The sequence below is a fragment of the Colias eurytheme genome, chromosome 25 (assembly GCF_061535395.1).
Source record: "Colias eurytheme isolate Ceu_HAF_F1 chromosome 25, ilColEury1 Martin Lab GWU primary, whole genome shotgun sequence".
NCBI classification, from domain to species: domain Eukaryota; kingdom Metazoa; phylum Arthropoda; class Insecta; order Lepidoptera; family Pieridae; genus Colias; species Colias eurytheme.
Window position 1 is genome coordinate 1 of NC_143004.1, and position 56,511 is coordinate 56,511.

Genomic DNA, 56,511 nt, shown 5'->3' on the forward strand with positions numbered 1-56,511 from the left:
AACCTAACCTAACCTAACCTAACCTAACCTAACCTAACCTAACCTAACCTAACCTAACCTAACCTAACCTAACCTAACCTAACCTAACCTAACCTAACCTAACCTAACCTAACCTAACCTAACCTAACCTAACCTAACCTAACCTAACCTAACCTAACCTAACCTAACCTAACCTAACCTAACCTAACCTAACCTAACCTAACCTAACCTAACCTAACCTAACCTAACCTAACCTAACCTAACCTAACCTAACCTAACCTAACCTAACCTAACCTAACCTAACCTAACCTAACCTAACCTAACCTAACCTAACCTAACCTAACCTAACCTAACCTAACCTAACCTAACCTAACCTAACCTAACCTAACCTAACCTAACCTAACCTAACCTAACCTAACCTAACCTAACCTAACCTAACCTAACCTAACCTAACCTAACCTAACCTAACCTAACCTAACCTAACCTAACCTAACCTAACCTAACCTAACCTAACCTAACCTAACCTAACCTAACCTAACCTAACCTAACCTAACCTAACCTAACCTAACCTAACCTAACCTAACCTAACCTAACCTAACCTAACCTAACCTAACCTAACCTAACCTAACCTAACCTAACCTAACCTAACCTAACCTAACCTAACCTAACCTAACCTAACCTAACCTAACCTAACCTAACCTAACCTAACCTAACCTAACCTAACCTAACCTAACCTAACCTAACCTAACCTAACCTAACCTAACCTAACCTAACCTAACCTAACCTAACCTAACCTAACCTAACCTAACCTAACCTAACCTAACCTAACCTAACCTAACCTAACCTAACCTAACCTAACCTAACCTAACCTAACCTAACCTAACCTAACCTAACCTAACCTAACCTAACCTAACCTAACCTAACCTAACCTAACCTAACCTAACCTAACCTAACCTAACCTAACCTAACCTAACCTAACCTAACCTAACCTAACCTAACCTAACCTAACCTAACCTAACCTAACCTAACCTAACCTAACCTAACCTAACCTAACCTAACCTAACCTAACCTAACCTAACCTAACCTAACCTAACCTAACCTAACCTAACCTAACCTAACCTAACCTAACCTAACCTAACCTAACCTAACCTAACCTAACCTAACCTAACCTAACCTAACCTAACCTAACCTAACCTAACCTAACCTAACCTAACCTAACCTAACCTAACCTAACCTAACCTAACCTAACCTAACCTAACCTAACCTAACCTAACCTAACCTAACCTAACCTAACCTAACCTAACCTAACCTAACCTAACCTAACCTAACCTAACCTAACCTAACCTAACCTAACCTAACCTAACCTAACCTAACCTAACCTAACCTAACCTAACCTAACCTAACCTAACCTAACCTAACCTAACCTAACCTAACCTAACCTAACCTAACCTAACCTAACCTAACCTAACCTAACCTAACCTAACCTAACCTAACCTAACCTAACCTAACCTAACCTAACCTAACCTAACCTAACCTAACCTAACCTAACCTTTTTTTTTTTTTTTTTTTTTTTTTTTTTTTTTTTATAGTGGAGAATGCATTTAGGCATACCCAGAGCGCTCGGGGAAAGGGCCCTGGGTTATGTCGGACTCACACCGCAGAATGCGGCGACTACCGACTAAACTCCACTGTGTTCCGTCGCTCCGCTATATTGGCAGGGTCGCGGGTATTTGGTGTAACCGCTTCCGTAACCCTGTCAGCGGCAGCCTATTTTTTATATAGGCCCATCGCGATTTAGACCTGGCTAGTGTTCGCCAGTTCCTCCTTCCTGGGGGGCGGCGTGAACGGAACACGTCTCACGCCGCCTCACCGCACCGGACGATGGATTATGTCCCCGTTCCACCGTCCGGCACCCAACATTAGGGAAGCAAGTCGCGACCGTGTACAGCGGTCGCGACTCGGCGACTGCGCCCAATAAGACGTCGCCGCCGAATAGGATCCGCGTTGGGATCTCCCTCGCGGACCCGCTCTGCTTCCTCCTTCTGCGACATCACATCTTCACAGAATGTGATAGCCGCGCGCCACGTTCTGTCGCTGCCAACCATTGCGCGAGCTATGGAAGGCAGGGAGAGATCAGGGCCGACGACTGCGACTAGGTGAGCACGGGGCTCGGACCACGCGGGGCACACGGCGAGAGTGTGGTCTGCCGTGTCCTCCGGACTGTCACACCAATGGCAAGCCATTTGCGGCTCCCGCCTGGCGACTTTGCACAAGTACCACCCGAAACAGCCGTGTCCGGACAGCACCTGTGTCAGGCGGAAGGTAATTGCCCCATGCCGCCTGTCGCACCACTCGCGTAGGACCGGTCGAATAGCTTCGACCGTCCTTGCTCCTGCGCTGGGCCTCTCGAGCCGGCGTTCCCACTCCCTGAACCGCCGCTCGAGAGCATCAGCCCTCCATTGCTGGACTTGCTCCAGATATGGATTAATTCCATGCGATCTGGACGCCGTGACGCGGCGATAAACGTCCGCCAGCATCTCGGCATCCAGGTCCCACGGGGGCGTCCCAGCCATGACACACGCGGCCTCGAAGGACACTGTGCGATATGCCCTCACGACTCTGAGCGCCATGACCCGCTGCGGTCTACGCAAGTATGGTCTGGTACGGACGCTCAAAGAGTCGGCCCAAATGGGCGCACCATAGAGGGCCATGGAGCGAATGACGCCGGTGTATAGACGACGACACGCACCCCCAGCCCCTCTTAGATTCGGGAGCAGACTTCCAAGTGCCCCGGCCACCCCAACAAGACGGGGGGCGAGGCGACGAAAGTGCTCCACAAATGTCCACCGGCTGTCCAGCACGATGCCCAGGTAGCGCAAAGTGGAACCGACGCCGATGGACGTGCCACCCACCTGGATAGCTGAACCAGCAGCCTGCGCCCTTCGACGGCCGCGAAACAAAATTGCCTCTGACTTGTTCAGAGCGACCTCTAAGCCAAGTCGTTTGATTCGGCGCACAACATCCGCCACACCAGCGGTCGCAATGAGGGCTGCCTCCCTGTACGAGGCCCCGCGTGCAGTTACCAGGGTGTCATCCGCGTAGCAAAGCACGCTGACACCCGGTAGATAAGTGGCACGCAGGACCCAGTCGTAGCCGATGTTCCACAGAAGGGGCCCAAGAACCGAGCCCTGTGGAACACCGCACGTCACTTCCTTTTCTAGCCACCCACTACGCGCGGGGTACGCCACAGCCCTCTCCGATAAGTAGGACTGCAACAAGCGCACCATATACCCGGGCACGTTGTGATAGCGGAGCGCTTCGATCACGCAACTCCACGGCAGAGTGTTGAATGCGTTGGCGATGTCAAGGGACACCGCCAAAAGCACTCCGCCTTCATTATCTGCATGATCAGCGAGGTTCCGCAATTCAGCAATCGCATCGATAGTGGACCTTCCCCGGCGAAATCCAAATTGGTTCTCGCTTAGGTCCGGCCCCACTCCCTCCAGATGGTCGATGAGGCGAGCTGCGAAGACGCGCTCAAAGAGCTTGCTCACCTCATCGAGCAGCACGATCGGCCTATAAGCCGAGGGCGAGTCGCGCGGGCGTCCCTCCTTCTGCAACAGGACCAAGTTCCCGGTTTTCCACCTACGGGGAAATTGGCCCTGTTGGAGGCATTTTGTGAACAGCTGTTCCACCCTGGGTCCAAGAGATTCTAGCGCCAGCACCCAGGCCCGCCCGGGAACACCGTCAGGGCCGGGGGCGGCATTCTTCGCCTTAAGGCGCTCTACTGCCACAGCGAGCTCGTTGCGAGTGACTGGAGGGACATTTTCGTTGTTGAGCTCCTCCTGCGCAGTCATCGTGGGTGCCATCGGTGGGGGAGAATGTCTTCCCCGACTTGGAAACAAGGACGTCACCACTTGCTCCAGAAATCGTGGCTCGAGACTTTGAGACAAGGGCGGGGCCCAAGGGCGAAGCTTTTGCCTCACCCTCTTATACGGCCGACCCCAAGGTTCGCGGTTCAAACTCTCGAGCATCTCTTCCCATGCACGGGTCTTAGCGCTGCTGATGGCGTGCTGCAGAGACACAATGCAGTCCCTATAGACGGCGTATAACCGCGCTTCCTCCTCTTCGTCACGCCGCCTACGGCGCCTGTGCCTGGTGTACGCCCGCCTCGCAGCCACGCATGAAGCACGCAGCTGGGCAACATCGGCGGACCACCAGTACATTTGGCGCCTACGTGGAACCGACCGCACCCTCCGCATGCTCGCGTCGCACACCTGAGACATAGCTTCGGCAAGCCAAGTGGCCTCCTCCTCTACGTTTTCGCCGCCATTCTGCTGCGACGGGAGCCAAGCCTGCACTAAGGCAGCCTCAATGAGGAGCTCCCTATCGAGGCTACCAAGTGCCCAGCGTGGACGACAATCGCCAGGGGGGAATTGACTGGGAGCCGTCGAGGGCGTGGAGACGCTAAACCGGATATAACGGTGATCCGAGAGCGTCTCCACGTCCAAAAGAACCCTCCAGTCTTGTATACGACGAGCGAGAGGGGGGCTCGCAAACGTGACATCCACAATGGATCCACCCCTCTGCCGAACACACGTTAATTCTGCTCCACGGTTAACAACCGTCAGTCCCGACGCAACTGCCCAGTCAGCGAGTGTCGAGCCACGTATATCACTTGCCACGCAGCCCCAAGACACCGACTTGGCGTTCAGGTCCCCGGCCAGAAGTACAGATTGAGGTTGTGCGAAGTCTAGCAGATCCCTCAGCTCAACCAAGAACTGCTCGAAATCGGCGAGGCAGCGGTTCGGCGAGAAGTACGCCCCCACAACGGTGAAGCCATTGACAACCGCCGAGACGCATCCCCGTCGCCTTATGATTTGCTCAAGCTGTGTGTCGCCTTGAGCAACCAGCGCCACCAAGCCATCCAGATCGCCCACCCAGTTATCCCGGGGGGGCAGATTGTATGGCTCAGACACTACCGCCACGTCAATCTCCCACTCTGCCAGACTCTGATGTAAAAGGTCCTGGGCCCTGGCACAGTGGTTGATGTTGGCCTGTAGAAAACGCAGTGGGGCCATTACTGCGTTTCCATGGCTGCCTCCGTTTGCGGTACCTCATCAGGCACCGGAGCAGAGCGTGATGGCGTTGGAGCGCCATCTTGCTTCCGCATTCCACCTCTTTTAGGCTTCGGGGCCTTACAGGCTGCGCTTCCAAGCCGATGCTCTGCCGGTAGCTTTGCCTCCGTGCATAGGGCACAGCGAGCGGAGGCGGCATCGCATCCACCAGCTTTATGGCCTGTTTCACTGCAGCGGAAGCAAGTGGCACTCCTGTCCGTCGGCGAGGAGCACGTGGCGCTGACATGGCCCACCTCCAGGCAGCGGTAACAGCGCAGGGGCTTCTGCTCGGTGAGAGAGACTTTCGCCGAAGCCCACCCAACCATTACGCGCCCCGCCTGCGCCAGCTTCTTCGCCGCAGTCACCGGGCAACTAACCCAGGCTGATACAGCACCTCGGGGGCCCGTGCGCAGGCCACCACACTTCACATGCTCCGCGGTACACTCCCCTGCGCGCGATACCGCAGCCGCAATGTCCTCGACTGTGGCCGAGTCATCCAGGCCAGTGATTCGCAGGTCTGCGCACTTGACCGGCCTGGACACCTTAACGTTATCCTCACCGAGGACCTCCCGCAATTTGGCGGCAAGGGAGTCCGCTTCCTTGGTGCTGGTAGCACCGGGGATCTCTAGTATCCTGGCACCAGTGACAGCGCGCTTAAAACGCATTGCACTGATGCCAATTTCGGCGAGGTCTATTCCACGCCGCGCCTCCGTTAAAACACCGGCGTAGGTTACGCCACGCTCCTTCGCACTCGGCTGCAGGGTAAGGACGACAGCCGAGGAATTCGGAGCGTGGAGCTTTCGCGACTTCTTCTTGCGGGGCTTAGCCGCAGGCTTCTTCCCTTTCCCCTTATTTTCTTTTCCTCGCTTTCCGACCACAGTCCACTCTCCGACCTTTGACGGCTGCTGCGGGAGGCCGGATGACGTGGCCAGCGTATCTTTTCTGGGGGGCTTTGAACCCGCCGGATCAGGCTGCACGGGGACCCTTTCCTTCCCCTTCGCCAATTTCTTTTTCCTCTTCTTCGAGGTTGCCTCGATCTCCAAAGCTGGGACCGCCGTCTGCTTCGCGGTTTTCTTAATTGCGGGCCCAGACACCGATCTACCGGGTTGCGATGAAGCCGCAACACCTGCATATGTCCTCGCCTTTGATGGAGGGGGCGGTGCGAGGTCATCAGCCATCGCTTGTTCAGCCGCCTTTGCCGCTTTCCTGCTATCTGCCGCCAGTGGAGGTCTTATGCGCTTTTCCGGCAGCAGACGCTCCTCTAGAGCCTCAAATCTCGCGTTAATCATTGCTCCGACCTGGCGCAAGATATCCGAATCTTGGGGCTGAGCAGGCAGCGACGAGCCCTGAGAGGCCTTCACCTCTTGGAGTTCCCTTTTCAGGGAGTCGAGCTCCGCCTGTAGGCGGGAATTGGCTGCCTGCAGCAATCTCGTCTCCTCAGAGACAGTGTGTTTCTCTAATAGAGCTACTGACTGCTCAATGTCATCGTGGGCCAATTTCAAGGCCTTTTTGAAAGTGCCCTTGAGATTTGATGACTTGGTCATCACCTTCACGATTGCAGCCAGGTCATCGGCAATGCGGCGACTGAGAGCCTCCGACGTGTTTGTCTTTGCTGGAATGGGAGGGAGAGGAGCGCTAGCTTGCGCCACTTCAATGCGCTCGGCGCACTCAGCAACCTCCTTCTCGGCCTGCGCCTCCAACTCCCTCTTACGCAACCTCGTCATATCGAATGTGGCCTCGCGCCGAGTGGCGCTTGAACCCGATGGGCGGCCCTTCCCTCTTTTTGAGGTGGTCTTAATAAATGGGGATGTAAAAACCCCTGTGCCATCCTCTGTGTCGGAACCAGAACAGCTGGTGTCCAGCGTCCGCTTCCGCCACAGCCTGTCTTTTCCATCCGTTTCTATGATGCTGTTGACAGAGCTGGAGCTTGAACGCAGCACAGCCCTGCCCCGCCTTGTCTCGACACGCGCCGGAGACATACTTCCGTCAGTGTCTTCGAGGTCATAGAAGTTTTCAGTGTCCATAATTGTGTGTTTGCTAAAGTCGTCGTTGATCGGTTCAGAGTTAAAGGACATTTTTGTTCCCACGAGTATGGGGGATATAAAACGTCCATCCGGGCGGTGCCCCCTGCACCCGGATAACCCTTTTACACCATGGAGGTCGGGCGGTATCCATGGGTGTACACAGCTAAAAGCTCACGCTCTCCCGAGCCAAACTGTCCAGGAAGGACAGGAAATCCACGCCGCTGGACTACAACGCGGATTTGAGGGTTTTTGATGAGGTGTCCTTCCTCTCAGGCCAGCCGATTAAGGCAAGCCTCCTGGTCCGTCGTAGCTGCTAGACGTGACAACAACACTACGACGGATAACAGGTTGCCCGACGGGAGGCCGAAGCCTCTAACCAGGCGACAGAAAAGCCTGCCGCCCAGCCCGCCGCGCCGCGATTGATACAACCGCCATCCATCGCTGCAAAGCAACCCGTCGTCCAGTAGGACTAAATCGTCCGCAACCACTGGTCGCCATACCTCGCCGCAAAAGCAGCACTGTTCGAAAACAAACCCAGCAATTTCTCTGCAAAGCAGAGATTGCAACGAGGACGTGGTAGCCCTCGAGTTCCTCCACGCTGATTTTGGTCCGCGCCGGCAAGACCACCGGTACCCCCCATATCTGGGAGGCCTTCCCCTATCCGCCACCTGAGGACGCGCCCGATGGGAGACCAGAAACTCCACACGGGAACCTAACCTAACCTAACCTAACCTAACCTAACCTAACCTAACCTAACCTAACCTAACCTAACCTAACCTAACCTAACCTAACTAACCTAACCTAACCTAACCTAACCTAACCTAACCTAACCTAACCTAACCTAACCTAACCTAACCTAACCTAACCTAACCTAACCTAACCTAACCTAACCTAACCTAACCTAACCTAACCTAACCTAACCTAACCTAACCTAACCTAACCTAACCTAACCTAACCTAACCTAACCTAACCTAACCTAACCTAACCTAACCTAACCTAACCTAACCTAACCTAACCTAACCTAACCTAACCTAACCTAACCTAACCTAACCTAACCTAACCTAACCTAACCTAACCTAACCTAACCTAACCTAACCTAACCTAACCTAACCTAACCTAACCTAACCTAACCTAACCTAACCTAACCTAACCTAACCTAACCTAACCTAACCTAACCTAACCTAACCTAACCTAACCTAACCTAACCTAACCTAACCTAACCTAACCTAACCTAACCTAACCTAACCTAACCTAACCTAACCTAACCTAACCTAACCTAACCTAACCTAACCTAACCTAACCTAACCTAACCTAACCTAACCTAACCTAACCTAACCTAACCTAACCTAACCTAACCTAACCTAACCTAACCTAACCTAACCTAACCTAACCTAACCTAACCTAACCTAACCTAACCTAACCTAACCTAACCTAACCTAACCTAACCTAACCTAACCTAACCTAACCTAACCTAACCTAACCTAACCTAACCTAACCTAACCTAACCTAACCTAACCTAACCTAACCTAACCTAACCTAACCTAACCTAACCTAACCTAACCTAACCTAACCTAACCTAACCTAACCTAACCTAACCTAACCTAACCTAACCTAACCTAACCTAACCTAACCTAACCTAACCTAACCTAACCTAACCTAACCTAACCTAACCTAACCTAACCTAACCTAACCTAACCTAACCTAACCTAACCTAACCTAACCTAACCTAACCTAACCTAACCTAACCTAACCTAACCTAACCTAACCTAACCTAACCTAACCTAACCTAACCTAACCTAACCTAACCTAACCTAACCTAACCTAACCTAACCTAACCTAACCTAACCTAACCTAACCTAACCTAACCTAACCTAACCTAACCTAACCTAACCTAACCTAACCTAACCTAACCTAACCTAACCTAACCTAACCTAACCTAACCTAACCTAACCTAACCTAACCTAACCTAACCTAACCTAACCTAACCTAACCTAACCTAACCTAACCTAACCTAACCTAACCTAACCTAACCTAACCTAACCTAACCTAACCTAACCTAACCTAACCTAACCTAACCTAACCTAACCTAACCTAACCTAACCTAACCTAACCTAACCTAACCTAACCTAACCTAACCTAACCTAACCTAACCTAACCTAACCTAACCTAACCTAACCTAACCTAACCTAACCTAACCTAACCTAACCTAACCTAACCTAACCTAACCTAACCTAACCTAACCTAACCTAACCTAACCTAACCTAACCTAACCTAACCTAACCTAACCTAACCTAACCTAACCTAACCTAACCTAACCTAACCTAACCTAACCTAACCTAACCTAACCTAACCTAACCTAACCTAACCTAACCTAACCTAACCTAACCTAACCTAACCTAACCTAACCTAACCTAACCTAACCTAACCTAACCTAACCTAACCTAACCTAACCTAACCTAACCTAACCTAACCTAACCTAACCTAACCTAACCTAACCTAACCTAACCTAACCTAACCTAACCTAACCTAACCTAACCTAACCTAACCTAACCTAACCTAACCTAACCTAACCTAACCTAACCTAACCTAACCTAACCTAACCTAACCTAACCTAACCTAACCTAACCTAACCTAACCTCGCCAGGACTTCTATCTGGTTTAAAGCGACTGCAAAAATTACATATACATTCAAGGGAATGGATTAACATCTGTGGCAGATAGAGCTTTAGAAGGGCTCATTTCGCTAACAACGGTTAGATTTTCTGACAATCAGCTGACAAGCTTACCACCGGAATTATTTAGCGATACAAAAGAATTAAAAGAAATTTATCTCAACAACAATACAATAACTGTTCTCGCTCCCGCAGCCTTATTAGCTAAAAATTAGCAGATAGCAAGCGACAAATTTCGTATTATGTAAGCTGTTGCGCCGCTGTCGCACAACATCTGCTTCCTGCGACCGATGCACTTGATTTTGTATGGAAAGCAGCGCCACTCACAATCAGGTGGCAACTGGTGGTACTACGTATGTTTGTAAACATTAAACAATACTCGCTCTCATAACTGCGTCACATCTGCGTTAGCAAACAACTATTAAGAAAGTTAAGAAACTTGTGAAGTGGATGGATCCCAGCATGAACACTCCAGGGATTTTTTTTGCGATAACCCTTGTAAGTGGGTCTTGTCACATAAACAACGTAATATATTATTACTGGGTTATGGGAAAGGTATTCAGTAATAAGTTCGTGAATGTGATTTGTCTTAGTTTGTGCTCAGCGGTGAATATTAGTGTTACAATTTTCGTAATTTTGCACAAGTAGGTAAGTCTAACTCTTTGTTTGTGAAGGCGCTAGTTACAATATATGCATTAAACGTTACTTGTTTACTCACAAAATATTGTGAATTTTTCAGTTGAAAAAAATGGAACACCGAGTTTCCAAGTCTCAATTAGAGGACCTCCTTAACCCTTAAATTGTCACCCCTAGATAACTTGTGTGTATAATGTCCAAATTTGGAGGATGTGTTGGAATTAGGATAGAAAAGAGGAAAATGAAAAAAAAAAATTAAAAATTTTAATTTTTTCTATTGTTTTCACTATGTCACATAAAACGGACATTGCCAATTATATGTACATGTTCGAACCGTCACATGTAACGGACATTGCACATTATTCCTCCAACCGTGGTACATGAATACAATGCACATTTTCAACTCTGTAATTCAAAATTATTATCAAATTATAGTTATGGACGATCTAGTATAAGCTTTTCAAACATCTGTCTTAAAATATTGGTTAAAACTTTAACGATATCGTTAAAAATAATGGATTTTAAAAAACGACCCTACCAAAAATAACAGCATAAGAATATGCTAAGAATTGGAATAGAAAATAGTATTACATAGCCTGAGAACTTATCTAATACACCAAGAAAGTCCTCTTCCCATTCACTAAATTGTACAGATTGAAATGTGTTTGCTTCATCGTATGCAAGGAAGTCGTATACCATGCCTGAAGTACCAAAATAAACAGGAAATTTAAATAGCTTTTTTTGGATTCTTAGGCATATTTATCCATTTGCTGCCATTTTTTTTGTAAGTTGTAAGGTAATATTATTTAAATTTTCAAACATTGGGTGGTATTTCTGGTAAGTAACATGATGCTGTGGCTGAAGAACTACTGAGAAGTAGGGAAGATTCATCTCGCACCGCATGTAATGGCTGTAATTCTGCAGCAATAATATTTTGTTGATGGTAAAAATTCTGACTTTTTGGGTCTTCATTGTTTCTCAAATCAATATGTCGTATAATTCCGGAAGTATGGTGCTGGGGGTAAATAATTGACGCTGTTATCATAGTGAAATCACTCCCGTAGGTCTACATTTCCTTCGAAATCGTCATCTCAACTCAACGCCAGACTCTTCAGCTTCCGCCAGAGGTAGTGAGGGAATTTTTTATTGATTGTCAAGTCATGATCCTGTAAAACATAATAAAAATAGAGAAAAATATATCAAAATGATGACGTTGAAAATGGAGGGCCTTATTGGCAACGTCCGCTACATAGGACATGTGAAGAATACCCTAGTCTATACTCCAAGTTGTCAACGTCCGTTTTATGGGACATCATAAATAAACTAAGATTTTTATTCCAAATATTGTAAAATATGTAAAAGTTATGTCAAAATACTTTACTTACAATCGTATTCTAACTAATAATATAACATTATAAGCAAAATAGCCAAAATACTTACAGTTATTAGTTATTACCAATTTTATCAGGAGAGTCAAAAGATCCGTTTTTTGCAAATTTCAAATGGTCAACATTCGCGGCTGTACTTCGCTTCGCTAACAAAACCTGCATGTACGCGAAGGACATAGCTAGTACCTTCCCAATATACCGATTGGCAATGCCTAGATCTACTGTAACAGCGCCAGCATGTGTGTAAATACTATGTCCTTTAAAACGGACGAAATCAATTTAAGGGTTAATTATTTAATGGAGCATCAGGCTCTGGCCAAAGGCATTGGTTTGGGTCCACGATCGAAAGAAACAGTCGATCGCCAGTGGGAAGAACTAGCTTCCAAATTAAACGCCCATGGCAGTGGTGCCTCAAAATCTGGATATCGCTGGAAACGTGTACCTAAGTATATTTGATAAATAATTATTTATTTGCTATTTCTATACAATTTGAATCCTTTTTGCTCGTATTTCTAACACATCACTTGATTTCACACCGCCATGTGTGTATTTTTACACCACAGAAATACTAAATAACTGTCTATACCTACCTACTTGCATTTTTAGTTTTTAGTACATAAATTCCATATTGATGCATAAAATTATAGTTTATAAAAGGTTAAAAAAAAGTTTATAAACTATATAATATATAATATATATATATAACTATATAATATATTATATATTAAGAGCTGTGGGTTTCGAACAAATAAATTTAAATAAGCTTGCATGCATTATGCTTACAGTATTGGGCTGACCTGAAGCATAAGGTAAAGGCAAGGGCATCAGCCCAAAGACGGGCAGCTTCTGGTACTGGTGGTGGGCCGGCTTGTAAAGACGACTTATCAGAAATTGATAAAAAGGTGTTGGCCATTATTGGAGAGGGTGCTGCATATGGAGATACTCAACATAGAGTGCCAGCATTTGTAAGAGAAAAAAAAATAGTCTTTTATCCTTGAAATTAATATATAATGATTATAATCATATTTTTGCATTGCAGCCTATACCAACACCAAGTACCTCCTCGGCCATCTATGAGGATATAGCCTCTGAATGTGTAGAGATAACCATAGGTAAACAGACATTTATTTTAACCAACTTCGGAGTGAAAAAAAATCTGTTACTTAAGTATATAGGTAATTTATCCAAAACCCTTTCAATTTTAGAGTCTTCTCCACCACCACCAGCCAGTGAACAGCTCATAGATATTGGGCAGACCACAACGCCAATATCACCATCAACGAGAGGAAATACTGGTAAAGTTTGTTAGTTGAGCTTAGACTATCTACATTACCTAAATAATATAAGAAAAACATACCTACTTAAACAATCAATTGTTATTATATTATGTAACTCTTAACAATTTAGGTAAAATTCAGACAGACAGACAGAGTTACTTTCACATTTATAATATTTATTATATTGTATTAAACCTGACAAATGATTCAAATATTTCAAAATTGCAAACATACTGTTGCTTCAAAATATCCTATCTTATTAGTTTCAGATAGAGTGCAGGCACCGGCTTCTGCTGACCCTAACAGGAGGCGGGGTCCTAGATCAAATGCTGGTGAGATATAGTTCTAATAATTGTCACTTTTATTTTTTAATATTTTTGATGTCAGAAGTCAGAACTATCGACTGGGTGAACTAATTTTAATTTTTCTTTTTTTTTTTTACTTGAAAGCTGGTGTTGCTTCCCATGAACTGAAAGTTGAAATACGAATGCTTTAAAATATTTAGTTTTATTTATTTATTTAGTTTTTTCAGATAGTCCAGTGTCACGGCGACTACCCAGGAGCTCTGTTAGGAGCCGAAATATATCTGATCTCAGGACTCGTCAAAGAGTTGACCCGTCTTGGATCGTTGATATGGAAAATAGACGGATCGACGCGGAGCAGAAGCTGGTAGATGCAATAATGATAATTATTGCAGAGGCTAGGAGGGACGAGTTAGATGTATCGCGCAGACAGCTAGCCCTTACAGAGACTCTGGCTCAGGCGCTGCGTGAACTGACGAATTTATTAAAAAATTGTGTAGAAAATAAATAACATTTATTTTATTTAATTGTTTGTGTTATCATTATTTTAATTCCAAATTCATTATTTTTGACATTAACTATTCAAAACCTGTTAATTATTATTCTTATAGATTGTGACATTTTTCTCATTCACATTTTTAAAATTGTTTTATTTGAAAATATTTCATTTTTTTTACTAATATAGTTATTAATATTTGAAATATCTGATATAAAAAAATTGAATTAATTTACACGATACAAGTGAAATATGAAGGTAGAAGGTACATACCTACAGTTTCAGTACACATTGACTCATACATAGACATGTTTATTGCATCACACAATTCACACCACAAAAATAGAAAGGTTCAGTACACAAGATAATCATTATATTTATAATCTAAACATAATCTAAATCTTCTAATAATCTAAAAATTGTAAAACTAAAAATAAGTAACTAAATAATAACGATACAATAATAACCAGAAAAAATTTAAACAATTATTTGCCTATGCCCAAACAAAACTCTTAAATTTAAAATAATATCATCAGTGAACAGTATTAAATTAACTACTTATTATCATAAACTACTTTTGCTATGTATAATATTTTTATCTTTACACAATTATTAGTAAGTACCTACAGATAGTTCAAGTAAAAACTTTTTGAATAAGGTGCTTCCTCACAATCTATAATCTAACATTTCAGGTTCGATTTTGTGATGACAGTTTTTCCTAGCTTACCTATGTAATGCTCGACTTTGTAACGTTACATTACAGGTGGTGAGTTAGTGCCTTTATTTCAGTATATTTATTAACCACACACAAATATTAACAATGATATCATCATTGGTTTCTGCTTTATAAATATAAATATTCTTAGGTTTAAATACTAGAAAAAGTTTGTACAACACTAAATAAAGGCTATGGTCTCCTCTCCCTCCATAGACGCTGCATAATAAGTGATCGCTGTAAAGGACCACGTTCTAATTGTTGTGTTTCATCATCAATGCTGATGGTGTCAGATATTTGGCGAGCAGAATCATGTCTAGTATATTCATCTGATAGCTCTATGACTTCTGTTCCTTGTTGGTTAGCGATGTTGTGTAAAACACAGCATGCATTTATGATTTTTGCCACAGTGTGATGGTCATAATGCAGTACTCTATGTGCCAACAAACATCGCCAACGAGTTTTCAAAACTCCTATGCAACGTTCAACAGTATTCCTAGCACTGCAGTGGACATTTTGTGTAATGCTCTTCTGCAGTCCCAGGAACAGCGTTAACAATAGGAGTCAGAAGCCATGGCCGCAGTGGATATCCAGAGTCGCCTGCAAATGTAAAGCATAGTCAGTGTTTTATAATGTATAAATTACTACAACATTGATACCTATCTAAAAATGAAATAAAATAAATAATAAAATTAAAATATTTAGTAAATAGGTATTTTTTGAACATTAATTCTGTTACACACACACATACTACATTAACAATACAAAAAATAATTACCTAATAACCAAATGCTTTCACCATTATTATGAAGCTGCTGCAAATGATTATTTATTTCCGAATTGCGCCAAATATATGCATCATGAGTAGCTCCGCCAAAAGTAGCATCCACATTTAAAATATTAAGATCACTGTCACATATCTAAAAAAACATTATTTACAAGAAATTAATTCTTTTATTCTCACAGTATTAGAAACATTGTGCAAGTCAGTTTTTTAATAATTGTAATAATAAAAGGTTTGTACAAAATAATTAATATAGGTAATAAATAAATTAAAGCTTAGTTAAGTAAGTACTCACTATTTGAACATTTCTAGAATGATAGTGTTTTCTATTAAAAAAACGTTCTTCATGCTCTGAAGGCTTCACTAATGCCACATGTGTACCATCAACACAGCCCAGGACACCAGGAATTCCAAATTTATTATAAAATCTGGAATTATAGACAAAATTAATGTTAAGTGAAACTTTCATGGTACATATCAAATAGGTATAGAAATTTACTTGTTAATGATGATATTTCTTTCTTGCTGTGTTTGTGGAAATTTAATACCTATACTTATTCAGTATATTAATATTGTTTAGTGCTGTTGTCACTTCTCTCACAGCATTTGACACACTAGGCTGGCTTAAACCATGCAAAAAGCTCATTCCTACTGGCTTTTGGTATGAACCCGTTGCAAAGAAAGACAGAGCTGTTAAGACCTGAAAAGTGATTATTAGGGGTGCATCCGATACCGATACCGATACCGATATATCGGCGATACTTCGGGTTAGCCGATATATCGGTATCGACGATATTTTAATAACCGATTCAACGATACTTTTTAATTTAACAATTGCAATGTAGTGTAAACGAGCGTGTTGTCTTGTCTATTCCGTTGCAAACGAGGCATGAACTATGCTCGGGGAAACCCCGCGCTTGTGAGTGTGTTGTTGAGTTGTCCCAATATATCGAGAGATGCAGACCCATTCGTGTTCTGGCGCAATGACGTTTTATGCCCAAACTTGAAAAGAATTACGCAGATGTACTTTAGTTTCCAAATGAGTTCTGTTGCATCTGAGAGACTGTTTTCCAGCGCAGGTCTTATTCAAACAGACTTGCGAAATCGCCTTTCTCCGCAAAACTTAAGATTACTTTGTTTTTTAAACAAAAATCTTATCAATGTTAATTTTAATTACTAAAATTTTTAATCGCCTAATTTCATAATAAAAGAAAAATCTGACTTGTGATTTATTTATTATACCTTCATTTTTGAATTCACAGTAAGCGTATCGGTATCGGTATCGGTATCGCCGATATTTTTATAAGAGTATCGGTATCGGTATCGTATCGGCGATAAGGCGTATCGATGCATCCCTAGTGATTATTATAATTTAATAAATGGGCAGACTACAAACATGGTCTTACAATGCTGCTAACAATATTATGAATGTATTCAAGTCAAGAATTTATAACAATTTCTTACCTTACACTCTACAGAAACCTTTGTTTGCCTCTTTGATCTAGCCATTAGTGGAGCTAGTTCAGAACACAACTCTTCAAATGAATCTTGGGAGATTCTGTAGTGTGCCTTGAACTCAACATCTGTCATGCTCAAAGTCCTTGCTTGGTTACGAAGACTTCGCCGTAACTGAGCCACATCATGAGCTTCTTGTCTTCTAACTTCGGCCTCGAGTGCCTCAATTAATAAGAATGCTCGTGCCATTTTATATAAAACTGTCTAAGAAGGTATGATTAATATTCCCGAAAGTAAATATAATATGTAATTATTAGTAAAAATATATTCGAAAACTTGTCGAACACCTTTTCTAGACCGATGAAAATATTTTGCACACTTACCGTAATATATTTTAACAAGTTTTTTTTAAGTATTCGATGATCTTAGATAAGAATCAATCTTCTAAACTATAATTTTTATTTTATTTTGAGATTTTTATATACTATATTGTTCCTATTACAACCAGCAACAAGTCAACAACAAGTATTAGAGCTGTCGCATATTTGACAAATCAATTGCTTGGTAGTTGCTGTCGTGTGGCTGTCGCAAGTCATAGATAATACCGTTTGCAAAGCAACCTTTGAGTTTACATTAGCGACAACTGCATTTTTAGTTTTCCAGTTGCTCGACAGAGGCAGCACTGTTGACGGCAGATTATCTGCTTGTCGTCTGCTTTTACGTAATATGAAATAGACGATTGACAACAACTATTGCGCAATTTTTGGTTGTTGCTGATCGTCTGCAAGATCCGTAATAAGGCAGCCGGATTATTTAGCGATCTATTCCAACTTCTTGTCTTGGATTTATCTCACATCGAATTAACATCTGATTGGATAAATACATCTACTTTTTCCGGATTAAAAAAATTAGTTTTTTTAGACTTTTCACACAATAGAGTTTCAAAGATGGAAATCGCTTTGTTTAGAGATTTACACAATTTACAAATATTGAAGATGCAAGATAACTTCATTGAACATATTCCAGAAAATGTATTCAGTTCGCTCGGCAATTTACATACGTTAATATTATCAAATAACCGATTAACAAACATTGAAAGTTATTCATTCACCGGACTGTCCGCATTATCCGTCTTGTCGATAGACAGTAACCGAATAACAAAGATACACCCGCATGCCTTACGCAACTGCACGTCTCTATAAGATTTGCATATAAATGGAAATAGACTAGATGAAGTTCCCATCGCTTTGAAAGAAATCCCACAACTTAAAACTTTAGACTTGGGAGAGAATTTAATAGTGAGCATTGAAAATGCATCTTTTATGACTATGCAACAGATGTACGGTTTGCGTTTAACCGAAAATAATATCGGGAATATCAGCAAGGGAGTGTTTGACAAAATGACTTCACTGAAAATTCTCAACTTATCTAGAAATAAAATCCACAAAATTGAAGCTGGCTCGTTAGACGGAAACGTGAATCTACAAGCAATCCTACTAGATGGGAATTACTTGACCGACATCGGCGGTCTTTTCGCAAAGTTACCTAATTTGGTATGGTTGAACATTTCCGATAATCGCCTAGAATGGTTCGACTACGCTATGATTCCGACTGGATTGCAGTGGTTGTATATTCACGCGTTAGCGTGTTCCAAGTTCAGCTCTCATTCGAGATTGAATCACAACTGTCGCTGAGCACTTTTGACGCGAGTTCTAAAAGGCTAACGGAAATAACAGGAAGTGCGATACCGAACTCCGTCGAAATGCTATATTTAAATGATAATTTAATATCCAAAGTTCAATCGTATACTTTCTTCAAAAAACCTAATTTAACGAGAGTGGATTTATACGGCAATAAAATAACTAGTTTAGACCCGAATTCCTTACGAATATCCGCAGTGCCTCAAGATAAATCGGTGCCTGAGTTCTTCATAGGCGGAAATCCATTAGAATGTACGATGGAATGGCTACAAAAAATAAACACTGGGAACAGAGCGCGAACACAACCCAAACTAATGGACTTGGATAGCATTTATTGTAAATTGTTGTACAACCGCGGTAACTCATACGTGCCGCTCGTGGAAGCCGCGTCTCATCAGTTTTTATGTAAATACGAGTTCCATTGTTGCGCCCTGTGTCACTGCTGCGATTTTGATGCCTGTGATTGTGAAATGACCTTCCCGAATAACTGCACTTGTTATCACGACCAATCGTGGTCCGCGAACGTAGTGGAATGCTCGAGCGCGGGATATGTGAACACTTTACCCGACCGAATACCGATGGAGGCCACACAACTGTATCTCGACGGTAATGACATAAAAATGCTTCCAAGCCATGCATTTATCGGCAGAAAAAGACTAAAGGTATTATATCTAAACTCGTCTAACATTGAAACTATTCATAATCGCACTTTCAACGGATTGAAGGAACTGGAAATATTACATCTCGACTACAACAGTTTATCTACAATTGAAGGTCAGGAATTTGATGGATTAGATAACTTGCGCGAGCTATACATAAATAATAATAAAATAAAAAGTATTGGAAAAGAGATGTTCAATCACATGGCGCGTTTGAAAGTTTTACATCTCGATCACAACAGATTGATTACATTGACAGTGTGGCAAATAAATCCTTCCATAACATCGTTAACTCTTTCATACAATCCGTGGTCTTGTGACTGTGAATATACAGAGATGTTTCGCGAGTGGACAAAACGAGTGTCTTCTATAACTGGCTTATCAAGTATTAAATGTATATACTCCCGCAACGATACGAATGTGACAGTGTACAATGACAGTATGTTCAGTGATCCCAACTCAGGTTTTAATATAATTGAAGAAAACGGAACAATTTGCACGGGACTTCCAAGTATAAATAATAGCATCAACGGAAACTTAACCGCTACAAAAACTATAATCACAACCGAAGATGTTCAAGATTACATTCCATTATTGGTGTCGACGCTCGGAGCATTTTTACTCGTATTATTTGTCGTCATGATAGTGTTTATATTCAGACAAGAAATGGAGAACTTTATCGTCAACAGAAACAGTATCGTGCTAGAGAACGCTATGCTTAAGAATATTTCTGGCACGTGCAAGAGAATCTCACTGATGAATATCGGCAGCGAGTTGTTAATATTATACGGATCGTAGCACATGTAGAATATTCTCATTAAACAAACGAACACTAATATCAAATGTAAAATGATAAAGTAGTACTGAGTGAAGAGATGAGTGAACTTATTGTAGCAGATGATTTTGAATATTGAGTACACGGCTAATATAGTGAACATGACGGTAGCTAGATATATGTGCACGTTCCACGCGAACGGCCACGTGACGCCGGCCCTTTGCACGGGCCCGTTGTTTTTCGTATCTTGTTTGAGAATCTTTTTATCTGAGTTTACATTGGCTAAGTTATGATATCGCTCCGTGGACATTTCAGGGTCTTTTAGCTCGAAACCTATCGTGGTAGCTGGGGTGTAATCTTTTCTACTGTCGTTTTTATCTTTAGTCGCGTATTGGAGATTTCGCCGCGTGTTGGTTTCGCCGTTTTGGTCTATAATTAGCGGTCTATCTAGGTTGTTCATTTCTGGGTCTAGGACGGCGAGAACGCCCTCTGTGGAGACATCTTTGTTGTCGCTGATGGTGACTCCTGCATCTTTTGTTACGAAGACATCGTTTTTGGATGTTTTCTCTTGGTTGTGTTGAGGTTTAGCTGTGACGGTTCGTAGGAGGACATCAGGAATGTCTTCTTTTCTGCCGTTGGAGCCGGACAGGATCCCGGATATCGTGGGGATGTTGAGGGAATTGGGAACGAAGTCGGTGAAGTTTGCTTGATCCGTGCCATGCTTGTCACCGTCTAGTTCATCAGGCTGAAATTAATTAAAAAAAATAAAATTTAGCACACATCAAACATAAATAAATAAATACATATAAATTCAATATTTTTAAATGCTTAAGTCGATAGTTAATGAAAATTGTATCCTATTTTTAATATTTTGTGTAAAACTAAACATGTAATGCTTTGGGGTAAAACCTGTTAATTACTTGTTATTAAATAAATAAATAAACAGTATAGGTAGATGCTTTTTCAAGAGTTTTAAAAAATAAATCCTATTTTCTATAACAACAAATAAGTAGAAGTTTCTAAACTTTATGAAATGAAAAATTTATCAAAGCATTTAATAAAGTTATCAAAGTTTTTCTAACAAAGCTTGTCTATATATAAATAAGTTTAGAATAAATTGAAAAAATATTTTAAGCAAATTTTCTTCAAATTCTCTATCGATATAATATTGTTTAACTAAACATTTAACAACCAACCTTAACAAGTAGAAAGAAAGAAATACACTATTAAACTCAAAGAGCGTTAACAAAAAAAATATTTTCGTAATAAATTTTAGCCTTTACAGAATAACCTACCTTATGGCTAGGAGTATTAAGGGCCTTTTTCTTGTGCGGCTCGAGGCCGGCGGGCGGCAGCGGCGGAACGACCGGCGCGGGGGGAGGGGCTGGCACTTGCGGGGACGATATCTCCTGGAATAGCAATTGGAATATTTTTAACAGATTTTAAACACGATTTCTTCATTCGATACCACAGAGAGCGTGGTCACGTGGTCAATAACAACAATTAACAATAACAAGAATTATTTGTAATAGTCATCCTTATCGTTTATCAGCGATTTCTTCCAGGCAACCCAGATATACCTAAATGGTAAATACATCATATTTTCATACTCAATTATCTGACCATGGAACTCATTACTATACCACAGTATTACAATAATAATATTGTAATACTGTGACTAAGGTAAAGGCTCCACGGCGCGGCGGTAGTCAAAATCGCTTCCTATTACGGTGGTATTTCTATTTTCGTGTTTTATTCTTGTTTTATTAATTTTAAGTACACCAAAACGTAAACTATTTATTCCAAATTTATCACTTCATGACTTAACTAACGTTTGCAAGAATAGCACATAGAAAACACAACAAAATCAATCAATCTGTGTAACGGCATCGACGTGAGAGGTGTTTCCATATACAAACGCGAAACAACAAAAGTAAGTACACTAATATTTATTAACTAAGTTTTTCGTATTAATAAGCTGTTCAAGTTTGTATATGAATTGTTTATAGCATTTTCGTACTATTACACTCACTATTTAAATAACTTGTTTCATATTTGTAAGTCATTTTTTACCCAAAAAATAAGAAATAAAATACCGCCGTAATACGATACGAATTTTATAGATTAATCCTAATACGGTGGTATAACTCCGAAATAGGAAAAATACTGGGCATGTTTAATTGTTTATAACTTTCAATTTATTTACTTATTGAATTAGTTCCAAGATTAGTTGAAATAATTATTAATCGGATAAATTAGAAACCATATTCTGCGGTATGTGTTCTTAATTAGAAATCCAGATAAATATGAAAACGGTTGAGTACAAAATGTTTGTTTCTTTGAAGCGGTAAAAATAGGAAGGTGTATTTTAATTTATCACAAATCATTTATTTTGTATAACTGTTGATCTGAGTTTTACACATCTGAGCCAAAAAACTGTTATCGTTTGATTAAGCATTTACATTCTCTTGTTTATCGAATTTTTGATGGGTCAGAATTAAGCGCAATACACACTGAGCCCGCCGGGCCGCCGACAAAGCCCGGCGACACAACCCGGCGGCCTGTATGAAAAGAATCATGTCGGCAACATGCGCCCGCGCGTGTTACCCGCCGTCATGTTGGCGGCTTGGGTACGCCTGCGCTCAGTTGCCGGCAATGACTGACTGCCAAATAAATTTCTCATCTCAAGCCGCCGACATGCCGCCGACCAAATTTTCCGGCTTGTAATAAGTGAAGCCGCCAACTAGACCGCCGACAAAAAGTTGCCGACATATGTCGGCGGCCCGGCGGGCTCAATGTGTATTGCGCTTTAGGATTATTAAAAACACGAGTAGTTTTCCTATTACGGTGGTAGTTATTTCCAGGTAACTCTGTATTAGGTTATATGATCTCCTATTACGGCCCTATTCATAAATCATAAAATTACCAGATTTAGGGTTGCGTAAATAAATAAGAAGTTTTGTATAAATTTATAAAGAATAGAAAAAATTCGATCACGAGGCGGGACTCGAACCCGCATCCTTCGCGCCATTCCGGGGCGGATGCCTGACCAACTCAGCCACTCGTGACCCGCCAGAGCAATCGAATTTATTCTATTCTTTCAGTTTTATGTGTCTGAAGGGACACACCGCGCGCCATCTATTGAGATGATTAACAACCATTTCAACCAATATGAAGCACTTTTCAGTGAATACAATATTGTAACGATGGAACACGACCTTTTTTGTTGAATTTATATTTTTGGTTTTATGGCATTCAAATGCTTTATAAATATAAATTTATAAAGAATAGAAAAAATTCGATCACGAGGCGGGACTCGAACCCGCATCCTTCGCGCCATTCCGGGGCGGATGCCTGACCAACTCAGCCACTCGTGACCCGCCAGAGCAATCGAATTTATTCTATTCTTTCAGTTTTATGTGTCTGAAGGGACACACCGCGCGCCATCTATTGAGATGATTAACAACCATTTCAACCAATATGAAGCACTTTTCAGTGAATACAATATTGTAACGATGGAACACGACCTTTTTTGTTGAATTTATATTTTTGGTTTTATGGCATTCAAATGCTTTATAAATATAAATTTATAAAGAATAGAAAAAATTCGATCACGAGGCGGGACTCGAACCCGCATCCTTCGCGCCATTCCGGGGCGGATGCCTGACCAACTCAGCCACTCGTGACCCGCCAGAGCAATCGAATTTATTCTATTCTTTCAGTTTTATGTGTCTGAAGGGACACACCGCGCGCCATCTATTGAGATGATTAACAACCATTTCAACCAATATGAAGCACTTTTCAGTGAATACAATATTGTAACGATGGAACACGACCTTTTTTGTTGAATTTATATTTTTGGTTTTATGGCATTCAAATGCTTTATAAATATAAATTTATAAAGAATAGAAAAAATTCGATCACGAGGCGGGACTCGAACCCGCATCCTTCGCGCCATTCCGGGGCGGATGCCTGACCAACTCAGCCACTCGTGACCCGCCAGAGCAATCGAATTTATTCTATTCTTTCAGTTTTATGTGTCTGAAGGGACACACCGCGCGCCATCTATTGAGATGATTAACAACCATTTCAACCAATATGAAGCACTTTTCAGTGAATACAATATTGTAACGATGGAACACGACCTTTTTTGTTGAATTTATATTTTTGGTTTTATGGCATTCAAATGTCGTGATCGAATTTTTTCTATTCTTTATAAATTTATATTTATAAAGCATTTGAATGCCATAAAACCAAAAATATAAATTCAACAAAAAAGGTCGTGTTCCATCGTTACAATATTGTATTCACTGAAAAGTGCTTCATATTGGTTGAAATGGTTGTTAATCATCTCAATAGATGGCGCGCGGTGTGTCCCTTCAGACACATAAAACTGAAAGAATAGAATAAATTCGATTGCTCTGGCGGGTCACGAGTGGCTGAGTTGGTCAGGCATCCGCCCCGGAATGGCGCGAAGGATGCGGGTTCGAGTCCCGCCTCGTGATCGAATTTTTTCTATTCTTTATAAATTTATATTTATAAAGCATTTGAATGCCATAAAACCAAAAATATAAATTCAACAAAAAAGGTCGTGTTCCATCGTTACAATATTGTATTCACTGAAAAGTGCTTCATATTGGTTGAAATGGTTGTTAATCATCTCAATAGATGGCGCGCGGTGTGTCCCTTCAGACACATAAAACTGAAAGAATAGAATAAATTCGATTGCTCTGGCGGGTCACGAGTGGCTGAGTTGGTCAGGCATCCGCCCCGGAATGGCGCGAAGGATGCGGGTTCGAGTCCCGCCTCGTGATCGAATTTTTTCTTTTTCTATTCTTTATAAATTTATATTTATAAAGCATTTGAATGCCATAAAACCAAAAATATAAATTCAACAAAAAAGGTCGTGTTCCATCGTTACAATATTGTATTCACTGAAAAGTGCTTCATATTGGTTGAAATGGTTGTTAATCATCTCAATAGATGGCGCGCGGTGTGTCCCTTCAGACACATAAAACTGAAAGAATAGAATAAATTCGATTGCTCTGGCGGGTCACGAGTGGCTGAGTTGGTCAGGCATCCGCCCCGGAATGGCGCGAAGGATGCGGGTTCGAGTCCCGCCTCGTGATCGAATTTTTTCTATTCTTTATAAATTTATATTTATAAAGCATTTGAATGCCATAAAACCAAAAATATAAATTCAACAAAAAAGGTCGTGTTCCATCGTTACAATATTGTATTCACTGAAAAGTGCTTCATATTGGTTGAAATGGTTGTTAATCATCTCAATAGATGGCGCGCGGTGTGTCCCTTCAGACACATAAAACTGAAAGAATAGAATAAATTCGATTGCTCTGGCGGGTCACGAGTGGCTGAGTTGGTCAGGCATCCGCCCCGGAATGGCGCGAAGGATGCGGGTTCGAGTCCCGCCTCGTGATCGAATTTTTTCTTTTTCTATTCTTTATAAATTTATATTTATAAAGCATTTGAATGCCATAAAACCAAAAATATAAATTCAACAAAAAAGGTCGTGTTCCATCGTTACAATATTGTATTCACTGAAAAGTGCTTCATATTGGTTGAAATGGTTGTTAATCATCTCAATAGATGGCGCGCGGTGTGTCCCTTCAGACACATAAAACTGAAAGAATAGAATAAATTCGATTGCTCTGGCGGGTCACGAGTGGCTGAGTTGGTCAGGCATCCGCCCCGGAATGGCGCGAAGGATGCGGGTTCGAGTCCCGCCTCGTGATCGAATTTTTTCTATTCTTTATAAATTTATATTTATAAAGCATTTGAATGCCATAAAACCAAAAATATAAATTCAACAAAAAAGGTCGTGTTCCATCGTTACAATATTGTATTCACTGAAAAGTGCTTCATATTGGTTGAAATGGTTGTTAATCATCTCAATAGATGGCGCGCGGTGTGTCCCTTCAGACACATAAAACTGAAAGAATAGAATAAATTCGATTGCTCTGGCGGGTCACGAGTGGCTGAGTTGGTCAGGCATCCGCCCCGGAATGGCGCGAAGGATGCGGGTTCGAGTCCCGCCTCGTGATCGAATTTTTTCTATTCTTTATAAATTTATATTTATAAAGCATTTGAATGCCATAAAACCAAAAATATAAATTCAACAAAAAAGGTCGTGTTCCATCGTTACAATATTGTATTCACTGAAAAGTGCTTCATATTGGTTGAAATGGTTGTTAATCATCTCAATAGATGGCGCGCGGTGTGTCCCTTCAGACACATAAAACTGAAAGAATAGAATAAATTCGATTGCTCTGGCGGGTCACGAGTGGCTGAGTTGGTCAGGCATCCGCCCCGGAATGGCGCGAAGGATGCGGGTTCGAGTCCCGCCTCGTGATCGAATTTTTTCTATTCTTTATAAATTTATATTTATAAAGCATTTGAATGCCATAAAACCAAAAATATAAATTCAACAAAAAAGGTCGTGTTCCATCGTTACAATATTGTATTCACTGAAAAGTGCTTCATATTGGTTGAAATGGTTGTTAATCATCTCAATAGATGGCGCGCGGTGTGTCCCTTCAGACACATAAAACTGAAAGAATAGAATAAATTCGATTGCTCTGGCGGGTCACGAGTGGCTGAGTTGGTCAGGCATCCGCCCCGGAATGGCGCGAAGGATGCGGGTTCGAGTCCCGCCTCGTGATCGAATTTTTTTTTTTTCTATTCTTTATAAATTTATATTTATAAAGCATTTGAATGCCATAAAACCAAAAATATAAATTCAAGAAGTTTTGTGTCTTTTTTTGTGGATTCTTATTTGATATGCGTGTTTTTTTTTTTTTGTTGATTAAACCAAAAGCATAAGTGAAACACATTAAAAGTGAATCAACGTAATCAAACCAATGGTCAATGAATGAAAAACTTACAATTTACTTTACTAACACATTCATATTATTTAATAAATATTATTTGTACGGAACTTCAATGAATATAATTTCTGACCCTCCGTATTAGGAGCCGTCTACCGCAGTAATAGGCTCTGACCAAAATCATACCTCCGTATTAGGGAAAATCGACCTGACTATTTAAATATTTTTTTTCAATAAGAAATATCATGAAAATAAACATAGATTCAACAGCAATACAAAATTTAAGTTCCAATTTTAACGATAAAGTTGTTTGGCACCTTAAGAAAGACTTACAAATGCTTATTTTTGTTAGTTACTTTCAAATGTTGTGAAATACCTCCGTATTAGGTGCTTTTACCTTATACTGCCTACTTGACGAAATTTTAATGCAGATTGTACATACTATACTTAGCACAAGAAAATGGACTAAATGTAGAACGGTGGTAAATCGGAAATAAAAAAAAAACATCATGAAAATTCAAAAATGCTTCTAGGTATATCTAACTGAATGAATAAATGGTATTGAATTGGCATAGATTATATTAAGATCCCTAATTGAATAAATATTAATCTTTGACATTGTTTACATAGATTATCCTCTAACTTACCTGTCCAGGTGGTCGTATAGGTATCCTTTCGTGGCCGGGCCCGAGGGAGGGCGGAGGGATGGGCCGCCGGTTGAGGTAGCTGTTCCCATCTGTGTTTGTGCCTGGAATTTTCCAAATTATCATTAGAGTGTGTGATCATCAGTTCATATTAATTGTTGCCATGGAAAGGACATAGGCATATATGTTTTTATATAGACTGTTAAATGAAAATTTATGTAAAAAAAGAGCGTGTGCCAAGCACACGTCTCAGAAGTGAAACTTCTTTAGCAAGATTCAAAGATGCTAAAATCGTCGCCTCAGTCTATGCCGTGACGGTATTGCCATGACGCGATCTTTTTTTTAGTATTAATTTCGATGATAATGCTCGAGATTCGCATATTTAAAAAAATATTTTAAAAACACTGCTATTATTTCAATACATTTTAAATTATTGTATTCACAATACCACAAAAATATTCATGAAAATGCATCTGTATTCTATAATTAATTTAATTATTAAAACTGATAAGCATACCCAACGTCCATACAAACAAACAGTGGGAGGACACGAGCATAAAGCAAAATAATAAAATCAACACCAATTAGTCCTATAAAAACCGTTTCAAGACCACTCGCGAGTTTGTCGATAATTTTCACGAACAAAAAAACACTAGCACTCATAACTTGAACAAACATTCAGTAAATTAAACTTTAACATTCCAATTATTTCTAGTGACCCTCGTTATATTCGAAAAACAAACCAGTAGAGGTAAAACAATATAATTTATTGTTTAAATACTAGAAATTGTTGGAAGTGGAAAGCAATTTAATCTCTCCGCGGTAAAAAGTAATGTGAATTGAAACATTTTTATTACAGAAATGAAACAATCAGATGGAAGTCGTTGTGAATCGTGATTGTATTTAAGTCAAATGGTTGTTTTTTTTTTTTTTTTTTTTTACTTTAGTGTCAGCTAATTATCATTTATAAATTCACCTCTAAACATTCGTTAGTGGTCTAATCCAGACATTATGTAATGATAATATTATTTTTGTATTGCTAGCTTTATAATCTTTACATTAAGCGGGAGGGCAGCTGGTGAGCCGCGTGGGACGGGTGCGGCGGCAGCACGGGGTGCGCCCCGGGCACCGGCGGCGGCGGCAACGCACCCAGGTGGTTCCTGGGATGATGGTGTCGGTGCATCGCCATCGCGCTCGCCCCAGGACTCGGCATGCCTCTACACCGCTGCTTGTTACTCACATCAGGCAACGCAAACCTCAACTTTTCCCAAAACATCTTATCGCCCCACTGTATATGCGTATTCGTCTTCAGATACAGTCTTATATCGGGATCGAGATCCTTTTGTGGTACTTCACCTAATAATATCACTATCAACCTCCGTCTTCTATCTCTCAACACTTGATGGTGCGCAGATTTAAACTCGAATCGACACCATTCAGACTTTATAAAGTTCTCACTTAGTACCATGATTGTACGACGCGACGACTCAACGGCCTGTATTAAGTATGTTATCGGCTACATAGCCGCCGACGGGAAAGTCGCGGTAATGCAGATACAGTTTGTAGGCGGGGTCGCCTCGCTCCAACACAGGCGCAAGCTTCTCTGTGACCCAGGCTTCGTCTTTAGAACTGTAGCTCACGAACGCATCGTATAACTTCTCTCTATCGTCACGGTCTACCTCACTCGCCTTGTAGAATAATCTCATTCCGAATTTGGAGTGAAACCACACCCTCATTTCTTGTCTGAATATAAACACTATCATGACGACAAATAATACGAGTAAAAATGCTCCGAGCGTCGACACCAATAATGGAATGTAATCTTGAACATCTTCGGTTGTGATTATAGTTTTTGTAGCGGTTAAGTTTCCGTTGATGCTATTATTTATACTTGGAAGTCCCGTGCAAATTGTTCCGTTTTCTTCAATTATATTAAAACCTGAGTTGGGATCACTGAACATACTGTCATTGTACACTGTCACATTCGTATCGTTGCGGGAGTATATACATTTAATACTTGATAAGTCAGTTATAGAAGACACTCGTTTTGTCCACTCGCGAAACATCTCTGTATATTCACAGTCACAAGACCACGGATTGTATGAAAGAGTTAACGATGTTATGGAAGGATTTATTTGCCACACTGTCAATGTAATCAATCTGTTGTGATCGAGATGTAAAACTTTCAAACGCGCCATGTGATTGAACATCTCTTTTCCAATACTTTTTATTTTATTATTATTTATGTATAGCTCGCGCAAGTTATCTAATCCATCAAATTCCTGACCTTCAATTGTAGATAAACTGTTGTAGTCGAGATGTAATATTTCCAGTTCCTTCAATCCGTTGAAAGTGCGATTATGAATAGTTTCAATGTTAGACGAGTTTAGATATAATACCTTTAGTCTTTTTCTGCCGATAAATGCATGGCTTGGAAGCATTTTTATGTCATTACCGTCGAGATAGGTACAGTTGTGTGGCCTCCATCGGTATTCGGTCGGGTAAAGTGTTCACATATCCCGCGCTCGAGCATTCCACTACGTTCGCGGACCACGATTGGTCGTGATAACAAGTGCAGTTATTCGGGAAGGTCATTTCACAATCACAGGCATCAAAATCGCAGCAGTGACACAGGGCGCAACAATGGAACTCGTATTTACATGAAAACTGATGAGACGCGGCTTCCACGAGCGGCACGTATGAGTTACCGCGGTTGTACAACAATTTACAATAAATGCTATCCAAGTCCATTAGTTTGGGTTGTGTTCGCGCTCTGTTCCCAGTGTTTATTTTTTGTAGCCATTCCATCGTACAATCACATTCTAATGGATTTCCGCCTATGAAGAACTCAGGCACCGATTTATCTTGAGGCACTGCGGATATTCGTAAGGAATTCGGGTCTAAACTAGTTATTTTATTGCCGTATAAATCCACTCTCGTTAAATTAGGTTTTTTGAAGAAAGTATACGATTGAACTTTGGATATTAAATTATCATTTAAATATAGCATTTCGACGGAGTTCGGTATCGCACTTCCTATTATTTCCGTTAGCCTGTTAGAACTCGCGTCAAAAGTGCTCAGCGACAGTTGTGATTCAATCTCGAATGAGAGCTGAACTTGGAACACGCTAACGCGTGAATATACAACCACTGCAATCCAGTCGGAATCATAGCGTAGTCGAACCATTCTAGGCGATTATCGGAAATGTTCAACCATACCAAATTAGGTAACTTTGCGAAAAGACCGCCGATGTCGGTCAAGTAATTCCCATCTAGTAGGATTGCTTGTAGATACACGTTTCCGTCTAACGAGCCAGCTTCAATTTTGTGGATTTTATTTCTAGATAAGTTGAGAATTTTCAGTGAAGTCATTTTGTCAAACACTCCCTTGCTGATATTCCCGATATTATTTTCGGTTAAACGCAAACCGTACATCTGTTGCATAGTCATAAAAGATGCATTTTCAATGCTCACTATTAAATTCTCTCCCAAGTCTAAAGTTTTAAGTTGTGGGATTTCTTTCAAAGCGATGGGAACTTCATCTAGTCTATTTCCATTTATATGCAAATCTTATAGAGACGTGCAGTTGCGTAAGGCATGCGGGTGTATCTTTGTTATTCGGTTACTGTCTATCGACAAGACGGATAATGCGGACAGTCCGGTGAATGAATAACTTTCAATGTTTGTTAATCGGTTATTTGATAATATTAACGTATGTAAATTGCCGAGCGAACTGAATACATTTTCTGGAATATGTTCAATGAAGTTATCTTGCATCTTCAATATTTGTAAATTGTGTAAATCTCTAAACAAAGCGATTTCCATCTTTGAAACTCTATTGTGTGAAAAGTCTAAAAAAAACTAATCTTTTTAATCCGGAAAAAGTAGATGTATTTATCCAATCAGATGTTAATTCGTTGTGAGATAAATCCAAGACAAGAAGTTGGAATAGATCGCTAAATAATCCGGGAGCGAGAACAGTTATTGTATTGTTGTTGAGATAAATTTCTTTTAATTCTTTTGTATCGCTAAATAATTCCGGTGGTAAGCTTGTCAGCTGATTGTCAGAAAATCTAACCGTTGTTAGCGAAATGAGCCCTTCTAAAGCTCTATCTGCCACAGATGTTAATCCATTCCCTTGAATGTATAATTTTTGCAGTCGCTTTAAACCAGATAGAAGTCCTGGCGGAAGCATATCTATTAAATTTCTTGATAAATCAAGTACTATTAGACTATCACCACATTTTTCATTAGGGTGACGATGCGCCGTCGAAAACTGAAAATGACTGACATCTCTCATTCTGTTGCCAGTCATGTTTAAGTACTCTAGATTCCTCAGCGTACATAAAGCACCATCGGGAAACGTCAACATGTTATTTTCACTGAGATCCAATCGTTCTAAACTTTGTACATCCCTTGAAAACGCAGTAGGTGTAACTTCAAGTGACATAGTAGACCAATCTGTGTTGTGCGTTCGTATTGTTAAATTTCTTAGTTCTCGAAGACCCGTAAAAGCGCCGTCGGATAGATTTCCGATTTTACAATACTCGATCGTTAGTTCTCTTAACTCTACCAACTGACGAAAGCTGCCGGGAGATAGAGAGCTTTGAAAGAATAGTGCGTCGCTACATTCTAATCGCAGGCGTACTGTGAGGTGAGGTTGAATAGCACTAAAATTAGTATTTTCCAATTCGCTATTGATAGTCCTAAGTCTGCACTGTAAAGCCACTCCGGCATCTTCATCGTCGGTGGTCCACCGACACTCGTCAGGAGCCTGATAACGAGCTCCTGTTGTCGACAACGAAGCACTCCAGGCTGGTACAACAGCGCTCAGCGCCAAAAGAGCGCTCGTGAACCACATTATACACATTGTTTTGGTATCACAAACTTCACTTTAACTCGAACATACTTTCATTTATTATTCGCCGCACTATAACTGCACATAATTATATAATTCTATCGACAAGTTCATATCGTTTGTACTTGCAACTGAACTACTTCTCAACCGAAACCAGTCACTCTTGTTCCGCGCGAACACTAATTGGACAAGATCGTAAGTATGTTGCGGTGCGAGACACGTCACGCGTGCGTCCGCGCCGAGGACTGGGGTGGGACTGACTTAAAGTTTAAACTCGAAGTGTCAATGTGATTGTGATTCGAAACCAATCCGATGCCTGCTGGTTTGTGGGCATGGTCATGGGGTGTTTTCTATCCTCGTTTGACATGTGCTTTTGAGTATGTGTGTCTCTGTCTGTGTAGGGCTGGTTAAAATGTAAATAAATGGATGATATCATTTGCCTGTGAACTTCGCGTCTCGTTTATTTTGTTAATTGTTCGGAGATTTATTAATTAACGCGTTGGTGATTTGTCGTAGGTATTTGATTTTTTTAGGATAAGTAGGAACGATATAATTAATGTGAAAATAAACCATTTTCATGTTAATATTATTATTGATATTTGATAGGTATTTTAGGATTTCTTATTTCTTATTTTATTACTTAACAAAATTTGGTAAAACGATTAATTATTTTAACGATTTTATTTTATCAATAATTTGTATAAAATTAGTAACGTACCTTCAATTTTTTTTCAGTTTATAGATGTAAGTAAACAAAATTATTTCTGTTCTATACCTACTAAGACCATTGTTGACAAATCACGCAAGTCGTAAGTCGCAAGTTAGGTCAATGAGTTAGGTAATATTAAACTGTTTCTAAGGAACTCTTGTTACCTGAGTGGGTACTTACTAAATTAGTAACCAAATTTATAATTGTCACTAATCTATAAAATGTAACGATGAAGTTTTTGTTTCATACTTTATAACTTTATAGAAAAATTATTTAGCTACGAGAATTAGCTCTACCGTACGCTCTAGCAGCTAGAGCTTATTAAATCTATACTAATATTATAAAGCTGAAGAGTTTGTTTGTTTGATTGTTTCTTTGTTTGTTTGAACGCGCTAATCTCAAGAACTACTGGTCCGATTTGAAAAATTCTTTCGGTGTTGGATAGCCCATTTATAGAGGAAGGCTATTAGAGTAAGATCCCAGAGCCGTAAGACACAACTTATTTCCTAAAGCAATTAAGTTTCGGTTCACAGTAGTCGCTAGTGTACTTTTTAATATCTGAATGTTTGTGGAGCTCTACCTACCGGTGACACCTGCGCCACCTGAGTCAAAACTAAAATAAAATAATAGTTTAAAAAAACTAAAAAACACGCTTTTTATAGAAAACCGAACTAAAAAATAGAAAATTTTATCAAATTAGTGTATTGTCATCGGTCCTCAATAAATCTACAAAGTTTGAACGAAATCTGGCCGTTTAAAGTTGGTCAAAATCGCGCCCAAAGAAGTCGGTTACAAACATACAAACATACAGGTGAAGCTAATATAAAGCGTGTAAAAAAGCTCTAATAAATGAACTTAATTTATTTTTAAATGCAATGTTATATTTAATCAGTCAGACAAATTGCAATGACCAAACATCCCCTAAACACTAAAATTACTCAACCATTAGTAGGTACCTACCTATGACCGCGAGAGCACATGCGCATGCGCTTCAAAGTAAAATAGGGTAAGGTCGCCTTAGTCGTACCTACCAGTTCAAGGAAAATAGCTATAATTTCTATTGTAATATAAATAAAAGAAAAATCTTTGCATTTATAAATTCTTCATTTATTAACGAATCAACAAAGACTAATAAGACATATAAAAATCTTTTAATAAAATGTTTTTTATAGGTTTTACAAAAACCTTCCTTCGGTACGACTTAGGCAACCGGTTGCCTTAATCGTACCACCCATGGCCTAAGTCGTACTTAGAGTAAACATATATCTTTCCAACTAGAATTCTAAGGACAATTACATTACTGCGTAGACTTATATGCTACGAGATCAATTTCAGTCTTACTTATAATAATAATAATAAAAAAATGTTAGTTTCATTTCGTAATAATGAGTACCTTTAGGAAATAAAACTATCATTTTTTTAAATGCAGATATCACAAATGTAATTTTTAATTTTAATTTCGAGATCTGCACATAAATCATGTACCCATCCTTTGCATTTAATACATTGGGTCATATTTTCTTTGCGATCTTCGTTGCATAGTTTGCACAACCAATTTTCTTTAGCGTCTAGTTTCTTATCTTTGTTAGATTTCCTGTCTATCTTTCTTTTTTTACTAGTGACTTGTGTTCCTTTTTCTTTCTTAATGTTTTTCAAATTTAATATAGGTCTTCCAAGAGTTATAAATTTTCTTTGCCATATTGATCACCTAAAAGAAAAAATTGAAATTAGCAAAAAATATCTCTGTAACACCTAAGTCGTACCGGTACGAATTAGGAAGTTTATGCAGGTACGCGTTAGGCAACGGGGTGTACAAAGTTAAAAACCAAAATTAATAACATAACCTAGAAACCGTTTACCATTTAACCTAGCTCATATCAACCAGAAAACACTATAAAAACAGACATGAATAAAAAAAAATATTCGTTTCAACACAATCTTTTGTGAAATTGCTTATGAATGACGTAAAAATATTAGTGAAAACGGTGCAAAAAACTTACTTTTTCATTATTTTTTGATCGCGAATTCCGGCAAGCCGCCGCGTGTTGCTGTTTACCCGTGGTACTGAGTAGAACCATATTGCACCGCTAGATGTCACCTTTTCATGACGGGTGCGCAGATATCGACGTGGTACGACTTAAGCGCTGGTACGACTAAAGGTACTTTACCCTATCTTAATATTTGAAAAATACTTAGGTACCTACTGCTTTTAATATGTATATCTATTTGATTAAGATGAAATTTATAATTAAAGTAATAATTGATCATTTTAAAAATAATTTAATATATTGCATTGTATAGGGAAAAATAAACTAACATACTTACAAGATTGCGAGTTTATTTTATTTTATTTTTATTTTATTTATTTAGACATACCAACAGAGTACACATAAAAATTATAACAATTAGATCTAAACAACTAACTAATATTAATGTGATGTATACACCAATTACAGGTATGCACAAGAAAACTTATACATATAGGTAATTACGTTACTGTTATTTTAAGTGCTTAAATAAATTTAATTACAAAATAAAAATAAATAAATCGTTAAACATATTTTTGCTACTGAATTTTTGTACCAAACAAGAATTTAGTAATTTTTTTGCGAAAAACTACAAGTGAATCAAAATTTATGTCTATTATACCACCCAACGACTTACATAGGTCATTAAAAGTACTACATATACGAGTTACTGGAGAGTTTCTACCAACATTATTACGACAATTTGGAAGGTCAAAAACTTTAAAAACAGGATAACGTGGTAATTTATTTGGAACAGCAAACCTAACTAGACTTAAGATTTGCGGGCTATGATTTATATTTCTGAGGATTTTAAACAGGAACATGGTATCGCGCAACAATCTACGATTACGAAGTGAAATCATTTTGAAGAATGATAATCGATATTCATAAGGCGATCTGTGTGAAATTCCCGGTGAAAGGAAAGCTATATGTCTGGTAAATATACGCTGAATGTTTTCAATTCTTTGAGAGTGAACAGCATAGAACGGATTCCAAACTACACTTGCATATTCTAAATGGCTTCTAACTAATGAATTAAAGAGTAAAATTTTGGTCTTTGATTTAAAGCATTTTGTGTTTCTTTTAAGAAAACCTAACAATCTACTGGCCTTTTTAACGATAGCATCAATGTGTGAGCAAAAATTTAGTTTACTATCAACTAGGATTCCTAAATCGCGGATCTCATTACCAGTTTCTATATTCTGACCATTAATGACGTAAGATGCTAGAATTGGTTTCTTTTTTCGGGAGAGTTGTAAGAAGAAACATTTTTTAGCATTAATTATCATACCGTTTTTATTACACCAATCTTCCAACCTATTAAGATCCATTTGTAAATCTGAGATATCATGTTGTGTTTTTATAGTTTTAAATAATTTTAAATCATCGGCAAAAACAGAATAATTACTTTTTTTGAAAACAGAACATAGATCATTAATAAAAATCGTAAATAATATTGGCCCCAGATGTGACCCTTGAGGTACACCTGAGTCAGATATGTAACAGTTGGACACATATCCTTTTACCGCCACACTCTGTATTCTATTTTTTAAGTAACTGGTTAGCCAAGCAAGCAATGATCCATGTATGCCGAGAGATTCAAGTTTCAATAGAAGGACATCATGCTGCACCACATCAAACGCACTAGAGAAGTCAGTATAAATTGTATGAACTTCATTGCCTTTGTCAACTTCGTTCGAAACAGTGGATATATAAGAAACCAGGTTTGTTTCAGTAGATCTACCTTTTTGAAAACCATGCTGGTTACTATCAATGAAACTGGAAGTATGACTTGCGATAACGGGACACAAAAGAGATTCAAATAATTTAGAAACACATGATAAAATTGAAATTGGACGGTAATTTTTAATGTTGGCTGAATCGCCTTTCTTATAGACGGGCACTATTCGAGCCTTCTTCCATTCAGAAGGGAAAGTACCACAATCCAAAGAGCGGTTGAAAATTAAATATAAGGGCAGCGCAATGACTGTACAACAGCGTTTAACAAATAACGGAGGAATTCCGTCTGGACCGCAACCCTTCGATATATCCAATTGTTTTATTTTTTTCATTACTTCACGTTCAGTAAAATACACCCTGCCTAAGGAGGGATGGTTACGATAGGTTATACTTGGTGTAGAAAACGTTTTGTTGGAACAATTATTATTTTTAAAGACGGATGAAAAGTTATTAGCGAATAGATTGGCAATATCAACACCATTTTCTGCATATTTTTCACCGAGGTACATGCGAGAAGGTAATGAACATTCATTCCGACGCTTTGCGTTTATATATTTCCAAAAATGTTGAGGATTCTTATTGATACCGTCTTCCATATTTTGCTTATAACTGTTTAAGCATTTTTGGTGTAATTTATGACAACGATCCCTCAAAATGTCAAACTCAAGTTTATCGCGAGGATTTTTGAATTTACGAAATTTAATACGCAGCCGTTCTTTTTCTCTCAAGAGTCTAATGAGTGAATAGTTGTACCAGGGTGGGTATTTACCTTTTGTAGGATTACGTTTAGGCACGAATTTACGTATTGCGTCGAATAATATATCATAAAATTTCAAAACCATTTCGTCTACATTATTGCACGCCTCGAGAACAGATGAAAAATTTATTAATTTTAAATAATTTATAATTTCTGAATAATTAGCCTTATGAAAATTAAATTCACAGCGGTTTTGACTACGCAAATATTTCGATTTAGCATTTGTAATTTCAATAAGTAGTTGGGGGTGATATGTATCCAATTTACTTAAAATGTCTAAAGGTTGCGATACGTGTACATTATTTAAATTAGTTAGGACAAGATCAAGAATTCTGCCGTCTTTATTTACAATATTATTGTACTGATTTAAATTATTCACCGCCATGAAGTCAACAAAACTGCTATCCAAAATACTATGGTAGTTAGATGGTTTGCAGAATACATCATCATTGTCCTTAATCCATTTAATTGAACCAAGATTAAAGTCACCTAATATGAGAATGTCATCAACATTATTCACAACAACATCATTTAAATTATCTAAAAATTTGTTGAGGGTTGATAGACTAACAGGTGGTGGTAAATACACGGAACATATAGCAAGTTTTTTACTTATTTTGTGACCCTGATTCGAGTCATTACTAACATCAACCACAACCCACAAATCCTCTAAGGCACAGTTCTTGACCTCCCAATTACAAACGCGATAAGATTTAAATTTATTAGAAATGGCAATCATAACACCTCCTCCGTCCGTTTTATTACTATAGCTATTTTCGAAGGGGTCACGATCATTACGGTAAACATTATATCTATTGTCAATGAATTCACCATTACTTATTTTAGAGTTAAGCCACGTTTCTGTAAAAACAATAATATCATACGAGCAAAGTAAAATATTATTAAACACATTATTCGTTTTTGTCCGTATACCTCTCACATTTTGATAATAAATATCAAGCATGGTCAACATTAAATTACTACATCACTCATATCGGTATCTGGTCGCAATTTATTCTAAAGACTGGAGTGCATCGTAATTTCGTACGGTCAAAACCGGACCAAACTCATTCTTACGAACAAAGATTTTAGCATTTCTGACCCAGACAAATTTAAATCCTCGTTCTTTTGCCTTGAGACGAGTGGCAGCATGGAGTTGCTTATTTGCAGAAGTCAAATGCTCGGAGACAAATACAGGCGATCTTCGGCCGCCGATTCCTAAATGATGTGACGAAAGTTTATCCTCAGGGTTGTTTTTATTATATTTAGCAACAGCGGCCAAGATTGTGTCGCGAAGACGAGTACTTCGTAATTTTACAATAATCGATCGTGGACGGATGCTCTCCTTGTTAAATTTAGCAACTCTCGTAACATGCTGAACGTCACTTTCTTCAAGAGGAGCGCCTATAGTCTTCGAAAGCTGAATTATTGTATTAGACAATATTTCACCTTTATTTTCAGGAACTCCGTTAATCTCAAGGTTGTTCTCGCGGAGTTGTTGTTCAATTATGTGCAACCTAGATTCAAGATCCGAAACTGTCGATTTTAATTTTCCGTTTTCTGTTTTGAGTTCATCCACTATGTTATTCCGTTCTTCTAAGGAAGTCTTTAACGTTTCAAATTGAGTATTAAAAAAGCTCAGCGAATCATTAAAGCAGGATATTTCTTGATGTATATTTTTGAGTTGCTCTGATATAAGCTCCTTAATAGTATTCCGGAGACTTTTAGCTAATTCATCTTTCAAAATATCCCTCAAGTTGGCAATCGTGACGGGCTCATTACAATCTCCCTCAGAAACAATAGTGTTAACGTGTTGGCTGCGCATACGCGTGTTAACATACGCATCACATAGATTGTCCTGTGTAGCCGTTTCGTTGCTCATAGAATCACTTTTCGTGCTTCTGAGAGGAGTATTACTATTATCGAGCTTCGGCTGTTTACAGATGCATTCTTGACATTTCCATTTATTTTTCTCATCAAGATTCATACTATTATGGAAGACTTTTGATGAAATATTCGCACAGTAAAGATCATATTTTTTCTTACATAATGAACAAGTTAGGTATTCTCTATTTGTAATTGCGTTACAACAACCGGTGCACTTGCCTCTTGCTGATGACATTATCAATTATTAGTATAAATAATAGTAAAAATAATGAGCCAGTAATAAGTAATAATTAATTTGATAGACACGGCCGTGCGCAAAGCGTTAAAGCGCTGCAGCGGTGGTAGTGCAAGCGAGTTATCTATGCGTTGAAGCGACGACGCAACGTCTTTGCCGGTAGTCGTGTGTCAAGGTCACGGAGTGCAAAATAATATAGTTTCTTAATTACTCACGAGTACAAAGTTGCTTCGCCTTTATTTTATAACCACTTTTTCTGCTTAAATTACTCTTCCAAACAATGTGTAACACGTATCAAAATAGTGATTGTGATGGTGACAATTTAAAAAATAATACGGAGAACAAAACAGTACGTAATATCTATTTGACAGCATCTAGTTTAAGAAGGGGAACCGAGTTACCAATTACCTACCATGGATGTCTCACTCGATCTAAAACGCATATTGTAAGTATAGAGGAAAGTAACCAAATATGGAATACCATTTTGTTTTTGGGATATAAAAATAAAACTATGCATAAATTAAATCAGTTTATTGTTTTTACTGGTCAGTCATACATCTATAAGTAATAATTAACAGCATTGAACGAAATATATCAGTAATCAAATTAAAATCTTACACAAAAAACAAAATCCCAAATGAGTAACCAAATATGGAATAGGTACCCATATATGGAATATAAGCATAAATCAACATTACAATAACAAAAATGTAATGAATATCTTTGAGATCAATTAAATGAATGTAACATATTGTGATAAATGGAAGAAGTTACGTAATTACTTGCAAAAGTCACAAATCCAGATCCATCTGGACCAGCACATCATAATGTGTTCAGAGCCCATACATTAAGCATTTAATTCAACTTTCTCCACTTTCATCCATGGAAAAAAGTCTTGAACAGAACCTCCTGACTCTGCTGATGAATGTATGTTACATTCTGCATCTGCAGAGTCAGAAGGCACTTGGTCCATCAACTCATCATGTTCCACTACCTTCATCAAGCTGGATAGCGTCTAGTTCCTCAGAGTCTTTCTTCTTCACTATCATCCTTATTTTTCTTCGATTGTTTGTTTCTCTTAATAAAGTTAATAACGTTGAAAGAAGAAATAGAAATATAATGATGAAATAAAGTTGTCCTAGGGACTTGGAAATCCTGTGCCGCTTTCAAATACCCCATTTTCTTTTCTCGGACGAATTTTTTAGATTGTGCCGTTTTTTCTTCATCCCAGATTTTTCGCTAGGTTGATTGTGAACCGGACATTCTAAAAACAAACATTACATACAGTTTTTAAAAAATAATAGCAAGTTTATAGTATTCCATAATTAGACACCGACGACTGTCCATATTTGGATTTTTATACTCGTTCAAACTCTTCTAAATATTTTTTCAATTCACAATATTTTAAAGACAAAAGATCACAAAATGGTGAAATAAACATAATACCGATATACTAAATAGTATAACACTTATGTAAACAAACATAATAGCTGGTAAATACTCATTTACTACTTACCTTAAAAAATTTCTGCGCGGCAACAAAACAAAACACCCCTGCCACACGGAAACCGTTCACGCAACTAACTCGATGGTGTTAGTGCGATAATTAGTACACCAAATGAAACAGAAGATGGTCGAATGTTGCGATTCATACATATAGTCTTAGAGAAATGAAGGAATTCCATATTAGGATACTATTCCATATTTGGTGACTTTCCTCTAGTGCTCTCGCGTCTCGCGGTCATACTGGTTGAGTAATTTTAGTGTTTAGGGGATGTTTGGTCATTGCAATTTGTCTGACTGATTAAATATAACATTGTAATAGTTATCATAATAACATAAAATTTAAGACAAATTATTACCTATAAGTACCTAATTACATTCAAATTTATTACTTCATTAAAATATTGAGAATTCCTTTCTAGCACTTCATAATTTTTAATACTATTTTAACGAGAAATAACCACACGTCATTTCTTATAGGTAGTTTATTTATTTATTAAAGCGGTAATTGAGAGACGTCGATGACGCGTATGTTTATATAAATGTTTCAACACATCGTCGCAATATTCCTGTGTCGGTGTTACAAAGGTGATGTTTGTTTATATTATGGACTTATAGTCCGTTCGCGTTAAGAAAATAGTGAGTCATCAGTGCAACTACAGGATGAGGGTGTATTCACAGTGGAGAAAAAGTACAAACATTTTTTTAAACATTAAACTATTATTAATGGAAAAAAAATGTCTTAAAATTACTTAAATCACTATTCAGTATCGCTAGATTCTTCAGTTACATTTATTATGAAAGAATTTTGTTCTACAGATTTATTATAAGTATATGTAGGTATAGATTTATAATTTACATTATTCATTTCACTACTTACTTCATTGTTTATCCACATCTTTATATTATTATTTGTTATGTAATAATTTCTATAGTCACATTTAAATTATGTAATTATTCTATTTTCATTTTCCTATATGACAAAAATGGTTAAAAATATTTACCAAAAAATTGGATTGTTTAACGCTGGATCACTATGTACCTACAAACCATGATGAGTTCCAAGTTGCTTTTGAGAAACATATGCCAGATATTCTTGCGATTAATGAAACCTGGCTGCGACAAGGTCATGAGGGGAAAGCGCCGCGTCTCCCCGGTTATACTTTTCGTCACATTCCTCGCCCCCCGGGCACGCGATCACGTGGTGGTGGAGTAGGATTTTTTATTAGTCAACAGCTTTCTTTTTACCCGACTGCCAAAGAAGGAGGGTTTTTCGAGTGTATGTAAGTATGTATGTATGTCTTTTCCTTTGTGACCACCTGTAGCCTAAACGGCTTGATGGATTTTGATGTATGAGGTATCGTTAGATTTGTCTTGATTACGGGAGTGTCATAGGATACATTTTATCCTAAAAGTCCCACGGGATAAAGACATAATAATATTTTTTCTAAATTTCCCTTTAAAAAAATATGTATGCGGTATCATTAGATTCATTTCAATCACTCTTTTTTTAGTGTGCAGTCGGGTATTTTGTTTTTTTAATAATTTACTTTCGTATATGTAAACACCCTATTAGTAACATTAATCACTGTATTGAACAGATGTGGATATCTGTCAATATTAATAATTGCAACAAGATATTGGTTGGGACTGCTTATCGTCCACCTTGGCAAAGCATAGATATTTTCTTTGACGCCCTTTCAGAATCACTTTCGTATTTTTCCGACTTTGATAACATTGTTTTACTTGGAGATTTCAACATCAATATTCATGATAGCCAGAGCAGTATGTCGGTTAGTCTCAAACAATTCCTTCAGTGTTGCGGTTTAGATAACCACATTACTGAACCCACACATTTCACTTCTCACAGCGAATCTACTCTCGATTTACTATGTACAAATATGTCCGTTTTTTCCACACTCGTTTGCCACATTTGAGCTCGGCGGTCATGCTATGGTCTTTGCGAACTTCAAAATTAAAAAACCTAAATCAATTAGTACTTTTATCACTTACAGACCTTTAAAAAATATCAACTTGATGGATTTCAATAACGACCTTGCCTCAATTCCTTGGAACAATGTTTGCCAAATGCTAAACGTAAACGATATGGTGATTGCTTTTAATTCATATATTATATCTCTGTTTAATAAACACGCTGCTAAAACCACCATTTCGCTTAAGAATAGGCGCTCTCCATGGTTGACAAGTAATCTCAGACATTTGATGTCGGTTCGGGATGATGCACTCGTTAAATACCGTACAACAAAGTGTGAAAAGGACAAGATTTATTATAAATCATTAAAAAGTTTTGTCAATATATGTTTGCACCAAGAAAAGATATCATTTTATGATTCCCATATTAATGCTCATTCAAAAAATAGTAAAGTTTTGTGGAAAAAATTAAAGAGTCAAATTTTGCCTAATTTTAAAACTAGTGCCGTTTTGCCTGACCATCTTCGAGATCCAAATAAGATTAACTCACAATTTTTGAATATTCCTGGCACTGGCAATGTAGATCAATCCATCCTTGACTACTTCAGTAATAATAATTACGGCAAAGGTGTCTTTAAATTTGATCTTGTTGATGAAAATGCCGTAGCTAAAATTATTATTAATTTGAAGTCCAATGCTGAGGGTTATGATGGTATTCCTAGAGATATGATTTTACTCACACTTCCTACGACACTTAAAGTAATTACAGCTATTGTAAATCGCTCTCTGGCTACATCTACGTTTCCATCTATTTGGAAAATTGCGCTCGTTCGTCCTCTGCCTAAAACTGACAATCCGGTGGACTTCAAAGATCTTAGACCTATAAGTATACTTCCATTTCTATCTAAGATACTCGAAAAGGTTGTTTACTTTCAAGTTGTGAAATACTGTGATAAGCATAATATTTTTCCGGAGTTACAGTCGGGGTTCAGAAGGCAACGAGGCACTACAACAGCTTTGCTCAATGTCACCGATGATCTGCTTGCTAATCAGGATGAGGGATATGCGATAGCATTAGTACTTTTGGATTTCTCTCGGGCTTTTGACTGTTTAAATTTGCAGCTTATGGTCGCTAAGCTTTCTTTCTATGGGTTTGATACCAGTTCTTTAGAGTGGTTTCATAGTTATCTAGGTGGTCGCTCACAAAAGGTTATTGTTAACAATAGTGATGGTTCCACTTCAACATCTAGTGAACTTTTTGTGACACGAGGGAGTACCTCAGGGATCCATTCTAGGTCCTCTTCTCTTTATAATATATGCAGCAGATATTACTAACTGCCTTAACCTTTGCAAATATCACATCTATGCAGACGATCTGCAGGTGTATTTGCCTGTGAATTGTAAGGATTTGTCTTCATCGTTAAATAAAATATCTCAGGATTTAAATGGTGTATCAAAGTGGTCATATAATAATTCATTAGTGTTGAACCCTAATAAATCGAAATACATGATTGTTGGCTCCAGGCGACAAGTGCAAGCTATAGAGAACTCTAATATTTCTCTTTATATTGAAAATGTTCCCATACAGAAGGTAAATGAGGCTCGTAATTTAGGTGTTACTTTCGATAAGCATCTAAAATTTGAAAGTCATGTCCTTGAAGTTGTGCGTAGTTGCTTCTACCGATTAAAAGTTATTTACAAACTTCGGCCTTACATAAGCACTAACCTCCGTATACTTTTAGCTGAATCTCTAGTACTATCTAAGTTAAATTATTGCATAAATGTGTATGGACCTTGTTTGCTTCAACGTTCGCAACGTCTAATTCAAAGAGTGCAGAATGCTTGTGTTAGGTACTGCTTCAACAAGGCTTCAACGTCCCTCCGAGATCACATATAACACCTTTTTTAAACTCCGCCAAAATGCTAAACATGAAAAGTAGACAAGATCTATATTTGGCTTGTCTACTTTTTGACCTGTTTAAATCCAAGCGTCCTTCGAGTATCTTTACGAAAAATTAAGATGGAGAAAAGATCATGGTTTGAATCCAGTAAGGAGCGTAACTAACGTGCTGTCCGTCCCTCGGCATCGATCGCAAGCTTTCCGTGGTAGCTTTAAGTACTGTGCGACAAAGTGTTGGAACAATATCCCAACGCCGATAAAACAAGTGTGCTCAAAGGGCTCTTTTAAAAAAAAGTACAAAATCCACTTACTTAACACACAAATTCAAAAGTAGAATTATATTTATTTCACTCCGCACTGCACAGACTTAGGGCTGCCACTAAAAATCATTTCTTTTTCTCATTACATTTTACTTCTATACTATCCGATCTGTATTTTATGTATTATTTTTATTTATTCAAATTACTTTTATGTAACTATTGGTTTTTAAATTTAATAATAACTATATACTTACTTTATTTCTTTTATACATGCTAATATCTATAATATTTATATTTTATGTTTGGTACGATGAACTTCTTCAAATGGGTCTTGGCAGAATATCAGCGTTGTGGTTCTTAGAACCATGACAATGTGCTGAGCCAAGACCTTTTCAGGAAACAATGTTTTTATAAATTTTTCTTTAATGTTATTTCAGATTTTAAATGTTTTTTGTTTTATTTTATTGTTTAGTATTTAAAAATTGTACTTAAATGTTTTCCTGAATAAATGTATAAATAAATAAATAAATAAATAAAACAATTACAATTTTCCCTACCTAAAAGTATTATTAAAAATCTTTACTTTAAATATATAACATAACGCATACCTATCTTTAACTAACCCTATACGCCATGGAAAATTTCCAATTTTCGTGACTGTACGTAGGTACCTACTCTCATAAAACCTGCTAGTGATTCTGAAACATACCGTAGCTATAGGTACTTATATCACGGGACCTTTATTTATTTTTTATTTGAAAGAAAGAAAGAAAGAAAGATATTTATTTAATTTTAAATTTTATCGTGTGTTACCATGGCTTAGGACCGCTGTAATATAATAAATTTGAAAAAGAAGCCTTATACCTACCTACTCAATTAAATTGTAACAAAATGTAAGCGAATCTTATAAAACGCCGATAATAACTCAAACTCAATAAGTTATCTTATCAATATACATATATAATATACTAGCTGTGCCCTGCGGTGTGATCTATCCAGTATTTTCTATTGAATAATAAACTTTATATAAATGATAATAAACTATACTGTTTTTTTTTTGTTTGTATAAATTAGCAATAAGTTTCCCATGTATAGTTTTATTAAAGAGTAATAAATAAATAAAATGATTTTGTGATCGTCCACACCGACCGTGCTGCTCCGCGCAGTAACTGCTTCGAGAGGTTTCTCGCTGTGGGGGCCTTTCAATTTCAGTCAACATTGTTTATATGTGTGAAAGAACTACAATGATCTTATTATAATTAAAAAATATTGATTTTTATTTATTATAAATAACTTAAAATGTGCTAAAAATGAAAAGGTAAGTAGGTACCTACTAATTATATAAATGTAAAAAGAAAAATATTACAAAAGTGCTTGAGCAGTAGTTAGGTAGGTAGGTAACTACTAGGATTTGAGTTGGTCTTTTCAGAACTACTAATAAGAAAATCATTCAAATGTTTATTTTAGCCATAGAGATAATATGTACTACGTACTAGAGAGGCCATCGCTACTACACTCTCTTTACCACGAGCTAGAGGCAAAAGTCACAAGTCTCATTTAGTCTGTGCCGGACTGTGCCCCCCGCTTGCCGCGTCAACACGACGTGTTATTACTTATTGCTCTGTTCAAAATGCCTTCGTGTGTGCTAAGATATTGTTTTAACAGTTCCTATATGTAATACAAACAAAGCCCGAGGAGTGACTTTTCACCAGTAAGTTTCCTTGTTATGACTTATGAGTAAGTCATGCATTTTACTAATATTGTTATCATTTTGCGAAAAATCACCACGCGTTCTGCGTTTCGCGCCATTTTTCATAGACTAACAGCACAGACGTGACACTATCGATGAGTCTGTTAAAAAATGTAACTGGATTTTTTAACTATGAATAAACAATATTACTTCATTGAAATCAATGAGTAATTTTAAATTGTTCATCTTACACTCAATTTTGTTACTAATGGTAAGGAAAGGCTTCTAGGCAAAAAAATCGATGGGTATATATATGTTTGTATAATCTTAATACAATTAATATATTATATTAATAATTGTATTATTTAGTATTTTCAGTATTTATTATCCTGTAGCTTAGAAGTCATAAAATGTTTTTGTACGTGTTATTATAAACGTTGATTATACCCAGGACACCTAATTTTGTTTTTTTAACCGACTTACAGTAGTCGAATACAAAATATATTTAAACAAACTTAGGTTGGCCTTCAGGCAAAAGGGATCCTATCAAATGGTAAACTTGACCTTGTATCTTAAAAGTAAGCATGAACGGACCTTCTGATAATTATTGAGCACCAAAGGATCATTTGAAACGCACTACTATAAGAGCGAATAATGTCTAATAACAGTTTACATTGCACAGTATGTTCCTCTAAAAGTAGTGATTTCAAAGGTTCCGGTGTATCTTCAAACGAAAGCCGACTCCTTACTACACTTTAAAGCATTACAAAAAGAACATACTACGTTAATATCGCCTATACAGAAGATGATCTGTAATCTAAGCAAACCCACTTTTATATTTGTCAGACCACACCACCGAATTCGTAGATTGTTTACCTCAAGTCATTAAGGCCGTGTACGCGATCCATGCGCTGTTTGGCTCAAATATGTGATTTTTCAAACCAGATTGTCCATCAACCACTTATCTTACAAACATATGAATTACTAATAATTTTAGGAAATTTTATTGTCTATGTAGTTAGTTAAGAGTTTTTTTCAATTAATACAGTATTTGTGAATACCATCAAGATAACTGAGCCGATGATTACTTGATTTCACTTTTAGTGTCAATTTCGAAGCTAAAAATATCTGAAATTGCTGACAGATCTAACACACAATTTTTTTTAACTAACTGCAAAAATCCTTATTAAAATAGTTAGTTAAAAGTTTTTTTTATTTTGGACTCCTAACTTACGAAATTAAAATCCGAACAATGTGAATTTTTTTAGAAATTATAGTCGACAAAATGATTATTTTCACCAAGATATTTGACTTAGTTGAATATAATTTATACATATTGCAATAAAAGAATGTCTTACTTATAAGATAAAATTTAAAAAATCAACTACGGTACCTCTATTATTTTTCTACAATTTTTTTTAAAGTACTATAAAACACTGCGCGCGACCCGATTAAAATCAGTCGGCAGCGAGCCTTTCCAGAGAGAGGACGTCATGTTGCTCGGCGCTCTCCTGTGGACCTATGCTGTTCATAGTAAAAGGATAGCGCAAGCCGCGATCTATCGTAATAGATCGCGGAGATTTTGACTTGCGTTAAATTGAATAAGCGCTCTTAAGACTATGACGAAATCTGTCTGCAGTAAGACGGGCCTCTCGCTATTCGTCCGTTTCCAGAGACCGAATAGTTTCAATTCTTAATCTTTCATTAAACAAACTTATTAATCGTTCTTGTCTCATATAATTGTAATATTCGCGTCCCTACTCTAGTCATTGCTTATGCTCATGTTCATCTTCAAGAGATCGAATAATATTATGATGCACCCTATCATATTTTGTCAAACGGTCTTCATATTGAGTAAAGTTTCAGATTCTCGAGATAAAATAGGGTCAATGTACCAATAGCTGACCAAGCGCCAATACATGACCGAAATTCAAATATACGCGCCAATTAAGAAAATACGGCAGCCCCAGATGATAGTTTATTGTTTTTTCTATAAAGCAACATCATCTATAAAATAAAAACAAACCTTGCTGCCAATGGTCAGAAATATTGACATTTTTTCAACACGAAGATGTAATTAAGTAGGTGCCCCGTAAGTAACTAATCACATTTTTTACTAAGATTTTTTTATCGGGAGTTGATTGGGAAATCTTAATTTATCTTGAATGCAATCGATTACTCTTTATAATATGTCTTGTTATTATATAGGCATAATGTTGAACTATTCTGTTATAGACTTTCGGCTTCATTTTTGGCATGAACAGTTTTTCATGATTTTTAGCGGCCTGGTTATCTTTTGGAGCAACAAAAACAATTTTTCGCCTATTGTTGACCAGTATGGTCAGCTCTTGGTTCTTTATATTTTGCTAAGAAAGACTTGCTTTGTTTTGTGCTTATACCTACCTAATTTAACAAACCATATATAAGCCGTAGTTAAGTCATAGCTATATGTTGCATATTTCCAAAAGCTGACCACCGTAAGATTTTTATACCGAACTTAGTTGGTCAGGTTTCAGGTGTCCACTTGATTTCCGTGACCAAGTGGTTTGATTTCATCAACCTATTTTTATTTATTAAATAATATATTTGTCGGCGAAAGGTGTAGAATGTGGATCTATTTTCAAGCTGTGGGCGTTGCGTTGGGTAATCGAGCAAAGAAACACCTCTAACTCAAACATTTCTTTATTTACCACCGATTCGGAAAGCAGTATCTACAGAGAAGAACCGGCAAGAAACTCCATAGTTGCTCTTTTTTAATCATGTCAGTTTTACAATACAGTCGTTTCTTAATACAATCACTTGGTATTACAATTATGACCACTAATAAAATAAATATCACAAATAAGCTATAGTAAGCTCGTAATAGATGTGCACTCGGCAACGGTCGGCGAACGAATGACCCGAGTCGTGCGCGCGCGCTGCTTTATATCGGTTCGCCGTTTGTTATTTTTTAAAGCTTCGACGGTGGCGCCGTCACGGCCATTCTGACATACGCTCGTCCTCGAGCGACTTCTGAGCACCTGGGAACAAGACAATTAAAACAATGTGCTGGTCCGGCAAGCCCTTCAGCAACCGTGCTAGTCCGGAAATCTCTCCAGATTTCCCTCTAGCGTGCCAGTCCGGAAATCTCTCCAGATTTCCCTCTAGCGTGCCAGTCCGGAAATCTCTTTAGCTTACTGCGCTAGACCAGATTTCCCTATAGCGTGCTAGACCGGATCTGCAATCCCTATAGCCGAGTTATTGGACCGGACTCCCTTCAATAACTCGCTCTCTCTTTTTTTTGCACCATTCTTTTTGCATCATTTTTTTTTGCATAATTTTTTTTGCATCATTCTTTTTGCATCATTCTTTTTGCATCATAATTTTTTTGCATAAATTTTTTTGCATAATTTTTTTTTTTAAGGATTATTTTTTTTCCTTCTTTTCTTTTTTTTTTTTTACACAACAATATTAAATCTAAACTCACGACTCTCTCCACTCTCTCCACTCCTCGGCCATACTGACAATCGTACGTCCTCGTACGTCCCTTCTTGTTTTACAGCACTACGGTATTTCATCCCGGGATTAGACAACTATACCGCTCGGCCATACTGACCTTACAGAACACCAACAACATCCACATAACATAGACACGACGCTCGCTCACCACAAATGAAGGCTCAACTACCGTGGACTGCAACCCAGATAGCACGCACAATTCCTGCAATTAAATCATTACCGTTACAATAATCCACGTTACAAACTTTTACTTTACACAAGTTATCTCCGATACAGTCATACTTGCGTCCTCGTACGCCATAATATCTCACACTACATTACTACGATAATTCATTTTCATTTTTTTTTTGTCAAAATAACATCCATCCTGCCTCAGCCTACACTGCCCCGATCCTACTGACTGGTCAGAACACACATGTTTTTATCCTGGACCTCATGCCAGATAGCATATCACTTTCTTCTAATAAACGACATTACCGTAGTAATATTGGAATATTACGTAAATGTGTGTTGTGTGGACACAACACACATTTACTTCGTACAGCGTACGAGTAAACAGACGTCAGTATGCTACTAGTCAACTATGAAAACTGAAAACAGAGTGTTGCCGCAGCAAATCAGTAAAACGGTACGCGACCGTATCCTCAACGTTTGTGCTGCGTCATCCTGGCATCGCGTCATCGAGCCGTACCATTGGCCGCTGATGATGCTACGTTGCTCCATATGCTACGCAACCGCTGCGCCGTACTGTTAACTGCCTCGCTTCTAAACGCTGTGTCGTAAAACGCTCTCTGTAATTTAGCTAATTAAAATCAATCTGACATTACCTGTCGTTAATTATGATCATTGACTATAGCGCAAAAATTACAATATCTTAAAAAGTTTAAAACGAATAATTCGTAACCGGTTAACTCAAAAAGTGGCAAAAGCTTGTTCTCAAACTTAATGATTTACCAACTTGAATTTAATGTAATCATGTGGTTAAAATTCCTTAACGGTATGTTAACTTTTGAAAACTCAACTTAAAACAATTGATAAGTCTAGGCTTAAACTCATCTGTGAATCTCATATCGAACGTTAAAAGGGCTGAGCTAAATTTTAGTTTCAACGTAATAAGAATGTACTGCTCAACAACTACTGTACAACTACCTAATTGATGTATTCAGTTGATGTGAAACTGCAGCTAGTCATATAAACTATTATCAAGGAATTACATTAAATGCACACAATGTAAATCGATTATACTATCGAATACTCCACGTTTAGGATTTGCGTTCTTGTATTTTGAAGCTACAAAATAACCTTCAGAAAACCTGGATGGATTTTTTTTTTTTTTCTTTTCTCTATTCAATTAAACAGACATTATATTCTGACGACAGTGTGTAAACTGTAAATGCACCATTAACCTTGAGATTATTTTCAGTTATTTTTTTTAAACTATCGTAATATTTAACGGACCCTAACGTTGATGGGATAGTTAAGAGTTTTTTTTTTTCTTTTTTTTTATTTTAAAGCAATCAAATTACATACTAAAACCAAATCTAGACCCGTACTCCAATCATAAAATCTTACGCCAGATGTTTATTTGAACACACGCTAATTATCTGTGACATTGTATTATGAACTGCCTAAATAGGGACTTAATAAATTATCTAAGTAAAAATTCAAAACTAAATGCCTCGATTTACCGTTCAAACTAAATCTGCCACATTTCATAAAACTGCATATTGTAAAAACTGTATACTGTGAATTGTTCACGACTTAATATTTTTTTTTTTTTATAAAGAAATGACCTCAATAATATCACCCTAAATAAAACCTACGAAAAGTTTATTAAACCTCTAAGCACTAGTTAACGCATTGCTTTTCGTTTTTTTTAATCGAATGGCAATAAGGCTGTCTTTGTGTAGCAATTAATTGCTATTTGTCAAGGGTATAGTCTAAATAAAAATTAACGCAGGTAGTTCAAGAAATGAATGCGGGTAGTCAAGGAACTAACGCGGGTAGTTGAGAAACTAATTTAAAAGTAATTCGCATACTGTATTTTGTTCCGATACACGGACAAGTGAATGTTTATTGTTTACGTTCGATTGAAGTATCTGGATGCAGTGTACAAATTATTGCGCTTTCTTTCTTTAGTGTTAGCTCACAAACTAACCAACATTAAAGCAAGTCGTTACTTAATTCATCTTGAAGACAGTGCTTACGCCGCGAAGTGTTTTTTTTTTTTTAAATAACGTGAATTACCTACTCAAGTAAACGTGTCCCTGAATAAGTGAAATACAAGTCACACGACCTAGGTACTGATAATAATTTATCACTGCGTAACTAAGATGGGCTAAATGTAATGGAATAAGATTTAACTAACTACAAAACCGTAAAGCAATATCGCACGACCTAATAATAACATCACTGCGTGAATAAGTCGAGTTAAATGAAATAAGATTTAACTATACACTGGTTTTGTAGGTTACAACTTTTAACAAAATCTGTACGGCCTGTAAATCAGCGCTGTTTTTATGCAGCATTTAGCTGAGGCTGTGACGATTTTCCTCAATTAATTTTAAGATAAATTTTGTAATTAATGTTTTTGGCAATAAATTTCTTTTTCTCTCAAATAAGTTACTACATTTTAAAAAACCTTACTTTCTTTATCTAATTGCACACTCAAAGTGAAATGTTATCTACTGACCGATTTCTTACAAGAGAACATCAGAAACATAGTAATAAAAATAGTACGACTGACCAGATTCACCAGCACTTAGCCTCATACATGTGCCGAGTGGCAGCTGCCAACGCGTCGTTTCGTTACACCATAACCCTCCTCTGCCATGAACCACACGGCTTGTAGGCGCACCGCCCGCGCCACTGCTACTGCGATAACGCTGCGATGCCAGACTTGTGAAGTCATGATGAAGCGCTGCTCTCGATGATACGGGGTCCGACGCGGTGGTGCGAGCGGCAGTGGCATCCGCGCAGCGCGAGGCGAAGTTGCCACCCTGCCCGCACATAACGAGCTCTCCCTTTGTCACCGGCTGCTCAGTGACACGTATGCTCGTAGATCTGTAGGATGCCTCTTCCCGTTGAAACTGGATCGAAGTGCCACGTGGTTGCGGCATTTTGTCTTTTAATCAGCGCACGCATTAATTATATCCAGGTTATCGCCACGTGCTTTCTCATTTGCTCGATTTGATCCCAATTCTGATGTCGGCGAAAGGTGTAGAATGTGGATCTATTTTCAAGCTGTGGGCGTTGCGTTGGGTAATCGAGCAAAGAAACACCTCTAACTCAAACATTTCTTTATTTACCACCGATTCGGAAAGCAGTATCTACAGAGAAGAACCGGCAAGAAACTCCATAGTTGCTCTTTTTTAATCATGTCAGTTTTACAATACAGTCGTTTCTTAATACAATCACTTGGTATTACAATTATGACCACTAATAAAATAAATATCACAAATAAGCTATAGTAAGCTCGTAATAGATGTGCACTCGGCAACGGTCGGCGAACGAATGACCCGAGTCGTGCGCGCGCGCTGCTTTATATCGGTTCGCCGTTTGTTATTTTTTAAAGCTTCGACGGTGGCGCCGTCATATTTATTTATTAAACAAAACTAATGTTCGAAGAAGGACATTTTGTCCATTTTGAAAATGGTCAACTTTTAGAGCAATGATGGTCAGATATTGGTGATCAGTGGTCAAGTAATGGTGTTTTTAGCAGAAGTAACTTTCAGAGTAGTTTTCACAAAACCTTTAAAGGTTATCAAATTGATATTAAGAACAATAGTTGCAGTGAGTATTCAATTATCTGTGTCCCAAAAATAACATTGAACGTAAAACAAATAACCCGTTTTTTATATGTAGCTAAAGATAAAACCGCTTAAATGGTCAACTAGTGGTACATCCACCCTATGACTGTCGTGATCAGTAGTGAAACGTAATTCCCTCTCAGTGAGGGTTTCGGTCTCACGGGATAGTACAATATGCCGTTTGCGATCAGCTGTGAGACGTCATACCCTCTCAGTGAAGGTTTCGGTCTCACGGGATAGTAGGGGAGACCGGGTTTGGTTGTCTCACGGGTTGGTTGTCACAGCGGTCTTAATACAAAACTGAACTATCGAATAAGTCTGTTGAACAGCGTGGCAAGAGCGATACAGTGACAACGCTGTCCCCACTTCGCGTCAGACCGCCCCGATCTGCCGTGAGGGCCTCACACGTGTTTATTGTTTTCGCACAGATTTTTTATGATATGAGGACCGAATATGCTCCTCATAACATCACTTTTTGTGAACGAAACGACAGCGCGGTTTAATTCAATGTCAACACCATTAGAAAAAAGGATTATTATTAATTGTGAAAAAATATTATGATTTACACTATTAACACTCTTTTAACATAAAATGTAAGTCTGTGAGTGTGTAAAAATAAATCCAGCTAATTACACATCAAACTTATGTTTATAATTTGATAAATGAAGTAAAAATATACTGAGTGGACCCGAGTTCGAGACTGGCGGTCGAACGTGGCATTATTTAAGTTTTTTTCAAGATTGTAAAAACAGTTGGACAGTTGGAGTTTTAAACATTTAATTAATGAAACCAGTGAAGTAAATTATTGTAATAAATACTTGATAATCATTTAAAACTACAACTTCGTCACGAGATGGCAAACAGTATAACTTGCAGCCGATGTAAAACATTGATAGATGGAAATAATAGTATAAAATGTGCAAAATGTGAATACATCTTTGATTTTGACTGTGCTGGTTTGTCACAGAAATTATATTTTTTAATGTCAGTCGAATCTAGATTGAAATGGACTTGCAAATCTTGCTTACCAACTGATATGTCAAACATAACAATGAGAAGAAAACAACCAACACACAGTCTGACTTATGATGAATCGGAGAATATCAATCAAGATTTATGCCAAATTACTGATTCTCATTTTCTAACCGATACATCGGATGATTCTTACTGTTCACCTTTAAAACAAGTACAGCCTGTATCGCAAAGTAACGTTATGGATTTAAACAATAAAATATCCCAACTTCGACTTGAAATTCAATATATGAGGAAAATATCTGAAGAATCCAAAATGGAAAATATTGATTTACGTAAACAATTAAAAACGATGAGTACAGAATTAAATATATTAAAATGCTTTCAAAATTTGACTTCATTACAAAATGAAGCACCAAAACATACAAACAGGCGAAATTCATCTTGCCCAAATGTACTTCCTATATTGTCTAGTCAATCATTACAAAGTTCACCTGTGACTGAAAAACATGTCCATTTCAGTGATACAATTAAATTGGAATATCTGGAGCGAAAAATTATGCAACTACAATGCAATTTAGATATGGCATGTAAAGAAATACTGTCGATCACTGAACGTTTACAAAATTTCAAAGTGGATGTTCCACGGTTGCCGAAAAAATCAACGCTTGTCTGCAGTCCAGCACCGCGTGTATCTTGTAGAAAAATATTTATTTATGGAACTCAGCAGTGTTCAAGTTTAGCTACAGCATTAAATTCTTCTCGATACAACACTTCGTACAAAAAATATCAAGTGTACGGTGAAATAAAACCAAATGCTTGCAGCGAGGAGATTATTAACACGTTCACTGCGGCACCTAAAATGCCAAACTTACCGTTGTTGCGGCATGTCTTCAATACTTCACATCGGCAAGTTCACCACTGTGCGTCATGAGCCATTTTTATCACATCGCACCTACTGACTTTGAAGGTTAATAATTTCATGAAATTTCAAGATATTTCAAAAATTTTTTTTTTGGATAATAGTATATATAGTCTTGTATATACCGCATAAATAGCTTTTAGTTTGACTTAATAGTTTAAAAGATATGAGGGAAAATGTAAACCCCTGATTTTGTGAAAAATTATTTGCCATCCCGCACTGCGTTGATACGGCATGTTTACAGTAATAGCGATGGGAAACACTGTAAAATAAAACATCGATATCAATATAAATCAATTTTGTATATTTCAGTCTGTTTGTTAACAAATAACGAGATCGTCGATA

The 56,511-nt window shown here is 38.3% G+C and overlaps 4 protein-coding genes and 1 pseudogene across 6 annotated transcripts; 1 reads left to right on the forward strand and 4 right to left on the reverse strand.

The window, feature by feature from the left end:
- Positions 1 to 4,232: 4,232 nt before the first annotated feature.
- On the reverse strand, positions 4,233 to 5,060 carry LOC149897374 (uncharacterized; the record flags this gene model as incomplete). The annotated part of the gene is made up of 1 exon (XM_090116495.1): positions 4,233 to 5,060. A coding segment is annotated over exon 1 (828 nt), but the record flags the coding sequence as incomplete, so codon positions are not given.
- Positions 5,061 to 11,801: 6,741 nt separating this feature from the next.
- On the forward strand, positions 11,802 to 13,914 carry LOC149897375 (uncharacterized). Its single transcript, XM_090116496.1, has 6 exons — positions 11,802 to 12,254; positions 12,602 to 12,781; positions 12,856 to 12,928; positions 13,022 to 13,111; positions 13,357 to 13,425; positions 13,626 to 13,914. Exons 1-6 carry the CDS (start codon positions 12,054 to 12,056, stop codon positions 13,904 to 13,906), a joined length of 894 nt encoding a protein of 297 aa, XP_089972622.1. The 5' UTR covers positions 11,802 to 12,053; the 3' UTR covers positions 13,907 to 13,914.
- Positions 13,915 to 14,132: 218 nt separating this feature from the next.
- On the reverse strand, positions 14,133 to 18,518 carry LOC149897376 (uncharacterized). 2 transcript variants are annotated; one of them, XM_090116474.1, is made up of 6 exons: positions 17,229 to 18,518; positions 16,855 to 17,105; positions 15,890 to 16,090; positions 15,686 to 15,818; positions 15,385 to 15,526; positions 15,068 to 15,206 (listed from the first exon to the last, which is right to left on the reverse strand). In XM_090116474.1, exons 2-3 carry the CDS (start codon positions 17,092 to 17,094, stop codon positions 15,932 to 15,934), a joined length of 399 nt encoding a protein of 132 aa, XP_089972600.1. In that variant the 5' UTR covers positions 17,095 to 17,105; positions 17,229 to 18,518; the 3' UTR covers positions 15,068 to 15,206; positions 15,385 to 15,526; positions 15,686 to 15,818; positions 15,890 to 15,931. The 2 variants fall into 2 exon arrangements, with proteins under 2 accessions (XP_089972599.1, XP_089972600.1); XM_090116473.1 differs by having other exon boundaries at positions 14,133 to 15,206; positions 16,855 to 18,518.
- Positions 18,519 to 19,718: 1,200 nt separating this feature from the next.
- LOC149897377 (uncharacterized) lies at positions 19,719 to 21,163 on the reverse strand. The gene is made up of 2 exons (XM_090116497.1): positions 21,157 to 21,163; positions 19,719 to 20,711 (listed from the first exon to the last, which is right to left on the reverse strand). The coding sequence occupies exons 1-2, from the start codon at positions 21,161 to 21,163 to the stop codon at positions 19,786 to 19,788; spliced, it is 933 nt and encodes a 310-aa protein (XP_089972623.1). The 3' UTR covers positions 19,719 to 19,785.
- LOC149897378 (toll-like receptor Tollo) lies at positions 20,585 to 32,577 on the reverse strand (annotated as a pseudogene). The gene is made up of 4 exons (XR_016458191.1): positions 28,527 to 32,577; positions 27,472 to 27,572; positions 21,275 to 21,388; positions 20,585 to 20,724 (listed from the first exon to the last, which is right to left on the reverse strand). The product of XR_016458191.1 is annotated as a toll-like receptor Tollo (transcript).
- Positions 32,578 to 56,511: the final 23,934 nt, after the last annotated feature.

Coding starts and splice junctions, on each gene's coding strand:
- LOC149897375 (XM_090116496.1), top strand. CDS start 12,054: ATGTGTGTAAATACTATGTCCTTTAAAACGGACGAAATCAATTTAAGG. Junction 12,782..12,855: donor AACATAGAGTGCCAGCATTT/GTAAGAGAAAAA, acceptor TTTGCATTGCAG/CCTATACCAACACCAAGTAC. Junction 13,426..13,625: donor GGGTCCTAGATCAAATGCTG/GTGAGATATAGT, acceptor TAGTTTTTTCAG/ATAGTCCAGTGTCACGGCGA.
- LOC149897376 (XM_090116473.1), bottom strand. CDS start 17,094: ATGGCACGAGCATTCTTATTAATTGAGGCACTCGAGGCCGAAGTTAGA. Junction 16,091..16,854: donor AGGTTTCTGTAGAGTGTAAG/GTAAGAAATTGT, acceptor ATCACTTTTCAG/GTCTTAACAGCTCTGTCTTT.